Consider the following 72,089-nt stretch of genomic DNA (forward strand, 5'->3'; position numbering starts at 1 on the left):
AATCAAGTAGTGGAGAAGGACTGGACCCCAGCTGAATCCAGCTTAGTTTTGATAAGCCAACTGAACATTCCATTCCTTCCTCAAAGCAGTGAAGTTCCAGGTGACAGGAGAAAACCACATACCAGAGAAGCAGAAGCCCTGGGCATTGGGCATTCGTAACACGAGGCCAAGTTCTTGTCTGCAGAGAAAAAAAACCCAAACTGGAGCTGGGGCTGTCCAGCTGCAGGGCCAGCAACTGAACTCCATTGATCTTTTTGCGTCCCTTCCAACTCCAGCTATTCTATGATTCTACTTGTTCTGCTGTAGATTGTACAGGGCTGGCAGAAGCACATCTGCTGTGTTCTGAACTTCTGAGGCCACAATGGGATGTGACCCTCAGAAGGGCTCAGGCACACACCCCTCAGGCATTCCTCAGAACTAAAAGCAGGCACAGCAGGTATGTGGGTGCAGAAGTGGGAGAAGGCGAGCAAACAATCTGACAGGGTGACATGCCAGCACTTCTGTCTATGGCACACAGTTCATATTACTCCTAGGCACACAGTCAAGCAGCTCGTGGCTTCATCCTTTCCCCTTTCCTCAGAAAACAGGAAGAATGGTAGCAGTGAACTTTTTTTTCCCTCCTGTTAGGCATGGAGGCACACATGGTCTCCTCAGTTACTTCTGGGTGTTTTAATCATTGTTACTGTTGTGCTCACACTGACAGTGAGTTACAGAGGGTACGCCCAGACTGAGTGTTTGAGATTGTGAATGTCCCTTCTCACAAACAGGCAGACAGAAAAGCTGAGTTTGTACCCGCTTTATTAGAAAACTAATCCATGCAGTTTCAGCTCTCTGCATACTCACAGACACCTCTGGGAGCTTGTTTCCCAGGGCTGTGTGGAAATCACATTTCCTAGTGCCACATCAAAGCGTGGGAGATGCAAATGGCTGTATCCTGCTTTTCTCTGGCCCATCTGCCTTTGGCTGATGTATTCAGGGAAGACTGGGACTTCAAGCTGCTTGAAGTATAACCAAGAAGCATGATGCTGCACAAGGAGACACCGAAGTTCATTTGCAGACAGAACGAAGCACATGCTTCTTTATGTGCTTCATGCTTCTTTGTGTGCTTTTTCTCTTGTGGCTACTCTGATAGCTTCTTCTCTAATAATTGCTTCACCAGAACAGGATTGGACCGTCCTTGTGTTTTCCTTTGTACCAGACCAATTAACTTATTTAGAACTTTTCGATTTCCTGTCTTTATTGCCATAACCTTTAAAGAAAAAAAAATGCAACAGACACAGTTGTTACAGGAAAACTGAACATCTTCACTTATTCCCAACCAAGGTATGAATATTTTTGCTCTTTGGACTATTGTGATAAAAGACTGCATTTTGGGCTAAAGCGTTATTTATAAAAACTGCCTTCAGCCTTGCAATAAGCTCCTGCTCTGCTCCCATGAGAGAACAGCAAGTCACTACAGCAGCAAGGCCTTACAACTAATAGGAAGAGCTCCTCTTATTGAAAGAGTCAGAAAACACTTTTGGATTTTGCAGTGTCTGCAGCTTGAACAGCAACTTCCTGGAGAAGAGCCAGAGAAATGAGATGGACTTTCCTTGCTAATACGATCTACCATTTCACTGAATATAATGTCCTGTTATAACAGATAATTTGCATCAAATCAAAATCTGTCTGATAATATTGGTGAGGTCCTTCACAGACGTAGGTGTTTCTTATTTCCTTTAAGTGCAAAATCTTTGCAACATGATGATTAATTAACTGGTCAAATATGACCTCCTATCAGACGGCCTTTGACATGCAATCACCTGGTACATTGTAAGGGCCATGTTTAAAAGCTGAAAGGATCAGAAATTTCACCTTTGGGCCTTCGTAAAGGAGATGGTCCTGTTCAAAGACAAGCATCTGGCCTTCCTACTGTTTGTGTGGCAGGGAAGGCATTCTCTACCTTGTCAGAGTTACTAGACAGAACACAATAAATACAGTGCAATGCAACAGGATGACAGAGTTGCAGATATTCAGGGAAGGGTTGCAAACATAGGATCTGTGCACTGCCAATACCAAATCCATATGCAAATACTGCTTCTCATTACAGTATCTGAATTACTGTCAGTCTAAAGTTTTCTCTGTTATGTTGCACAGTGGAAAGGACTCATTACTCTGGATCTGCTAGAAATTACCTGTGTGGGGCAGAGTGCAGTACAGTCCTGGTCCTGCATTGTCATAAAGTGCTCAGTGTTGGTTTGAGCAGCTGTTAAGAAGCTATTTCGTTCTGAAAAAAGTTACTCTCAAAACACATTGAAATGGGAGTGTGGTTATGGACCTTCAGCTGTTGTACTTCCCAGTCAGTTCTAATGTTCTTTCCCTCCCTGCCTTTGCTTTCATACCAGCCTGGAAATACAGTAGCACTTTTATCAGGCTCTGCAAATGAGTCAAGTCGGATGGAGGTCACGCCGACCTACTGCAAGCTCATTTTATCAAAAGCTCTTGCAGAGCTGTTAGCATCCCCCAATGAGATCTGGAGTGGGTGGTATTGTTCTCAAAAGATGTTAATGTTTTTTTCCAAATGGCAAATGGAGCTAGACATTGTTTATATTAGAAGTAAGCTATTCACTTCTGCTTTTACATTTTTGCTCCAGAGAACATATAAGCACTTGTTTTCATTTTGCTTTTTATAAAGCAGATTATATAGACTCTGTCAAGATCCCTTCCCACTCCTCCCTTTCATGATCAACAAGGGTTTTTTCCCTTTTTTTCCAGCTCAGACCTTGTTAGACTGAGCCACACTGGTTGCTGTGTGTCTTTCCAAGGAGATGGGGAAGAGCCAATCATCCCCCACGGGGAAGCGTTTGTGTTGCTGCCACAGCCCAGCAGAACAGCAGAGCGGGCAGCAGCTGTGGAGCTGCTGCTGCTGCCAGAGGGCTCTGGCTCCTCCCCACCCCACAGCCACTGTCAGGCAGCAGCCAGTGAGGCTCCTCTCTTTGGCAGTGGATGGAGACAGGGACATGGCAAAAAGTCATATGCAAGTAGAATTTCTGCCTTGCCAGCTCTGATACAGTCTCTAATTCCATAACTAATGTATGCCTTGCTGGCAGGTAATGTCAATCTCCAGCTTCAGAACAGTTTAACAGTGTTGCCCCAATATCACAACAGATGACATAAAAATCAGAATTATGTGGCTAGGTGGCAGGGTCAGGTTAATGGCAGTACAGCTGGAGAGGGACAGGGCCCTGCAGTTTTGTTTTCCTGCATTAAAGTTTTATAGGCTCTCAGAATGACTTAGCATATTAGCCAGACTGGTAATTTGTTTTGCAGATCATTTTGCGTAAGCTTCAGTTTCAAAAAACCCACTTAGTAAAATAAGAAAGGAGAAGAAAAGCCTGATAATATCTTGGCAGCAGCTTTACTGCTCTGGCCCTAGAGCTCAAATGCTATCAAAAGGGAAAAAAAGAGAGGCTATTTTAACCCCCTTTCAGTGCCACAGTGCAGAAGGTTCCCAGCACCATCATAATCACCTCATTTTCTTGTCCATCAATCACTGCCTGACAGATCTGTTCAAGCTCTTTTTGATCCTGTAACAGTTCAAGTTTCTGTTCTTTAACAATTTCAAGGGGAGTCTTCCCTTCTCCCTTCCACAATTCCACAAGCACCTGAAAATCACAATAAAAGGCAGCAAAGGTCAGTGGCTTGACTTACCAACATTGTTTACATGCAATATTTCAGTTATGGATCCAAGAAGCCCTATTTTCACTAAGAGCAGATTGCCTAAACATGAACAAGCCCGAGATTTAATCATGTGCCTCTCTGAAAGTGCCCTTGTACCTCTTTCCTTTTCTGCCACCTGTACTGAGACAAAGCACTGCCAGTTCCTGCACAAGTCCAGGTTAATGGTTTGCAGCAGGGGCCGTGCAGCCTCCTGCATCCCAGGCCCTGCCCACTCCCCCATGCCAGGAGCTCTCCAGAGGGGTTTGCTGAGCACAGCCCCCTGTTCCTCATGCCCAGAGCTGCCACTCCCTGTCTGGGAGAGGAGATTCCACAGCAGGGATGGCTGCAAGGCTGCTCCTCTGCCAGTACTCCTGCTCTTCTCACATCATTCACAGAACTGCCTGGGAACAGCAAGGAAATGCATCTCCATGAGCAATGGCTCTGCCCGGGAACTGACGATTAGCTGACTATTGTACCAAGTCCAATCCCAGGTAACTCATCCCATTACCAGTCCTCGCCAGCAGGCTGTAATGAGGATACGTATGACAAAGCAGAAGAAAAATGGTGCCAAGCAGAATGAATGCAGCAGCCCCAGCCCACCTATGCATCATCTCCAAGTACTGGACTGCTGGGCAAACCCAGGCCTGTGGAATAATCACTTGTTAATGCTAGTGTTTTCCTACACTGCAGCAGGGCTATTGCCCTGGAATACACTTGAGAGGAGAGAACATTTATAAAAAACCAATTTCCTTGGGCAGTCATTTTCTGTATTCCCTTTGCTTTTATTTCAGGGCCGTGGGAGGAGAGTAAGAAAACCCTTATTAAAACAGCACGTTGTGCTCCATCCTGAGCTGAAGATATAATTTTATGTTTGGGCCATTGCTGTGTCCCAATATGGAAATGAATGTCATGTCAAAGTTTCAGCATTAAATATTCCCTGTAGGATGAAGAAGAGGCTGGGATGGGAAGACAAGGAGGGGCATTCAAATTATGGGATGGAATTTAAACTACCCCAGCCATTTGCTTCAGCATGACAAATTTTTGGGTACAAAAGAAGTTTGGTGAAAGGTCTTTAGTCACAGCAAGTATTTAAGAACTGTGCATTCATACAATTGCTGCAAGAGGATATTTGTTTGCCAGTGGCACTCTGAAGCTTTTTATGGGATCTTATCAACTCTTCTGGAGATCTTGTGAGAGGGTAATGACACACGACTGTATTGTGGCAGCTACATCTTAATTTTTCCCTCTGAGAGGGCTAAAGGCAGATCACAATATTGAAGTTACTGATAATCAGACAAAGTTACAATAGCTGTAAATAAATCTTTATATCTTTATACTGAATAAATCAGTGCTGCATATGATGTCTTCTATGAGATCTTCGTTCTAGTGTGATATTTAAGAATCATCATGCCAGTGCTACCTGGAATAACCCTAGAAATAAATACATCATATCCAACAGAGATTCAGCCTGTCTGCAGCTGCTTGCCTTTTTTTGTGGTGGTGTTTTTTGGTTTTTTTTTTGTTGTTGTTGTTGCACTCCATTGCTACTCCAGGCAGCCCTTCTGCTTTTCTTCCCTGAGGGATGAAGCAGGAAGGTTTCTGTCCTGGAGGCCTCCCAAGGCACCCATACTGTATGTCACCCCTCAGAATGAGCCCTGTCCTCGCCAGGCACAGCACAGCCTCTAGCAAAACACCCTGGACAGTCTACAGTGGACAAAGAATAAGCCCTTTAACTCTCCTGGAAAAAGGCAAATGGGATTTTTAGGACTGGTACGTATTCAAGCAGGATGCCATAGGCTGGAGGAAGGGGAAATCTGTAACGAGCAAAATCTATGCAGCCAACCGTGGCAGAGTTACCCAGGAGCAACATGTACATCAGGCTGACTTAGATCATGGCCAGGACAGCTTTACAGTCAGAGATCCAGCTCTGATTCCCTGTTATGTGTATGCCAAATATTTCCTGGCACTGAGGAAAGCTTGCCCATTAGAAACCTTGAAGGCACCAGATTTTCTCTGTGACAGCTGCATCATGTATCCCTTCCCATTTGGTAACAAGCATCTCCACTTAGTAGAGCAACAATGTTATCAAGGCCCTTGCTTGTTTACAGGTATGTAGGAAAGCAGAAAGAAATGTGGCCAAGACCTGTCAAAGATGCACTTTTAAAAAATGTGTTTCTCCACTTGGCAAGGAGTACAAATCTAAAGAAAGCAGTTTAAAAAACGATTTCAACTCATTTACACAAACTGCCTGTACCAGCACAGGAGGATCAAATTATGAAGTCTCCAGAGCCAAAAAAGGAATCTCAAGCCTCATTTCCATTACTGAAATCTCAGTAGCTTCTACTATTGATTCTTGCCTGAGCGTGATTAGATTTTAATGATGTTCTGTGGTCTTCACCTATGCAGGCATAGCAGCATTGGTCAAGATGAATTAATCAGGACTTACACGTCTGGCTGTTGTGGGCATCATATCAAACATTTTGCAGCTGGTGACCGTGCCAGCTGACTGCTGTGCCTAAGAATGCTCCAACTGGAAACCCTATCTGCAGTGATTTGCTGCCAAGGGCAGGATGAAAGCAGCAGGCAGCACCACTCCAGCAAGTCCTGTGGGCACCTCTCCTTTCCAGTGACGGAAGCCTTCATGTCTGGCAGGTGTCCCTCAGCCTCTCAGAGAAGTGGGGGACAGGTTGGGTCCAGTCCCCCAGATGGTGTTGTCATAATCGTCAAAGCAGATGGTTCTGTTTAGATATGGGTACTGTACTAATTTTCCTGCTACCTACTTTAAAATAGGGATGCCAAGCAGGTCTGTTGAAGTTATTCTTATGTGGATGACCCAAGCAACTGCAGCATCCAGCAATACCCAAGGTCTGCTCTGTTCCATGGCCTGCTGGGCATGGAAGCCCCATGAACCAGTGACCAAGATGTCCACACGGAGTTGCTCCAGCATGGCTCGTGGCAGCAGGGACGAGTTTCCACTTCCCTGGCCCAGGAACCAGCCTCCTCCCATAATGCTCACTCCCATAAAACGCACAGGCAGGTCTGTTATGCCTGACATAGACCTGCTGCCAGCCTGGCAACTTAAGGAGCAAGGCCCCATTGCAGGCACACTCCCCATCAGACTGATTTCAGCCCTGGATGAGCAGCACTGACTCCCTGCACTGTGGGCTTCAAAACGGTGCCTCTGGGCTGGGCCACAGGCAATGTGTGTGATCCAGGACGCGCTCGCCCACAACCCCGCACGCCAGCAGAGCTGGAAGCTTCTCCCTCCTTTGCACAGGCACTCCAGCCTGGAACTGCTTCGGACACCTCTGGAGTGAGATGCTATGTTTGATGGCAAGTTGGGCATGAGCTCTGTAATTACCTACATGGTAATTATGTGAGCACACAGTGCCCTTAGCTTGGCACTGCATCCCACCACATAATGCTCGGTGTGTACAGCCAGTGCTCATGGCTTTTATCTGCCTGTTTTACTGCCTTAGCAGAGCCCAAACACAAAACCTTTTAAATAATTTAAGTGGTTAACAGCCTCCCGCAGCGAGCACGTATGTGTACACATGTCTGTGTGCTCACCCCATCGAACCCTTCCATCCCTCCACATTGGATCAGTGTCTGCCACTGCAGATCATGTTCCCCTCCCCAAGAGCTGCAATTCATCTGCTGCTGTGTATATATAGCCCTTTCTGCCCTCGGGCCATCCAGCTCCTCTGCCTACTGCTGAGAATTGTTATAAACATTTGTTACTCTTCTGACATCCAGGCAACCAAAATACTTTTCTAAATGTGGCAAGGTCTCTGCAGTTTGATAGCATCATCACTTGGTGAGGGCAAACAGTACTGCGATTTCTGGGTCCAGTTTCAGATCACTGAGGGCAACATGCACGTTACAAGGAGTTAGTAATTAAACAACAAATGCATTTCTGAAATTCTTGATGCTTCACAACCTGTCAGGAGTGCCTGGCACACAAATATATCACAAAGCAGAAAATCCCATAGAAGAGCATTAGTACGCTGTCCCTACCTCCACAAGGAAGAGACTTCAGACTGGAGTTCTGAAGCTTCCTTTTCAAACGCAGACACCAAACTGATGGGTGTGCCACAGCCCTGCAGGCACAGAGCTGCTCTGCATTCCAGTGCTTTTCCTATTAATACTTTATCTCCTTTTTGAAGCTTTTACTTTTCCAATACAAAATTTCCAAACACACATGCCTGACACCAGGCACTTAAATCTCTATTTATGATGCCTGTCTTACGCAGCTGGCTATCCACAGACACAGACCAAATTAATTAAGAACCACATGCATATCCAAAAAAAGAAAACGAACCAGAAATTTCATTCACAGTTCATTAACAGTTTCACTGATAAACACTGAAACAGTCACCTAATGCACTTATCTAGAGTATAATAATTAGTCTGAAAAGACAAATCATTCCATATAAATAAGCTTGCAGCAATTTAAGGTGAATGACTGATTATGGACCATCACAAAAAAGCCTCTAAATTTTGTTTACAAACAAATCAGTACTGTTCCCATCATAACCAGTTCACAGTTTTAGATATAAATCAAGAGCTGATTTTTCAGACTGTCCTAGGCAAGATGAAAAATAAGCTCCAGCTTTACTTGCTTGAGAGCTTCATGACAGCACTTGCTCAAAGAAGCAAGGTTAAAAGAAAGGCCAGACCTCTCCCTGTTTTGAGTCAGGTACACCAATGCAGAACTCTTTTTGTGACTACACTTGGATGAATTCTATCCTTTCCCATGTGCTAATGCTTGGGAATGTAGACCTTACTGTCTCTAGGAATCTAGTAACTGATACTCTGATCTTAACTGCAAGCCATGGATTAGCTCCCACTGACCTTTCATGCAGGCCTGACTGGAATAATGAAATTGAGATCTACTGTCTGCTCTTTTCAGAAGCAGGATTTATTTGAGTTAAGTTCACATTGTTTAAGTCTACTATTTGGCTTCTGCCCTCTTCTAAAAGTGAATATGCAGATATATCTCTAAGATTATATACAAACGTAAGGCATTTGTATCTATTATAATTCTATACTATAGATACAGAAGTTGTCCTTTATCAACACTGTAAATAATTTTCCTTTAAAGCAACCATTGTACTGGTACACAATGATTATAAAATCACTACACACCTGAAGTAAGCAGACACAGATGCAGAGTACAGCAAAATCAAAAAGGTACTTACCCGCTTTGCTGCTGTAGAAGAAATTTCTTTTTTTTCTAGAAGGTTCAAGAGGTCAGCCAGGAGAGAAGAACTGACTGGGCTAAGGGAAAAGTGGGCAGAAGTTACCTCAGAGAATAAGGTGGTGTAAAGTATCTGTGCTACTGCTGCTTGCATAAAGATCACACAGTTCAGTATGACAAGCTATTTTTCCTCATGTTCAGTACAAATGGCCTGACCATGCCTTACCATCATCACACTCTAAAGACTGACTACTACTCTTAACTACATGATCCTCCTCTCTGCCACATCTAACTCCCTTCAGCAGGACAGAGCCAAGGCCTGTGCACGACTGCCTGGAGTAACAAACTTCACAGGTAGCAACTAAAGCAGCCCTGAGCAATGGAGTGGCAGGGTGCCAATCATGAGAAACTTTGTGTTACCACTGTAGCAATGAAGAAGACTGACCTTTCCTTTACTGTAAGGGAATGTTGTTTCAAGTAACTAAGCAGGTCATTTAGAATCCAGCCGATCACCTTCTTTGGCTTCATCTGGGTCTGTTTTACCACACTTTCAAAGAATTCTGCTAGTCCGTCTTCATTCTGTTTAAAAAAAGTTAAATGTATCAATACTGGTGTGCAAACATGATTACAGAATCACAGAATCGTTAGGGTTGGAAGGGACCTCTGGAGATCATCCAGTCCAACCCCTCTGCCAAGGCAGCGTCACCTGGAACAGGTGACATGGGTTACAGGTTACAATTAATTATACAATTACACTCAGCATATAAATGCTCAGTCCTAAAGTAAACATCAGTTATGAATTCAGTGCGAAGTCACGAGACTTTGGAGCAATTTTATTAACATAACAGCAAACAATCTTACGCCTAGAGCAGGAACATACAGTTTATCTGTCAGCCTGCCTGTTTCAGTGGAACTTCCAACAAATGAGCGATCATTTTTCTCTTAATGCCTCCCTAAATTAGCATTTGGACAGAAGCTTTCTCATCTTTGCACGTGTTTTATGTATAATGCTAGAAAATACAATGCTGCCATCTCACAACTGTCATGCTACCTTTTACCAAGAAGAGCCTTTTCCTGAAATTGTCTGCAGCTACTTGCCTCTTGATCTTGAAATCACTTCTATTTGTTTTGGATTGAATTAGTAAGTTTAGCTTGCATTTACCCTTCAGTGATATAGAAAGGTCATATGTAAGAAGCCGAGTTTTATTTTTCCTTTTTTTTTTTCTGAGAAGCTATGGTAAACTTTTACACAACACACTAAAAGCTCAGAAGATATGACAGTGGGAGATTCAATTTATAGCCTAAGTGAAATCTGAGATTGTTTTTAGAAGAACAGATACTGCACAGTCTGTTGAATGCTGTGGTGTTTGTCATCAAGGCACTGATGGACCTTTAAATGCAGCACAGAACTCATTAGGTTTACTGAAGGCTGAAGAGGTATGAAGTGACAGCTCCTACCTTTTAAAGGACGCATCGAAATCCAGCATGCCACTGGACTTCTGCAGTATGTGCCATAAACACACAGGAGGACAAGCCAGCTCACAGAAGTCAGGAGGTAACAGCTCAGAGATAGCCAAGGAGCTATTCTAAGTATACAGTCATCACAGCAAAAACATTTCTCAAGCACATACCGCCTGCAGCCAGATCTCTCAACAGTTATGAACAAAAAGAGAGCAGGGTAACTAAAAAACAAAGCCCGAGTCCTCCACTCAGATCCCATCAAAACAGTCTCATTTGTCCTTTTTTTAAAAGCCATTTTCTGCCATAGCCACACAGAATTTTAGACTTTCCTTCTCTGCAGTTTCATAGCACAAACTTCCAAAAGCTCCGGATACCACATTTTTCATTGATAATGATGTATGGCTTTTGAGAAGACTGCAAACTACTGATCTCTGTTCTCTGAAACAGAACAAAATGTACCTAGATTAATGTCTGTGCTGTAAAACTGGTGTGACAAAAATCAGACCCATTCCCTTCACCTTGAGACCATGACCAAAGAAACCAAGTTCTCAGCCTGGGAAACCACTTTTGTGAACCAAGGTAAACCTTTTAATTCCCACTAGTTATCTATCTAATACACATAGACATCATTCTCTTCTTCTCCAGTGTTCTAATTTAACTAGCAGTTACTCTCTAATCAAATTATGCAAAACTAAGGCTAAATAGACTAAAGGAACAAATTTGACTTAAAAAAAAACAGTAAAGGAATGACATGATTACCAAAGCACAGTAAACTTGATTAAAAACTGTGTGTGTTAAGCAGAATTCCTGGAATGATGTATTGCCAAGTACTGTATTCTTTCTAATTCACCTCAGGATTCAATAGCACAAACAAACACTCATTATTTAAATGGTGGGTTCCTTTACACAGCAACGATTGTACAATCTAGGTAGGAAAAAGTGAGCATCTCTGAATGCTGGTTTCTCTACACATGCTGCAGAAGGTTTTACAAACATTCCAGGCAGAGTAGGTCTAGCTACAACATTATGCACAGGCAAATAATATCTGCAGATGCCACATGTCTGAATGCAGCTACACAGCTCAGACGCAGCACATCCAGCACTTCCATCATGTACAGGCTACAGAGCATATCCCTAGCAGTGGGCACATCCAGATTTCCGGATACTTACAGCCTGGCTGGAGTTACAGTTCTGATCCTGCTGCCAGACCTTTGAAAAATCAAGGACAAACATACGCAGCCTCCGCATTTTAATCAGCTGATTTCCAGGCAGCAAGTGCAGAACAGCCCAGGAAAACTCAGGGAGACAGACTTACATATGCTACTAAGTCTCTGAACCCCATACTCACTACTTGTGCACACATAACCAGACAGATTCCCCAAAATTCCTTTGTACTTCGTTTTGGGTTTTTTAAAGTGACTGTCATTTTCTGTAGCCAAAGAGAAGGAAAACCCAGTAATGCTAGACTGAAATGAATAAGGCAGTGTGTCAAAACATCAGAATGACTGACAGAAATTAAACATTTTCCTTATTTTCTTGTCATATTAAAAAAAATGTAGGCAGAACTTAATTAGTTTCAATTTCTAGATACTGCACTACTTGGCTTTAATTTGGTTTACATTTTGGTAAACTCTCTTCCTGCCAAATTCACTCCAACTACCAACACACTCACAGACCTGTCCCTTGCGGCAAATCTGAGCTGAAAACCACTCCATGCTCCAACATGCTGGATTTACAGGAATGCTGACTGCCTGTTCTCGCTTCATTCTGAATACTCTATTCTAAACTTCATTGAAACAAAACCAGAAATCTGGAATAGTAGCATCATGTTTGTGATCCAGGCCACACCGTGCTCCAATTACACACCAAATATGCTGTAATTTATTCATGCAAGTCTCACTGGCATGAAACCTGACATACCAATATTTCAATCAGATGCAAATTTCTTTCTTAAACATGGTTTAAAATGATCATTTCATAGCACTGAGATATAAAAAACCCCAGTGGTGTACTGATTTCAGGTACCTTTTAAACAAGTTTAAAACAATATTTTACAGAATACCATGGGTACAATCTTTAGGGACATTGGGAATGTAATGCAAACTTATTTTTAAAAGACCTGAAATGTTTCCCAAAGAACTAAGGAAAAAAACTGCTTCAATGTTCACAAATAAAATGTCATTTGCTGCTTTGTTATTCCTGTTTTTACCATCACAACTCCTACAATAACCAACTGTGAGGTAATAAGTGCTGCAAAAATGTACAAAACTGTCAGGGGAAAAAAACTCAGAACATCCAGTAGACAAGAAGATCAGTCAAAGAAAGTTCAAACTTTTTCCTAAAGCTTCTTGTAAAATTATTTTAATTCTAAAAATAAGCAGAAGTTCACCTGCACACTAACATGTATGATAATGGCATGGCATAAAACAAAACAGTCAAAACCAACTTCTCCAGCAACCCACTTTTACTGTTGGGAGGAGTCGCCAATGTGATTGTTCCACTAGGGCAATCAGCCCAAGTGGAACAGCCACTTTTATCTTAGTAAGCAGAGGAACAGTAGATGCATGGGAAGACTTGGAATTCACATGACAAAGGAAGTGATCAGACTGTTTTTTTCTCATGCTGTACTGTGACAATCAATGTATTTTCTGGTTGAACCTCCCTGGGTGTCAGCATGCATTTTGAAAATGAAGTGTTGCATTAACACATTAATGTCTGCCAATATATCTTATTTTTTTACTCAACAGATAGCAAAATGAAAATACTGTAGTACCATAACTGGCAAAGTTGTCAGAGATCCTTCTTGACTGATATATTTGCCAGCTCACCAGTTTACAGAGCAAAGTAAAAATTACATGAAAAAATTGAGTACTCAAATACCATGGAGTCTACAAGGTTCAAAGAATTATATTCTTATGAGAAGAGTAGTTCTGCATGAAGAAAAATCAGAAACATCATTTATTTCTGCAATTTATATAAAACTGCCAAAAATGAAGCCGTTTACACTTAAGGCATTTCAGATACCAAGATATTAATAGAGTTCTTCTTCCCTTTAAGTACATCCTGTAATGAGGCAAAGGAGGAATCTCAGTTTCTCAACACCACAGTATGCACAAGCAGCTCCTGTGTATGAGGACAAAGCTCTGGAAGCAAGCTCAGGAGGTACCCTGCATGCTGGAGTATGTATGTTTGGTTGTAACTTCGGCACAAAATGCTTTCTCTAACAAGTTGGTGCAGAACAGACTTTGCATTTTAGAGCCATTCCGCTACAACTGCCATTTATTTAACGAGCACTCCTGGGCACTCTAACCTGAAAGAATGCTCATTAGATGTGTGCATCTGGCCCTATCAGCAATCCTGTGCAGCCTCTGATGCAAGCTGAACGCAGCCACGGACACGGCGCTTCCCCATGAATTAAGGTTAACGGGTGTCCCAGTGCACAGGCAAGCAGCTCTGGTGGAGAGTGTGCAGGCTGACATTCTAATGCACAATAAAAGAGACACGCAACGAAGAGCGTGCTTGCTTCATGCATTCAAATGGATGCATTAGCTTATTACAAGCTGAATCCCAAATTTCAGCTTGGAGCTCATTAATTGCTTACACGTCGCAAAAAGGAAAATAAGGAAAAGGGGAAAAGCAAAGGCAATAAAAGATTTGAGAGAACAGCTTAAAGAAAGGTCAGATGAGGCAAATATATAGGGCTAGTTGGCACAGATGACAGAGGTCACCTGTACCACCAGCAACCTGATACACACTAAAGGTGGGCTGATGCCAAGTGAAAGGAGTGGATGCCCTGGGCGTGGCTGCCACAGAGTTTATGTTCTAAAGACGGTGCTGTGGTTTGGATTTGTGATCACAGCAATGCCAACAACACACAGGTGTTTTGGCTGATGCTGAGCAGCACTTTTCTTTCTCCACTCTGTCCCCCAGAGCAAACAGGCCAAGGATGAGCACAAAACCAGGTGTGGACACAGTCTGACAGCCAACCCAAACTGGTTATATTCCATGCCCTCCTCAACAAGGAAAACCAAGGCAAGGGCATTTTGGAGGATGTAGTCAGTGTCACTGGCTGCAGACTGGCAGCACATCAGTCTACTTGTGGCAGTGGTGAGTGATTGTATTTGCATCATTTTTAGGTTTTCCCCTACTCTGTTCCTTCACTTAAGTGTTTCTCTCAAACCACCAGCCTTACTTTAGCTTTTCCTAATCTCCTCCCTGTACTACTGGCTTGGAAGATGAGAAAGCAGCTGTCGTACTTAGCAGCTGGCAGGACCAATGTACTACAGAGAAGAACTAGAAAAATTCAGAAAAAAAGGATGCAGGACCTATCTACCCTTTCTACTATTATTTTTATTTTAATATGTTAGAAATATGTGAACAAATGCATGCATGAACTGGAATACTGGCTGTAAAAGCATATTTTGCAGCTTATACAATGAAATAGAAAGGTAAGAACTGCTGACACCTCTCAATACTATGACTGCAGTCTTGTGACTTTGATGAGAATTATGACTCACCTGCCCACCAAACAGTCTGCAACTCACTAAAATGGCACAGCAGCATAAAAGCAGTTTTCCTAACAGCTTTCCTCAGAACGCAGAATCATTTTCTTCCTGTAGAATCAGCCTCTGTACAAGTGTATTAAATTACAGACATACAAAGAAGGGATATGAGGTAGTTATCTGCATTGCTTTCCCTTAATTTATAGTCAAAGGAAAGGTTCTCCTCCAGAGGACAATTTAAAGTACTTACAGTTCTGCTCTGAATTTCACTCTGAAAAAGTCCTTTTCCTTCTGTCTCCACTAATGACAGTGGTAACCAAAGCAGGACATTCTCCTAGCTTCGCTGGGTATGTAAAATGTCTAATCTGAGTATACTAAGTCCCTCCCCAGATTTACCACTGGCAAAGAGAGATGACATTTTGCTTTTAAGAAGCTCGTAGTCCTCTAGAATAATTTTGGGAGTTACAAGATTTTGCTGTCACTTCCCTATTTATAAGCGTATTTGACACATCATTTCCCTTCTCATCCCCTCTTCTGATGGGATAGTTTACCCCATCCCTGGTAAACTGCACTATGAGGTCCAAGATGACACTGTACAAGCATTTGGTATATTTCCCTAGAAATAAACCTGGGGAGAAGAAGGGGGAGTGTTTCCAATAATGTGGAAGGTAGGTCAAGGAGCACATGAAGCTGAAAGATTTAGACTTTGGATTTTGATTCGCATTCATTAAATACAGTCAATGTGCCCAGTCCTGCACAGAGCTGAAGAGCAGACACTTACACACAAGGGTCTGCATCCACAAGCTGTACATTTGCTGCAGTCAGTCAGGGGTGCATCAATGTCTAGACAGACAAGATCAATATTAAGTACCAGTTATTTGACTGCACTTTGCGTGAGAAACACTTCTTGGCACACTGTGTCTGGTTCATTTTTTCCACCATTTTATGTGTATGGCTCCATGGTATGAAGTATGAATTGGACACACTTCCAAGTTAGAATATTTAAAAGGACTAACAGCTGGTTAATCTTACATTTGTAAATCTTTTCAAGAACTGTGCAACTTTGAAGTTTCTAGGCTTATTTTAGCACTTGATCAATAGACCTACCAATAAGGTGAAGCTGTGTTCAGGAAGAATCCCATACTGTTCAACAAGCTTTTCTCTCTTCACACTGGGGAGGTCAGGCAGTCTCTCATGAATCCAATCAATATTTATCACTTGCTGATGGTTCATATTAGCTGGCAAAGATTTTGCATCGTACAGAATCAATGGGGGAAGGTTTGGCTCTGGCATGAACCTAGTAAAAAATGAAGAAAAACTCCTTTATAATTATTTCCACTCAGAAGCTAAACAAGGAATGAAATTTATATCACAAATTTATACTTCCCTGAAAGTTGCATCACCCTTTCAACTAAACATAATATTAAAAATTAATGACTTGCTGTATCACTGGTAAGTAGTAAGAGATCAGGCCCCAAACTGTTGCAAAGCCTCTATTTTTTTACTTCAGGAATTTTCCACCAATTGTTAAAGAGTTCATAATACAAAAGGGGTAATTCAAACAATTCTGCACCAAAAATAATAATAAGTCCCAATCGCACCAGTAAAAGATACTGAAACAGCCCACTCTTTTTGACATCAAGCATGAATTACAGATCTGGACAAAAATGGGAGTGGGCTGCCAGGGAAGAACTTGGATTGACAGCCAGCTGCCAGGAGTGATCTGAGCAGGTTGTAACCTTTTCCAGCCAAACTTAAAAAATCTTGATGAAATCTCATGCTGGGCTAAAAGCAAAGTTACTGTGCTCAGCAGGGTGCTATCACAGAACAAAAGGCTCCCTTAAAGAGAAGGCCAGTTCAAATGACTCAAATAACTGCGATTGAAGCAGAAACTTCACTCCTACATGATCAAATGAGGGGTTCAAAACCACCAGAATAAAGGGCATTAGGCTATAATGATTTCTATTTAAAATCTACCTAAAGATAGATTTTAAGATTAATGCATAATGTGCAGCACTAAGTTACAAAAAAACCTAAAAACCTGTTTACAGTTCAATACTGTTCATAATCGTAGCATCAGTAATAATCTTTACGGTCTTTTTTTGAAATATCTTAGACTCATCAGTTTTGTCTAGGTTTTAATTAATCTTCTTTTGCATTTTTTCAAGGTAGTCTTTTTAAATGAGCATCGTGCCTGCCCCTACCATAACAAGGAATTCACAAAATTATCACTGCTGCATTTCTACAAAAACATAATCTAAAAAGCAGATTTGAATTCAAAGTTTGTGGGATGTTTTCAAAATTGTTGCTCTGCTGTAGCAAGATCAGTGGTAGAGAAGAAGATCTAACAGGAGCACAGAGCTGACCAAGCTAAGTGGCTCTGAATGTTGTCCTGCAGAACTACAAGTCTCCTGCTGTAAAGTGAACTCTGGAGTACCAGGAAGCTCTCTCTGGGATGCAAAGCTCGGAACTACTGGGAGGATTGGCACTATGATGGCCCTAAGCAGCTGTGCTGCTGCCTTGCAGTATTCCCTCAGAACTCATTCCCAGCAGCACTGCTTCCCAACAAGGCTCATGCCTTGTCCCCTCAGCCCTACAGCTAAATCCTTCCTGGGTGACTATGGTTCAGTGACTGTCATCTTACACTTAGGGAAGGCAAAGTACTTAGCAAGGTAACACCTTCACTAGGTCTGCGAAGAACTTCAAGGTAGAAACCTGCCCATGAAATGCCGACACCTTTCAATAGCAGCTAGGATTTTCAAACAGCATTTGTGATCTGTGATCACAGAATCTAAGCATGAAGAGGCAGGGCCTGGTAGCTGAAAACCATTTCCCTCTGTATTTACTTAAAGCAGGCGCAATGCTGAACTCAGAATATTCTGATGTTTTATGTCAGGCATTCTTAAGAATGCCTTATTCTTAAGGCATTCTTCTTATTTCCTAAGAAGAAAATACCAGTGGTATACTGGCCACACAGTAAACCTTCAGCTTTCCTGCTTTGAGCTGAAATACTCACAGCCTAGGTGTGAAAGGTCCAAGGGTTTCACCAGAAATGAGACACAAATCCAGATCTGAACTGTGCAGATGAGCACTGATTTTGATAGGTCTCTGCCCCTTCCAGTAGAAGGTAAACTTCCAACACAGACTTACTGTTCTGAATAACTTTACATCCTTATTACATTGGATAAACTTCAGAAATGTAATAAATTCTCCGTTTGTGAAATGTTAAGTCTATCTAAAAAACGTACCGGTAATCCTGTTTTCCTTCTTTGTCTCTCATTGGTACTGTGCACCTAAAATAAAAACAAAACAAGATGTGGTAAGAGAGACACCACAGAATCAGTTTTATGGAAAAACCACAACCCAGAACCTCTGCCTCATGAAGGTTAGGAGAGCCTCTTAAAACCACTTCAAAGAATAAGTGCATGTAAGAGGGCAGTTATTTTCACAGACACTACTTGATGCAGCACACAATCTGTTGTGAAAAAGCCTCAGCCGCCAATTACTCCCTATGAGGAGACTATACTTCTGAACATTAGCCTTAGAAGACACAGTTCCTGATCATGTCACTATGTATATGTGGGCACTCTAAAGCAGCTATTCCTATGTTCCTCCGAAATAAAAACTCACCCAAGCTTGGAATCAAAGGCTCTTGTTTCATTCAAAATTGTCCCTCCATTTTCAAGTTCTTCAATTTGCCTCTGTATTTCATAGTCTAACAGTAATAAAAGAAAAAAGGGTAAGCTTGTTAGACTACACTATTAGCTCTACTGCACTCCACTATTTCATTTTTCACTGCCATGCCATAATGGAAGACTTTGTTGTTTTAACCTTAATGAAATCAACAGCAGTAGTTATAGGCAGAATTATCAGTCACTGTCTCTCTCCAGCACGGTTTCCGTCTTTGTGTGTTTTCCTCATCTGCTTTCATTTCCTTTAAGTGGAAACCATTTTCTCCCAGGCACTGCAGTCAAGCCATACATTCCTGGTGACCTTGTAGTCATCCAGTTCAGTTTTCTTTTGGAGTTGTAACAATCAGCATTTTTTTCCTCATACCCAAGCTGCATCTGAACTTCACACACATCACACACCATGCTCAGTGGAAAGCAATCATCTCCACTGGAGGACACAAAACCACTGCTACCATATTTTAGTACATGCTAGGCACTTAACCACCTGCTTCGTCCTTCTTGTAGGCAGAGGTTTTACTGCAAAAAACCTGCAAACTAAAATACCTGCTCTTTCCAGAGCTTTTCACACTAAGATTTATTCTGTCAGAGAGCAACACAAGTGGGGCTGCTCCATAGAGGGATAAGCCAGGAGTGAAGGGTGACCAGAACCAAGGCCATGACCTGATGTTCTGGTGCAGTCCCACTAGTCTGAGTGGGCAGGGGCAGGTGCTACTAAGAGTCCTCTGACAGTACCAGTTGAGGTGAGGGGATGAGCTGAGTCCAGGGTTCATTCAGGGAGCTCAGGGAGAAGCAGAAGAAGGTTAGTCCTGTGACAGGACTGAGAACAAGGCTACAGAACAGGTCCAAGGTCCTTCAGGAGACAGGACTAAAACTGGCACACCTGTGACACAGCCACTCAGGCAAGGTCTAGAGGTCCCAGCCTGAGCCTAAATAGGACTCCTGTACCCACAGGCAAGGCACATGGAGGAGACACTCAGGTGAAGATCATCAGGCCATTTAAGGCCAATTACTGCACTCAGGAGCTTGCCATCTTTCGGCTCAGACCACATAAAATACCTACAATGCTCTTGTAATGAAGCAACCATTTACCTACTGCTTTTGCCAGAAATCTTATGCTATTGATATTCTTCACTTCAGTCCTCACTCCGTAAGGCTCTCCAGGGTGATGCACAGAAACATTGGCATCCACTCTCAGCTGACCCTCTGTAAAAGGAAATTTTATTAACAGAACAGGATGCCCTGTACACTAGAGTTAAAAACCATGTCATGCATTAATAAACTTCATGTTATGTGCAGAGCCTTAATAGTAGACTTCTCTATGTTCAGAAAGGAGTAACAACCATTTCATCATAGCTTTCTGTTTGTGATTCCATCTCAAGGCACTGCCTTGAATCATTCAAAATACTTCTAAATCATTGCTCATAATACCTCTCAGAAAACTGCGTGGTGCAGTGCAGCACAGATCCTCTAAGCCATACAGTGAAAAGAGCTTCTGATTCACAGCTCTTTAATAAAGGGCAGAATTAGACAAGCAAAGTGGTGGATTGTGAGCTTCCGTTCCTCTCAAAGCAGCACAAAAATACCTTTTGGAATTACAATTTGATGGATATATGCTACCCTAGCATGGAACACAAGAACTTAAGGTTATGTTGAACAGATTTACTAAGGTGTTCTTGGAAATTTACAGCTCAAGGACAAAGTGAGAAGCAGTGGATTTTTTTGGTAATTTTCTTCCTCTCCTTGAAGAAATTGCAATCTTACCCCCCCAAAATGTCCCTGGCTGCCAAAAACTGTACGAAGTTTTATATAAAAGCATCATGCACTCTCAGTCCAAAATGGACTAATGTCCTTAAAAATTTTTAATTACTCAGCCACAAGGAAATCATAATTGTATCTTTCTAAGTATTGTCCGTCTAAAGACATCTCTTCCAATAAGAAAAGGCTTGCCACAGTTATCAGCTGCTGGGAATACACAAAGAGGAGAGGTTGTATTACATCCTGGAATGTTAAGAAACATTATTTTCCCCATATTACACAGTGAACATCTGTAGCCTTTCCCTGTATTTTTTTTAAATTCATTTTTTATTTCAGATACAGATAAAAAGAAACAAATGCCTACTGATTGCATACATTATAATATTATAGAATTATAAATGAGAGTGCAAAATGGCTCAGAGTTAAAACTGAAGACACTAGGGCTTCAGAACCCATTCCGGTCAGTGGATTTGAATTGACCGGCAAGGCCTTGGTACAATTTGTAAAAGCAGGCTGGATGACAGCACACTAATTTCCTCTGTCTTCACAGAGCCTTGCCAGACATGCAAATGAGACAAAGATGCTAGAATGACCCAGTATCTCTTTCAAGGGAAGTGTTTTGCATGTGCACCCTCTTTGGGGTGAAACCTGTACTTGTTCCAAATGAGGAACAGTCTTGTCCTGCCCTTGCTTCATTTGAGACATGACCTGTTTGTACTTGGATGTAGGTGTCACGGTGACCAGACAATGAATTTAATCAGGCATAAGCAAAAGACCCAGGCTGCAAAAGTTCTTAAAAGAAACAAAAAAACCAAGCCAAACAAAACAAAAAAACAACAAAAAAACCCAAAACCAACCAAACAAAAAAAATAAACAAAAAAGGGCTTCTTTTTCTTTGAATCCAGTTTACTTTTCTTTCACTCTACAATAAAAGCATCTTTTCATGTATTTGTTGTTAATGAAATAACATCTGACAAAACTGGGCACAAGTCTTCAGTGCACATGCAAAAGCCCCAAAAACCTTCACTTAGAAAAAAAAATAAATCCAAATACTTTTATAGCTAACTATCCTGGAAGAAAAATATTTTCAATACTGGGATTCTCATATAAAGTCAGAAATGTCCCTGCGATAAAAGATACCACAATGTAATTCCAATGGCAATCTTAGGGCCAAATTCAGTAGTGAAAAATGATTGTAGAGAGGTATGCCCACGAAGGCCCTTGAAGAAGCATCCAAACTGGCTGCTTAATACTGACAAGTGTGCCTTATTTGACATGTGGGACACTTGTGTGAGAAAAGATTCAGAGAATCAGATAATGTCTAGCTATTATTATTTCCCGCTACATTAAATTAAAGCTGCATCAGTAGCCAACATTTATTTGATCCCATTTATTGTGTGATGCATGGAGCACTCTGACTCAGTTTTCCAGGAGACATCCACTTGTATAATGGACTGAATTTGTTTCCAGACACTGAGGCCAACTGTCACAGGCAAAAATATATCTTACACTGTGAACATTAATAAGCAGCTGATAATTGTGGATATGTATGGAGGGAATGAATGCCTGAAACCACTTTTAAATTCTTAAGCAGATGTCTGCTATATGCTACCTGTAACCATGGGCTGGTTGTAAATTTTGGTAACATTAAGACTGAGGAAAAAGGGCATGATCTGAATCTTAAAACTAATGAGACACAATCCCTAGTTAGGAGGCTGAATGCAGTCTATGCTTCTGCACACCACCCATTGTGAAAATCAGGGCCTTAAAATTACAGAAAGAGCTGGTGCCAGAAGCAATGCTTCCTGCAAGAGGAAGTAGTCTCAGAAAGACAGGTAATCTTGGCTAAAATCAACCCCAGCACCCATTTCTGTACATGCTGTTGTTTACTCCATCTCATCCATGACACCAGCACAAGTTTACTGCCTACATCAATTTTATGACTAGCTGAGTCCTGACACTTAGAAGATGATCCATGCTCCCACTACTTTGTCCCTTTGATACTCTACAATTAATCCTTGCTACAGATCTTCTGTGCTGCAGTACTGTAGCAAGCAAGATGGAAAGAGATGGGGAGAAGCACCACAAGAACTCTGGGGACATTTCTTCGTGCCCAGCTTTATCCTGTAAAATCATTGTGTGAGGAAACATAACATCTAGCACAGCAAAGTTCTGCAGACAAAGGCAGGCCTATAAGCATGGCAGGCATCAGGACAGACTCTGAGGATTGTAAAAACAACAGCTAGAAAGGGCTATGCATTATAAGCAACCACAGAGCAAAATAACCAGAAGCTGCAAAACTCCTGCAAATGCAGAGAATTACTGGTGACAAGGGAACATGCCTTTCTCCCCTCAGTACCTGCCATGACTGCTTGGCTGCTCCCAAGTGTTTGCAGAATGAGCTGAAGCTCTCTGACTGCTGCAGCTGCTTCTTCCCCACAGCACATATCAGGCTCCATGACAACCTCCATGAGACCGACTCCTATGAAGGAAAGAGACAGGATTCAAAAATAGCTTTTGATCTTGGCACATGAGAGTGCAACTGGCTAACACATGAAAGAACTTGGGTCTCTTTAAAAAAAAAACCAAAAAACCATAAACCCCCATGTATTATTTAGTAACTGTCACAAAGGGCCTAGCTGCTATAAAAAATTTTCGTGTTATTTTTTTAAAGTAACGAACTGCACACAACCCTCCACCCTTTGAGGACATGCAGATCAGAAGGACTCATTCCTCTTCTGCCTTTCTCTAGAAGGACTTTCATTTAAAGCCAGTGGGGTTCCAGATGCAAATTTACTTTATCTTAAACTAATTTTGGAGCAGGCAGAACTGTCAACAGATGTGGTCTAGTTTTTAGCTTCAGGACATAGCTTTCAAGGAATCTGAGCAGCCACAGCCCTCAGCCTCAATAGACACCAGAGTACTTCATCCCAATCAGTCTAGGCCAGCCATGCTGTACACTCCTTTGGATCGCTCCATCTACAATTTCCAAGTTAAAAGAGAAAATCTACATTTCTTCACAGCTAATAATTAAAAGAAATGCCTGACTCATGCACCAAGAGATTCCAACAGCTGCTCTTTCTATATACAAACTTGATTCACTTGATCTGTTACATCTTATTTTTTGTAACAATACATAAGTACAGAGCTTAAATGGCTGAGTGAGTGGCTCTGTGACTGTGACACAGTTTTGAGCAAACTGAAGCCAAGAGATTTCTAACTTGCTACTGCCAATTGCCAACAACCAACAGCAAATGGGAAAGGTTTACTGACCATTAAAAAAAAACAAGTATTCATCTGTTTCAAGTGTAACAGTAATTTTGATAAATGATTTTTTCAAGGAGAGAGCCATAAAGCTGTTTTTATTTTTTGCCTGTTTTCCTGTCATCTATTTACCTTTAAAGACCTATCTTAACCCAAAAGGAAGAGAAAAATAGGGAAGTAATCCAAGCCTACCAGCCCTGTTCAAGTCCACAAGTGTTTGACTCCTTGTGTCATCATGGAGACTTTTTCCACTGTCTTGCTCCAACTGAATTTGTTTAATCCTCACAGTTTTGGTCACCATCTGGCTCATCTTGTTGTCTATGCAGAGACTGTATGACAGACTTCCATTTACTGCAATAGGAACTCTTTGCTGAGTGATTTGATAGCCAGCCTGTCAACAAAATTAGCTTTATAGTCAATTGAAACATCCACTTTTCAGAAAGCAGACCAAGCGCAAATATAACTGACCAAGAACAAAACTGAAAATGCAACATCTTTCATAGCAGCCTACATAAGAGAATACATGCACATGTAAATTCAAAAGTTACTTTGCTTAGATGGAAAGGAAGCAAGCTAGAAGGTGAGTCTAGAATTCAACATAACTTTAAGAAGCTGGAAGTCTTGAAAAAATACAAGAACTTCTCAATAACAGACAAATATAGGACACCATACTAATGCTGAAATAATCAATAATCAACTCCACAATCTCTTGCCAAGGATGACAAACTTCTCTGATGCTGCCGTGGGGCAGGAAATGGACTAGAGGAGGTTCTTCCACGCCTGCAGTTCCATGATCTTGTTACATCTTGTTTGAAGCCAGTTACTGTATTTCCATCCCCAATCTGGGGCTATCACTCATCCTCCCAACAGTCTGCATATCCCTCTCTGTCTGTTCCAAATTGTTCTCATTAGAGGGGAAGAGAGGGAAGGGGTGGAGGTGTGGAAATCAAGAAAATGAGAAAGCTCCATTCCATTAATGTAGCAATTAAAAAGATAAGACACTGCCAGCCCACATGAGGCACATGGCTGATAAATGCCACCTCACGCCTGGGACTCCACTCAAAGGGGAAACTGCTGGCCAAAACAGTGGCTGCCAGTGACAAGGTATTGGAATAACTGCAATGATGTAAAAATAGAGAAGGGAATCAATGGCAGCTGAGGTGGGGCCCCCCTTTGCTTCCTCCTTCCTCACCTACCTATGGCACTAGTGGTGAAAATTAAAAAAAAGTCTGCCAGACACAAATTAATTGGGAGGAGTGTTTGCATATTTTGTAGGGAAGATGAGCTTACTCTAAAATGTAGAGATGGTGAATTCCAGGGCACTGGAATGCAGAACAGTGGTCTGGCCCTGTCAACACCCCAATTTATATATGCAGTGAAGTGCATGACCTACTAGACGTGATCACTGTAAGAAAAATAATAACTGACTCTGCAGCCTATGCTAATCACAGGCTCTTCTCATCTCCTAAAAGTTCTCATTAAAATGATTTTTTAAAAGGCTGATATATTGAGTGACAATAAATAATATGAATCCCATTTCCCATCCAAAGCCCCGTTTTCAGGAGTAACAATAATCTCATTGTCAAATGACCCTAAGAGCTGGATTTATCGGTTCTATTCAGCTCATTAGCCTAAACTCTGCATCTTATTACAGGGTTCCTGACTAGACTGCTCACTGTGAAATGCAGGTCGGGCAGTTTATTGTCAGTGCTTAAACTGCAGAAGTCAGTCAGTAAAAAGCCAGAATAACATGTTTCAAGCTAATAAAATGTGTCAGCATCTCCCTGACTAAATCTCCGTGCTTATGTGACCAGATGATTCTGTAATTCATGTCTACAGAGTCCCACAGTTTCTTCCATCTCAACTGCTCTCTTGGACACATGGATGTGGATTCTTTCCCAGGACAACATATCAGTAAGCTGATAGCAGCAGACATCACAAGAATATGAGTGATTTCAGTTTAACAGAGTAAGCACTAAAGGTAATTTGCAAACAATTTGTCTACGATGTTTTTGATGTTTCTTTATGACATGTAAAGGAATTTCGAAAGTCATATTTATTTCCCACTATTTCACCTTTTTACCCTCCAGGTCTTGAAATGGGTTTTAAGATAGTTCTACATGCTTTAAAAAAAATATTGGCAATTCAAACTGCTAAGTTTGCTTTTCACATTCCCAGCAGGTCACTGCACAGCTCCCAGTAAAAGGGCCTCTAAATGACTTACAAGTATTTGCAACATTATCCCCAGAAACCAAATCAAAATTATAGCAGCTTCACAGAAGAGCCAAAAGTTCCCAACACAGAAGAGAATAAAACAAATCTCTTTTGAGATCCAGGTCTCCAGTGGACAACTCTAATACAATTCTGTTTCTAAGATGGGAAACAATTGTATTTGAAAATGTTTTCTGTAATCTCAAAATATTTTCAATGCCTGAACAAGAGTGGGAAAGAAAGTAATTTGGTTAATAATACAGCACCTCTACAGATTCACCTAGGATCTGAGAGGTCTCCCATTCTGCTTCTCTGGATGTCTGAGACTCCTCACCTAAAGAGAGGACAAGCTAACATGCTTGATCTTTCCTCAATAAAATAAACCCACATATTTTTCTTTTAATGTCATCAAATCTTCACCCCCAAAACACCAAAACTAAAAATAGCTTCCTCCCTTTGACAGATCAGTGTTAAATTGAACATTCAGTACAAATAAGCTCATGCAAAAAAAAAGTTAAAAATCAGAAAGGTTTAATGCCATTATAGAGAAAAAAAGGCTCAAACACTGCTGCATCCTGTTGCAAGGACTGAAGTCAGGTTCTTAAACTATTTCAATATTTCTACATCCATATCAAATGCAGCAAAATACATCCAACTTACCTTCTACACAATATGAAATCAACCAACAAACCACACTGCAAAGACTCAACTTCTCAATAGCTTTGGTTTTTTCATTTATTGGAATCATGACCGGGAAAGTTTTGAAGGGAAATTAAATATTTTTAGGTCCCTAAGCACACACAGAAAAGACACTACTGTGTTTATTCTACTGGAGCCTGTGTTACTTATACATTCACTTTAAATGAAGGACTTTTATCAGATTGCTTTTACCCTAACAGACTATTAGTACAAAACACCAGGAATAGACAACTTAAGGCACAAAGCAGCTCCAGCTCCCAATCCAATTACATTAGGCTACTGGAATTGTGCAGCTAAGCAAGGAGTCAGCAATCAGAGCAATCATATTCAATCAGTGAGCACCAGGGTACAGCTGCCTATTCCATCAGGGCACAGTGCAGCATCCTGTTGGGGTGAGCAGAGCACTGACTGAAAACAGAAAAAGCATCTCTGCACTCCTCCCTACTGCTATCCCTACTCCAGACTCGTCCCTCCTACAGCCCAGGAGGGACCAGCCATGCTGCATACTTACAGGCAGATCTGCATAGAAGTAGTGCTTTCTGTCAAACAAGGACTTCTTGTTTATGCTGCAGTTGAGAGCCAGGCCTGTCATCACTGCTGCTTCTACACATCTCCTGTTGAGAACCTAAGGAAACATGACACATGCTTTTGCTCAGATACTCAGTATGTTACAAATGTGTCTCCCACACACTGCCTTATAAGGAGCATATATTCAATTTCACTTGCCTTCAGTCATCATTAGATCTCTTTCTTTGTGTGGGTAGTTCTTATTCATCATTAAAGTTGTGGTAGCTATAAATCTGCAAAGCTTTAAGATGAAAAAACAAGCTATTCAGTCATTTTGTCATGCCACATATGGAGGTGTGCACTGTTCTGGCTTGCTACTTTTGCAAACACTCAGTGCTTTTGAATCTTTGAGGGTACAGGAGACAAATCACAGCCCATGATAACTGACTTGTAACCAGCTGTCAGCTCATACTGGGAATTTGAAACACGGGATTTGCATTAGGGACTGCAGTGCTGTTACAATAGAACACTTCAGAACACCTGTAACCACAGAACCACAGTGAATTTATGAGTATCTACACATAGCATAGATTTTAATGCTTTGCTTAACCAGGATGAAATGAATCACCTTTGCTAAAACAGAACCCAAAAGATAGCAACTGACCCATGGCTGCAAGTATACACATTTCCAGCACCCTAGAAACCCATGTAATTAAGGTTTTTTGCAGAATGCCATGTGATCTAAAGATCCAGCAAGGTCTTCACAAAGAAATAAAGAGTTAAATGCAGTTTTTCACCATGGACTCATCATTCTCAGCACTACACCCTTCCATCTCCACAGCAGGGTCAGGATCCAGAGGAGAAAGAAAATTTCACTCCAAAAACTACTGACAAATTATGTTTTTTTCAGATATGCTCTCATTAATTTAACAGTTCGTTTAACTAACATCAAATGGATGAAACTGAAAAGGAAAAAAGACTGAATTTGTCTTAGTACAATACTGACATGCTCACACTTACAGCATTTTGAAACAGGAACAGAACTTTATCCATCTTGTTCTGCACTGTACAGCTGCCAAGAAGTCTATTTCCAGCCGAACCATTAAAGGAGCACATTATGTAAAAGAATGTACATGACTTCATCTGCATTGACCAGAACATAAAAGGCTTAAATAATGTTTTCTTCCATGTTTCTGACAGTATTTACTTTTTATATTCTCCAGCCTGATTTCTGAAAACATATTAAGCAGCTGTACATTTCCCATCATCCCACATCTTCAGCCAGAAAACAGATCTCTTTATTTTACTCATTTAGTTTTCAAAAATCAAAATAGTATGAGAGGATATGGGCAACTTTTCATGTAACAAAAACTTTAAAATTGCTTATACAGAAAAGAAATTAAATATTTAAGACATTTAACGAGGGAACTTTCAGATCTTTAGTATAGCTATATATGGCTAACTAGAACACATCATCTGTTCAGGCATATTTTACTTATTAAAAAATTTAAGAGATACATAAAGCAAATTCTAGACAAGAAAAAAGAAAGGACAATCTCCCTTTGAAATACCAATCCACAGCAAAATGCACACAATTAGTCCTGACTCTAATCTAAAGAAAATTGGTAACTACAAAATAATAATTTATTTTAGTAGCATAACTGCAGTTCATTGCATAGTAGATGCTCCTGTTTTCAATAATTAAATGCTTCCAGACAGTACAGACACTTTTTTTTTTTTACTGTTTAAGGAATTCTGTAACAGTGGTAGTCAAACTGTTCAATGTTTAAAATATCTTCATATTTCTAAATACGCAGGCAAATTTCCTCTTACTAAAGCCTTATGGCACAATCCTGTTCAGCTTTACAAATTAGTGAGGCCCTTGCCAGTCAGTCCTTTAAAAACTGGCCACCAGAAACCCATTAAGCTTCCATAAGGAGTGGGAGACTCAAAACACCACTGCTTCAAAGCAGTGAACAAATATCTTGCTACAGTTCCTGACGGCACGGGGGTTGTGAGTGACTGCAATCAGCGAACAAGACAAAACCCAACTCCCAAGTCACAATCAGTGAAAGCTTCATAGTACTTCACCGCTCTTCAATTTTTACTTCCAACAGGGTAGTGTGGATCTTATTCACTGTCCTAAGGGATAACACTCTTTTGAGGTGAAAAGAAATAATCCCCACATATATACTACTTAAACCAGAGAGAATCTTTTGCTCTACTGCTGATGAAACATTTTGGTGGCTCTGGGGAAAAACTGGCATAAAAACATGAAGTACTGATTATTTTTTATGTAGTATTACTAAGCATTTAGATGACTCTGATGTGTATGTGTCCCCAGTGTACCAGATCATAGTAGCCAAATCATTGTTTATGCACCATTACTCATTCAACTTCCTGTGCTATTCCTTCACTGATGTCAGTGGTGAGAGAAGGCCTTGCAAAGCAGATCTTTCCTGCTATGGCATACTGAGACAGCTGCCGTGCCAATCCGCTTCCTCTGCCTTTAAAAAACCATGACCCTCTTCTTCAAAAATCAAAACTTATCTAATACTGCTTCATGTCTGAAGTGACTTTTACTACCCACTGCCATGACCAAGGCTGTAAGCACAAAGCAGAATTGCTTAAGCAAACTACTACCTTTCCTTCAAACAAGCCTTGCTTTTCAAATAATCCCCAGTGATAAACATCAATTCAGTTCATGAAACTTCCCATACTAATGACCCAGAGTAAGTCCTCCAGCTTGTTTATGCAGTAAGCTGTTATTAAGTTGACAGCTTTGACTAGCACCAAAGATTTAAATTACTGGCTTGAACTGACAAGCTGCCTGTCTGCTATGTTAGCGAAGTGCTGGCCTTGAAAGCAAGCTTTTTAGTTCCTGCAGTAGCTATGGACAAAACACAATAGTCTATAAAGACTGCTTCATAATTTCTGCTCTTCTAAATTGGAAGCATCCCTCCTAGTATTTGAAGAAAATCCTAGAGAGCTATTACAAAAGGAAATGTAAATTGTTTGTATTGGAAACTCATTAGAAACCTTAACAATGGCATCACAACACCAGCACCATTTCCCTTGTAGCTATGGTCTCCTGCCACAGCACCATGGTAACTGAGCACTAAAGGAATGAAAGAACAGTCCAACCAAGATCTCTCTATTCCTGCTACTTGTCTGTTCTTTACATCTAGACCACAAGTGGAAAGGCTCCTTTTAAAAATTTATCTTTACTTTCAAGATCAATTTAGTCAAGACCTTAGTTTTAAATACAATATTCAATAGCTATTCAAAACTATACATAATACCTTCAGCAGAACAAATTCCCACCAAAATCAATTTTCTAACATCTTTTTCTTTAACAATAGATGTTGTCCTTATAGAAATATATTAAAGAAAGCTGGCACCCTTTTACATAAAGATGTATGTTTCTATATTTAATAAATTAGCATGTTTAGATTTTATAGAGGGTAAGTAGGATAACTGGGAAAAAGAAAGAAAAAAATATCTAAATTACTTTCCTGGAAAAAGTTTATTTTTGCTACCTTTTACAAAAAAAACCCCAATAATCTCTGCAGTAACATTTGGACCCAGGAAGCCTATCTTACAGAAGAAAATATTCCTTGTACTAAAAATGACAAAATCAAAATGATTCCCCAAAAATTTGTGAAGTTTTTGATTCTAGGTCACACATTTTAATAAAGTAGACTTAATATTCACTGGCTATCTTAAGACCTTCAATTCTACTTACAATCATGAAAAAAATCAGCATTAATCAGATTACCTACAGGACTGTTTATCTAAGAAACATTTAATTTTAGCTCCTTTTCATTCAAAATAATATCTGAAAGAAGGAAGTAGTACAATGTACTCAGCCAGCTCTCTGTAGACCAGACACTAATCTTTAGAAACCTCAACAGATATATCTAATCACAATTTCAAGTACTTCTATTTCATCTCACTCTGATTTTTATTTGCTTCTACTAATGGATATACTCAGTCTTACTATTCTAGCTGAGTTAAAAGTACCAAATTGCTGCAATATATGGTTCTTTGAAGTGCAATCATAAGTTAAACTTCAAAATAGAATACCCTTATATGTACTTAGTCCCAGTGTAATTGTGGCTGTTCAGTCTGACACTGTAGATGAGTACTTACTGCTCTGCAGCATTCTGCCTTGGCATCCTCCCACACACAGAGAAGGGACCAACTGGAGCTATGCATGTACAGAATGTACATAAAATAAAACAAGAGCTGACTATTTCTCAAATTTACTTCAATAGGTTACAATCAGACTCCCTCCCCCAAAGCACGCAATAAAAAATTAAAAATCAAGATAACTTAAGTCCTGTCATTTGTTAGGTGTTCAAAGAACCTACATTCCAAAACCTGAGGAATCAAATTTCAGAGAAATTTTTAAAAGCTTCAGTTTAGTGTCCTCTGCACTTAGTCCAGTATGCTACTTCACAGCATGTTTGCTGCCCCAGTATGAGCATCATGTTATTTCCCCCAAGGAAGGGGTTAAGACAGAAGGGGAAGAGGCAACAGACATTTTAAACTGAGATCTTAGCTTTATCAAAAGCGATTCCAGCTTAAGAGAACAAAATGGCAGCTCAGAAGCTGAAACAACAAAAGTGAGGAGGGGCATTAAACATACTTAATGCATTTTGTAAGTTTGCTTTTCCATAATCCGGTACCAAAGCTATACATTGCTATACAAAACATATTATTGCTAACCTTGTCTAGTGGCAAAGTTGCCTTGTGGTGAAGCAGCACACAATGATTCCAGTCATATCTGAAAACCAAGCAATTCTGCCATCAAGAAGTACTCAACTGCCAAACACACTACTTCAGGTGTACTCAACAGAATAAGAGGGCACACCTTCTCAAAGCTGAAGAGCTTGGCTGAAAGCTTGTTTCACAAGGCTTAGGATGAAGGAAGTACCTTCCAGTGTTAGCGATGACCAGAAAAATGCAGCAGCAGTAGGGAGAAATGCTGACCCCTGGGAGCAAGAAAAACAGAAGGTAACACCAGATACAAACATATTTCAATAATGACAGACTTTAAGGTTTCTCAGCCCAACAGGAGTTGCTAGAAGAAACACAGAAGGAAAAGCCCATTCAGACCACTGAGTGGGCAAAGTGCTCAATGGTGTCAATAGAATAAATTTGTTTTCTGAGAAGCAGCCAATCCAGATCATATTCTGATGTTTTCTGATCAGCAACATCTAAAAACAAATAAAATTCTAGCCTGCAGAACCAGTTCCAAGGAGAACCCACAGAGAGGACAGGACAATGCAATGGTGATATAGTGGTTCATGAAACTCACAACTAAATGCTGTGCTTATGTGGTGTTCCCATAAAGAAGTCCAGGACCTCTCTAACATCCATGCTCTCCCTTGTTGATATTAGTCTTCTGCATCTGCCACATGGCGTTTTTTGACTGCTCATAAGGATGGTCACTCTCTAATGCCAGCTGGAATTTAAATCACTGCTAATGCTATCTGATCCAGGGCACATTTAATGCAGGAAGATCCAGTGATAACATTTCACTGCTGCTGGAGGTAGGAGACTGAGCAATGGCTAAAACTTAAATTACAGACCATGAAGAAATCCAAAGGCAAGAAGATGAACCATCTCAGACCTTTCTTCCTACACTGAGTTTCAGAAAAAAAGGCTTTTGAATGTGCATATCATCTGCCTTCTTCAATATAACATAGATTTTTTTAATTTCTTAAATGAAGACAGAGCATTTAGGACAAAATAGCTTGTAAACCAACTCCTATCCTGTTTCTCCTTGCAGATGGTCCTTTGCTCGTAGGCTTGGTGAGAGCTAGCTCCCTGGTTTTCTGAGTCGTAACAAATTCTGGTTTTTGATACCCATTTACTGTCATTTTCTATTATTTCTAAGTCTTGGCTATCTGCTCTCTGCTCCTTCTTGCAATTTTTGTGTGTCTGAGAGCCCACACTAAACTCTCAGCCCTTTGCTCCGACTCCCTCATTCCTTTTTTCTCCAACAGCTATGTCCCAAAACATGCTTATTTCTTCTCAGCCATCTTTCCCTGCAGGCTGACCCAGATCTCTTAAGAGAGCACAATATACAAATTTGGAATAAACCACTAGTGGTCTTTTACACATAGGTAAAAGATTCTAATTCAGGAAAACATAATGCAACAAGTCTTGCCAAAAGCTATTAAGAAATTATTTGAGAGAAATAGTAACAGAGAAAATGGTAATTATTTGCTTTTAATAAAAGTTGTTTTGCAATAGCAGAACCAACAGAGATTAATTTCCTTTAAATAATATCCCTAATTTTTTTTACCTAAGCAGTGACCCCAAAACTCTCCTGTGACTCCCCCATCTTCTCATTTCATCAAACATCCCAAAATGAGTATAAAGTGTCATAAGTATCTGAAGAGCAGCAGCCCAAAATAAACTGAGATCACTGGGGAGACTAAATCAATAATTTCTTCTTTATATCCTTGCTATAATATTCATAACAACTCTCTACAAGCCTAAAATTTTTTGGAGGAAAATTTGGCAGAACTTGGCAGCAAAAGTGCAAAACAAGCATTTCTATGTAGAAATTAACAGTCCTTCCTTGTGGCGAAATCTGCATATGTAACTAATAAACATCACTTGCAGAAGTTTACACAATACTCTCAAAATCAAATACAGTCATATTTAAGGTGGCAAGGTGACTGATAATCAGAGAGAACACAAAAAAATTAATTTTACCCCAGGAACCAATTACAGTCTAATTGTGCCAAGATAAGTTTCAAACAAAATACAAAAACCTGACAGTTATGCAACATTACTCACCAGACAGCTAACCATGAAGATAACGAAGGCCCAGTCTACAATTATCAGTCATTACTGTTGGACAATGCTTCCCTAAACACCTTTTAATGAAAAACTCTTCAAAGAAATAATTGCTAAGAAGAAGAATGAAGTATCAAGAGGTCCATTTGCAAAGTTAAAATGCTAAGAAATTGGTAGAACCACAAAACTTTTGCCTAAGAGAGGGCTGCTTACATACACATAGACAACATAGCACCTTGGATTTCCTCAAATGGAGTCATCTCTGGATTCAGACTGTCTACATACTGGGAGAAAATGAAATAAAATCAATATCTTAAGGATGCCAGAACACCTACAGTGACTGATAACAGAGGTAATAGAAATTTGCAAAAATAAATCCCCTCTCAGGTCCAACTTAAAGAAATTCCCAGCCCAGTGAGAAAAGCTACTGCAAAAAGCTAATGTGCATTTCAGCAGTAATTTCCAAATGAATTCAGAAAGGAGGAACATTGATATGTCATGCAGGGGTTGTGCTGTCTGAAAGTGTCAAAGATGGCAGAACAACTGCAGTAATAGGACTGTGTGAAATAAAGGAAACAAGATACTGCCAACTCCTGCTCCCACATGAAGAAGTAGAAAAATACCTGTGTAAAACAAAAGGTAAAGCAATTAAAAAGAAACAACACAAGAGGTAAAAGAAAATACACAGGTAACATCACTGGTGCATTGAAGGATCTGCTGAAATAGGTGATAGCAAGATGTATCAACTTCATACCATTCTAACTGGCAAGTTTGCATCAGCCACAGGGACCTGTTAAGGATGAACAGTAAAGCCAACAAGAACAGAGAGCTCAACACTTACTGAGGTGCTAAGGAAACAGCCCAACCTGAATTGTTAGCCTTGACAAAAAGATTAAAACACCCAGAATGAGGGTCAGAAATACTCATAAATATATGAGACATAGCAAAAAGTGAGAGAAAATGTTACAAGAGACTTCTTCAAAGCTTGAGAGAGAAGAAACAAATGTCAAAAAATACTTCAATACACAGCAGAGCAGAGACATCTCCAGAAAAAATGGCCTAAGTATGATATCAAGTTGAGCTAAGCAACTGCAGCAATGGAGGAAATATAACATTTCTCAGACCTCAGTGAAGAAGTTTGGTTTCAGAGGTAAACCTGGGGCTGTGAATGATCCTATGGAACACAAAAAAATAGAATGAGAAACAACCTGCACCATAACCCAGTCCTGAAAGTCACCTGAAGCCATCTAATGATCTTTCAAAGGCCTCTTCTGACCAATACAACAGCTTTGAACTGATTAATAGTTTGAAATTATGTAGGCAGACTTAAACTCATCATGAACTTGGACATTTAAGGGTCTGTGAACCACAAAGGCATCCTCAGGGAGCAATGGTTTAAAAGGCTAATTCACTCCTCTAGTCTCTTTTTAAATTATTTGGGATTTTCTTTATAGAAGCTTTCTGGACTGAAAGCCCAGCAAGCTGGGACTGTGTGAGCAAGAAAAGGCTCTGAAGCACTGACCACACAATGCATGTTGCAAACCCAAATATTATCAGGAAAGAAAGGACTGCAACAGAAAGGTAACATCAAATTCTATTAAAAAAAAAAAAAGTACTCTTTTTTTCTCCTAAGTACAATTACCACAGTTTTAGTGAAATAAGTAATGAGGAGTTTAAATGAACCTAGACATAGGTAAATGACTTAAAACAAGCATGAACTCACTTTTTTCATCAGGCATTGACACTAATTTATTTTTAGAGGAGAGCTCATGGATACAAAAACCTAGCCATCATATGATTTCAAAGAAAAGAAGAAAATGTATGTAATGGAAGTTAAAAATCATCCATACAATGATCAGATGATTGTTCAGTTCCTCATGAAAAGTGCATGCAATTAAAACTAGTTATCAAAATCAAGCTAAGAAGCAGGCTTTTTTTTCAAAACAGAGTAGTACAAGAAGGGAGTAAATTCACATGCATGCCAGCAGAAATGTCAAAACAAAACTGAAATCACAAGTTGGTAAAGCAGCTGTTGCAATCACCAGATTTAACAGGCACAGGATATATAAAAAAAAAAAAAAAATCTAGTTTCAAGCTGTAAAATATAAATTCTGGTCTCAAATGCTGTTTCTGTTCCAGTATGAATAGCTGACAGACAGATCCACCAAAATCTCACACAAACCTCTCAGAGCCCTTGAAAGCAAATGCATCAGATAAATCCCGTATATTCTGATGAATTGTAGATGTTATTTAAGTCTGGTAATCCATCACCCAAAACATCTGGAAAAACACTGGGAACCTGCCACTGCTAAGAACAGATGGAAACACCCACTACAATCCCAAACTGGGTATTAATCCTGCCACATGCCTGGGCAGCCCCCTCAGCAGCCCTGCACTGCAAGGCAACAGCCTGATCCAGGTGCTCTCAGTGACTGTGCAGTGCTGCACCAGCTTTGGACAAGCCCGAGCCTGGAGCTGAAAGTGCCAGAGGTGCAATGCCAGAAGGAACAAGGGCTGATAGCTGCTCTAGCACTGCTCTTTTCCATGAAAAGGAGTGATCTGATTGCCCAAGTGTTTCTGAAAAGCCTGTTGTAAAAAAAAAAAAAGATAAAACAGATGCTGTTCACACTAAGAGGAGAATGAAATTCAAATGCATGAGAAAATACAAAAAAATTCAAAATATTTAAGACTGTAGGTCTAATATTCATTCAAATCTTACTAATTTAAACTTGGGTTATGTAAATCCTAGATTATTTCTTTATATTCTTGCCTACAAAGGATTGCCTACAATAGGATCATGGTTTCACTTCAGTCATGCAGGAGACAAACGTAAAATGTGCGACGAAGACTAAACACTGACAAAAAGGTTTCAGCTTTTAGCTGCTAGATCTACTATTTTATTTCTGTGGCTGAGCTATAATTAACTTTTAGTCAGCCACCTTCATCATGAAAATAGATAATCATGGATTCCTCCTCTGTGAGCACAGTTTTAGCTTTAAAAAGCTTTCTAAAGCCTCTCAGAATTTTCATATTGGGAGGACAACCACTTTTATGGATTCTCAGAAGAATTTTAGTCCAGTCTGCAGTCTAATGCACTATTTGCTACCATGTATAGAATAGGTTTTCTGAAGAAACCACACCAAGACCATTGCCAAGTCCATTCACAAGGTAAAAATCCCAGGCTTTTGCAAATTTCATTACATGAAATGAAATGTATGTAGTCAGATGTAGCCCAAACTGTCAGTGAACAAGGAATTGGCTGGATGGTGGCACTAAAAGAACTGTGGTCAACAGTTCAATGTACAAGTGGAGACCAGGGAAGAGTGGTGCTCAGGAGTTACTTTAGGGACTGGAGCTGTTTAATGTCTTTGTCAGTGACAGGGACAGTGAGATCAGGTGCATTCTCAGCAAGTTGGCTGATGACAACAAGCTGTGTGATATGGTCAACATTCTGGGGGGCAGGGATGCCATCCAGAGAGATCTGGGCAGGCTTGAGAAATGGGGCTGTGCAAACCTCGTGAAGTTCAACAAGGTTAAGTGAAAAGTCCTGCACCTGGACTGGGGCAATCCCAAGCACCAATATAGGCTGGGCAGAGAGCCCCAAGAAGGACTTGGGGGGGTTGGTTGAGGAAATGTTCAGCATGAGCCAGCAAAGCACACCTGTAGTCCAGAAAGCAAACCATTCTCTGGGCTACATCCAAAGCAATGCAGGCAGCAGGTCAAGGGAGAGGATTCTGCCCCTCTGCTCCACTCTTGTGAGTTCCCACCTGGAGTGCCACATCCTCCTCTAGGACTCCCAACATAAGAGGGACACGGACCTACTGGAGAGGGCCCGAGAAGGAAGATGACCAAAGGGCTTGAACACCTCTCCTATGAAGATAGGCTGACAGAGTTGTGGTTCTTCAGTATTGAGAAAACTCCAGAAAGACCTTACAGCACTTTCTAGTATCTAAAGAGGGCCTACAAGAGAGCCAGAGGGACATTTTACAAGGGCTTGTAATGATAGGATGTAGTTTTAAATTGACACAGGTTAAGTTTAGATTAGATGTTACAAATAAATTCTTTACTGTGAAGGTGTTGAGGCACAGGCTGCCCAGAGAAGCTGCGGCTGCCCCATCCCGGGAAGGGTTCAAGGCCATGCTGGATGGATCTCTGAGCAGCCTGGTCTAGTGGAAAGAGTCCCTGCCCATGGCAGGGGGGCTGGAACCAGATGAGGTGTAAGGTCCCTGGCACTCAAACCATCCCATGATTCCATAATCATTTTTTTCCTTCCCATGCCAAATAGGAGGGCACCTGCATAGCTCCTCTTGCCTGTAGCTGTCTCTCAGAGGCACTTTATGAGAACAACACAGTGAAACGGCCATACCACTTCCACTGTGATGAGCCTCCCAAGGCCTACTTGCAGCAGAAGCATAAAATAAGCTGTAACCTTACAGGAAGCAAATATGAAAAGGAAAGCAGGAGGAGAGGAGGAGAAACACATTCTTCTAGTTTCACCTCTCCTGTGTAGAGCACAGCAAAGGCTCTCACCAACACTGTGACCCAGAAATTCACAGCAACATGAAAAGCTCCCTTCAGCACCATCACTTCTGGTCCCACTGTGAAGGAGCAAATACTAGGACAGCTCTCTATCACAACCATCTTGTTGCCACACAGTAAATTTAAATCCCTGTGACACTGAAATTTCAGCATAGCTGTCAGGTTAAAATAGCAGTCATTCTCTTCTAGAGACAGCACAACTACGGTATAAAAACTTTGATTTTTTTTTTTCATTTTTCAACAAAATGGAGTCCAAAGGAAAGGCCAAATATTTATCTTCTAAGCAGTCTTATTAGGCTATAACTTAACATTTATTAGAATTGCTTCTGTTGGTTTGGTTTTATTCTACAAGTACTCTGAATTTTCAAATGTTCAATCTTTCAAAATTTACCAAAATCCAATTCTGCTTCAGACACTATTGCCATGTACAAATTTACACAAAGAAAGCAAACCCATCTGATTCCAGAACAAATGCGGGTCTCTCAGCAGCAGCAGGTACAATGGGAAAATAAAGCTATGACTACTGACTGGATTTTGCATCACATTCTAACATGCAGGAACATGTATTTTGTAACATCTACTTTCAACTCTATTTTCATGAGTAAGAAAGAAAAATCTTTCTTTTCTTTGTATAGATATAAGCAGCTAGAAGAACCTAACATAGAATCACTACTTTAAAATTAACCTAACCATTCTGGATTTTTTCTTCTAAGGTACAGTTATTTTCTCTACCAAAGCCCACATGTACCGGGGTCTTCTTACAAAGGTCATACCTCATTTTAAAGCCTCATTAATAGAGAAAAAACACACACACATACTCTGCACCCTTGATACACAGTAACATACAGGAAAATTAAACTCCTCACAAATGCTCATTTTTGTTCACTCAAGATCAGCTTTTCTACTTGACTGAAGATAAGCATTATACAATTTAAGAGAATTTCTGTGCATTAACAGAAGGTTAAGTAGAAGGTCCAAAACCAGAATCTTGAACTCTTTTGGATTTTCTGACTAACTTAGCTGTGTCCCCAAATGAAAGGAACTAATTTTCTGTCTTAAAGTCTAGCTAGACTCTTCTAAAACCAAATTATTGCAAAAGATACCCATTATCTCTGCAAAGTTTTCAGAATTTCCATATAGTTAGATCTGCAACTCAGCTCTGAACTGCCACTTCAACCAGAGAGAAGTCCCAATTTTATCAGCATCTAAACTGCACTTCCTCAGTTTTCAATACCTTTGCAAATACAGAAATAAAAAAAAATAATAATAACAACATAATTTTTTCTTTTTAAGGATCATAACATATATCAAGACCCTAGGAATATAGCCACAAATTAGTTCTCAATTTCAGATCATCTGAGGCTGTTTTATGGTGATGAAAAGCTTCAATTAGATTTATATACATCTCTGTAACTGGAATTCAAATCTCCACTTTAATGAATATAGTCAGTACTTTAAATAATTAGTCTCCATTACAGGCTCTGCAGAGTTGTTGCATGTGGCAATGCTAAGTCTATTAAATATTTATTTTTACTGTATTGTAAGAGCTTATAATTTCTTAACTTTTATTTTTATATTAAACTTGTTAGACACTCAGAGAATTCTACAGCAGTACTGTCATAGCCATCACAGTTATAATTAAGTTGTGAATTCAAACACTTATTAAGTTTTCACTAATAAACCTTATTGCTAAGTGCTAGCTAGTTATTCTGACCTATTAATCCCCAATGTCTCACACAGATTACTTTTTTTTAATAATTGCTTTGCACTGGAAATAGGAATGGTTGACACTTTCCTAAATTGGAGACTTTCTACTCAGGAAGCAAAGTAACTCCTCAGTGAGACATTCCAAATGGCAAATGACAGCTACATAAACAAACATATGGCAAAATAACATCAAATAGCCACTCAGAAATCTAAGATGTTCTTCGCTCACTGGGCTTTAGGCATCTCTCCTATTTAAGGAATTTCCTGTGTGGCATACTAACCAAACACACCCCCTCTAGCCTCAAAGAAATACCACAATCCATTTCACTGCATTGAAGAGACACTCCTGACTTTTTCTCCTTTTCAGGGGATATAAAGTATCTGAGGCAATAACTAGGGAGTGAGGAAATTGAAAAGAAACAGTTCTAGGCATCTCATGTTATGAAACAATCAGAAATTAGAAAAGTAAGGAAAAGTTGTCATATATATGAATTTCATCAAGTCCTGGGAAGAATAAAATATTAATTAGAAACATAAGCAAAAGTTGCCTGACATTAATCCTGACATAAATGAAACTGCAGCCAAACTTACTGGTAAAGTCCCTGGTAAAGAAGCATCAAAGAAAGATACCAAAGAGTTGGGAGGTGCTGCAAACTGGACTTGGGAACCAGAGAAGAGTTTTGAGTTGGAACTGATCTGTGCATGAATTTCCAGACCCACAACTGGTATCCATGGGGCAAGGCTGAAAAGGAAAGAGAAGAAGGGAGAAACAATTTAAATACAGATGACATTAAAACCCATGAAAACCTAGAAACAGAAGAATTAGGAATACTTAATTTATTAAAAAACCCCCAAAACTGTAATTGTAAAAGCACTGTAAACAATGTTGCAAATACATCTACACTGTAATGGGAAAAGCTGTGCTGTGATACTGGAGAGGCTACAGGGACTATATGGAAGTGTTCATTATACGCAAAAAAAGAATGTCATAAAAAAATGTAATGGTTTAAAACTTTTAACTTTTCCTTACACGAGAAATCTCAGAGAAATTAATGAGGCACACTTGCATGCTGGATGAACCCTAATTTGGTGCCTCGTGAAAATCCCCAAATCATCATAAATATGAATTACTTCTCAGGTAGTTTGATAAATCTCCAACAGACAGGTGGCACAATAAATTATGTATTCTCTGTCAGATAGACACTTGCATGCTGGGAAAGGTGGCTCTCCAGAGCAGCATTAGTAGAATATTAGCATAAACATTAGTAATCTGGTAATAGAGAAATCATCATTTCAACTAGAGAGCTACTGTTCTCCGAATGTATTCCACAGAATAAAGCTTCTCCATATCATCTAAAAAGTAATTGCAATTCTCACATCCATAACCTTTATATGGACAAGAGAAAAAGGTCACCTTTACAGTATGAATTGCTTGACAGTTTCTGTAAGTAATTATCTGGCCTTGTACAAATGAACTGGCACAAATAATATTTCACTGATGAAATCACATTTCTGTGGCAGAATACTTCAGCAGTACGAGTACCCAGATAGCTATGGGAGATAAGCAAGCTATGGAAAAACATCAAATAAATATATCAAGTACAGCGTTCCTTCCAAAGGTGAACATTCTACATTGCCAAGATTTTATTCTCCATGTGCCCTCCAACAGCTCCAACAGGAGGACGTCCCTACAAACATCAAACTAGTGATGCAGATGACACTTGTATTGATGCTTTAGGAAGAAGAATGTTATCATGAAAGATTAAGGTTCAGATGTTTAAACATTCAGATGTTTATACATTTTCTTTCACTGAAATAATATTATTCTTCAGTGTTTTCAACTGATCATACAAATGCTTCAAGGTTTAAGAAATAATGTGGGCTTTCTTTTACATTTTGGTGGAAAATGTATTCCATTGTTTCCTGTACTCTTCAGAAATGCCTTTCTGTCATATCATGGCATTAAAAATTACACCAGGCTTTCCTTAATCAGCGTATTGGCTTACACTCAGAGAGAAAGATACGTGCACCAGTCACTCCTTCAATCCTACTAACAACACTGATGAGGCACCTGCAGCTTCTTGCCGTTTGTTCAAGGATTATGTTTATCTGTGTCTCTAAAGAATCAGCAGCACACTTCTGCCGGTGTCTGCACAACTTTCTTGAAGTGATCAGCTGTGCAGAAACTCGTGGGACACCAGAGAACAGGAGAACTTCTTCAGCCCGTGACTTTCAGTCGCAGCAGAAATAAAATGCTCTGTTTCAGGCACACCGCCCAAATCTCACAATACTCCACTGGAAGAGAAAGCCTCTTCTAGACTAGACTAACCCTCGAAAACACGCTCCTGGAAGCTGGTGCGGCCCTCGCTGTTGATTCTCGGCACACGTGAGCGCTCTCGCCTCCGGAGCTGCGGGCCCTTACGGCAGCCAAGCGTGTCAGAGGGTCACGGCCCCGCAATTACCGACAGCGCTTGGGGAGGGCTGCGAGATGAATGTGCGCTGAGCAGGCGCTGCCTGCAAGCCGTGCATGCCTTACACCGCTCACAAGCCGGAATTTACACCGGGCCCCGCTGCTCTCACCGCCGCTGCCGTGCCCAAGCCCCGAGCCCTAGACGCGGCCCCAAGGCGGGATTGCCCCGGGGCAGAACTGGCTCCACCGGCCCCTCTCCCCGCGCCGTCCCGGCACCGTACCCGCTCTTCCCCGCAGGCACCGCCCCGCCTTTCGCGTTACAGGCGACAGCCCTCTGCCCGCGGGGGAAAGGACCGGGCTCGGGCCCGGGCGCCGGCCGCCCCGCGCCGCGCTGCCGCGCTCGGCGCCAGACCCCGCCGCACCCCCGCGCCGCCATGGCCGCCATGGCCGCCATTGCCCTGCCGGCGGCTGCAGGCGCCCGCAGCGCCCCCTGGGAAATGCAGTCCTGGCTGGCTGCGCGGAGCGCGTGCTGTGCGGGCGGACTACAACTCCCATCAGGCCGCTCGCCGTGGCGCTGGGTCCGCAGGTCCTCTGCTTATCCCGGGAGTGAAGGATGGGGATCGCTGCTTGGCTGTTGTTTAAAATGCATTTGGTGGCTCAGGTCCTCCAAGTGGGTTTTATGTGGCTTCCTTCTGGGCTTACGCTGACACAAAACCAGCTGCTGTTTTATTGGCGGCCGTTTGCAAGCCTTGGGCATCAAACGATGCAGTACCACGCGGCTGAGATCTTGGGCCTTAACTTCTCTTACGTGGAGCAACAAGGTTCAGTCTCGGCAGGGCCTGGGGACGTTCTGTGGTAATAAAGGGTCTTGTCCAGGGCATATGCAAACATCTTTAATGTTTACATAGCTACATTGCACAGATAACAGATTTAATGACATTCCATTCCAAGCCTCGGGCGTGTGGAGCCTAAATGGGAATGAACATGAGCTGCTGTTGCTTATGTCATCTGTGCACTATGTCAGCACCTGCCAACAGAAGCTGATCCGTCACACACACACCAGTGAGGCTGATTTCTTCCAGCAGAGGATACTCGTGCACACAGGCACTTCAAACTCTCTTAGAACATTTATGGCCTCTTGTCTTCCCAAGATCCAGTATGAGATGCTGAATGGCTCTGAATCATGCACAAGATAATTTACTCAAGGAAGAAAATGTCTTATAGACAATGTTTTGTAGCACTAATTTTCTGATATGTTAATATTTTAAATAAATTGCCTGGAAGTGCTGTATAAGAAGAACCAGTTAAGAGATCCCATCAGCAGGCACTGACCTATGGTTACTTGTACAATAAATCTTGTTTCAGTTAGTCTGTCACATTCCTTTTCTTGGGAAATATCCTTCCCTTCTACAACAAAGAGTGACCAAGAAAAAAATCCCTTTCTAATAGAGAAGAACTGACCACAGGTCATCTTGTACATGTTGCAGAGATGGAAAACATTGAAGTGGCCTTTTTCCTTCTCTCCTGTAGAAAACGTCACATATGAGGTAAACTAATATAAAGCCTGTGTAGTAGTCTTTAAGCCAATGAAATATTTAAGAACTTTTGATAGTTCTGATTTGAGGAAAACCCAATTCTCATTTGGACTTAGCAGGGGCCCATGCAATGTCTTGTGATGAAAAATGTTTTTCAGAGTGAAGCTATAGCACATGGTTTTTATTTCTGAAACAAATTTATTCTCTTTACAATTGTCCTCCATGAACTCTGGATTTAGTTATTATTTGATCCTGTGTAGGGATTGGCAGGTCATTTCAACCCAGCTGTCAGGATAGGTTCTAAATATAGCTCTGAAGTGTTTCTACTGCTGTAAAAGTGGTAAATTTCAGATTATTTGACTTTCTTTTAATCCTGTTATCCTGATGTAATAGAAGATTTCATAAATAGTCGCTAAGAAGTTAAAACCTAATGAATTTTAAAATCATGTTACTTAAAGCCTTACTCTGCCTTGATTGCACAGACTTCTGCCCTTTGCACATATTATTTAGAAGGGAGTAGACAGCACAAAAGGGTTGAAATCCATCCCAAACAATTCCTTTGGAACTTTTAGCTGTATTAGGTGTTGTCTTACAGAGAGAGGAAGACTGGGAAGTGTCATTGTTTGTGATTTAAATTGTCTCAATGTTATTTTAATTCCTTTCTCAGAAAAAAATCCTGTCAGAAGAACCTTTGCAGCCTTTTGCCAGTAGGTGAGTAGGTAATAAATGAAAGCCCACATCCATATACAGGAAGCTGGGAATAATTGCCTTTCCCAGCAGCTTACTTTGAGGTGGGAAAGGCTACATATTTATTCCTTATTGCAGTGTGTTTATAGATCATGCTGAGGCTTGGAATAGGAAAATAGCACTGCATAAAGATTTGTGCTCTGATAGTTCAGTACTATGTAGACTCATATCTTAGAGAGGGTAGACCCAGGAGACAGTTTGCTCTGAGTCTCTTGTTACTGTAGGAATTTAACCAATGTCTGAGAGGAAATTGGAATTTTGTAGAGAGCAAAAACCCAACTGCATATAATTTAATCCATAAACAATCAGTCTATTCCATTTATTTGAAAGAAGATCCCTCTGAATTTTAGTTTTAGGGTTTGAGCTCTAAAATCTGATTTTTTGCAAGTCATGCTTAGCAGGCATACTTGCTCCTTTTGTGGACTGTGAGGTCTCCTTTTGGTATAGCAGGGAATGGGTTGTTCAGACTGGGGTGTTTGTTAGATACTTCACAGGCTGCCTGCAGTGTCTTATTTCAGCATGTGAAATAAGGAACAGACAGGAATCTCTGCTAGATTTTGAAGCAGGAGTTGTGACTTTTGGAAGAGCAGATCCATAGTCTGTCAAAAAATCACACATTGGCCTACAGGGAAGAGTAATGAAGCCAATTGATAAATTTGGAAACAAACTATGGTAAGGGGTGTTTTCAAACTTCTAGGCCCCTAGGATCACCTGTATACCTTGGAACCCTTTTTTTTTTTTTCTTTTTTTCTCTGCAGGTATAAAGAGAGAATCTTTTTCCTGCAACTTTGAACTAATAGTGACAGTGAACTATTTCAGTCTGGAATACGGATTCAACTTGTCTATCTACCAGTAATGAGACATGGCAAATACAAACTTGTGTACTTGATCTTGAGGATTGGGAAAGGATATTTCTATTGACCACAGGAAAGAGTATTTAGGGACCTAATAGAGCTGCCTCGTATGATCTGCTGACTGTGTGTGTATGCATGCATGCAGTGATAGATTGGGTAGTATGAACAGCCTCATGATTTGAGGGTTCTTGTGTCAGAGTGCCATCAATTTCCTAATTGGAACATAGTGCCATTTTACTTTATTTACCAAAATTGTAACAACTCAAGAGTTGAAAAATAAGGGCCAGACTTGGCTAGGAAATAAAACACCACAAGAAATATGTATGTACAAGCAATTTCTTAAAACAGTAATGAAAACATGTAAGTTACATCTAAGTCCTGGTGTAGAAGGTGAATTATTATTCCTCAGAGGCTGTGTTGAAGAGAACCAGTATCCTTGGTTCAGACACGAGGAACCTGTGTGTTACCACCTTTCTGTACTGGTTTCACCTGGTGTGCCTTGCCTGGGAGTGCTGCACTGAGCATTGGCTCCACCTGTGATTTGAATCAGGTGCTGGCAATCCTGAAAACTCACTTAGGAGCTGGAAGAGAAGTAGTTTCTGGGCTTGTTTTAGCTGAGGTCTGGGTAAACCCATTTGGTAGAGGCAGTGTTTGAGGAAGTCCAGTACCACTAACCTTGTTTGAGGGCAAGTACCGTTCTAATTTTATTGTTTTATAAATTAAATCCTTATTTTTCCAGTGTGAAGTTCCACTGTTATAGGCATAAGAGGATTTCCTAGCATATCACTGCTGTCTTGGTATTGCATCTCGATTAAGCTGGAAAATCTACATTGTGAGCCTATGCTACCTTAAGTATGATTCCTAGTTGCCTAAAGATTTGTTTCTTTTAGTAGAAAATCAGTGTGATCTACCTACAGGCTGATCACTCCATTAGACTTGGACCTGCTATACTGCACAATGTTTTCTAAATGTTGGAGTTGTAATTCTGGAACTGTGTCAGGTTTATACTCAGACATAGTTCAGTCTATAAGGAATATGCTATAGTGGTTTGCTTTTATAGTGTATTTTTCTAGCAATGGAAACTGCATTTGGGAACAGCAGAGGCTAGGTTAGATCATCTATAATAAAGTTAAATAAACTTATTGTGCAGAATGTCTGTAATGATTATGCAGAAGGAAGTGATTGATAGTATTTCCGCTGATCTAAATTTTGCTAGTATGCTCTCTCTATTCTTATTGGTATCTGCAAGAAAACCTTTAAAAGGTCTTTGTAGCTTTTGCTTTTTTTTCTTACTTTGGTCCATTTAGAACCAAAGAAAGAATAGAGGGAAAAGCAGAGAGTGTAGAAGTGAGACTAATTTATTCTTGTATTTCATTTGCATTGCATTTCTGTGTAATGTTCTTCTTCTGATTATAATTTTCAGCTAGCTTGAAATTTTCAAAGAGCTGTTATGTCTGAGGCCTGTTATTTCCTAAATTAAGAGCCATAACTCTTTTTGCAGGCTGTCTGTGACTTTTATATATATATATATATAAAAGTCATGGATCTAACATTTCAGCAGCATATAGTTTCACATAACTGATACTCAAACAAGAACTTTCATATTCTCAGTTATAAGATTCTAGCTGACGGCCCAACCTAGGAAAAAATAGACACAAAGATCTATGCTAAATCTGTTAAAGAACAAAAATGTTAGCTGAACAGTCAAATTTGGAGTACACATCAAAGTGTTTTGCCCTTACTAAGAGATGGTATTAGGAATCAACAAAACCTTCAATTATTATTGACTTCTCTGTCATGAATAAGGTGAAGGAATAGTTTGAAGGAGTTGTCAAGCAACGAAATGCTGGGAGTAAGCTGGTTATAATAATGTTATTAGTTTAGTCTAAAATGAATTCTTTAAATCAAAACCAATCTAAAGATAGTCTGAAATGTTAAATTCTGTCAAGCTGCTGCTTGTAAGAGAGGGATTTCTTTAAAACATGAGATTACGAGTAGGTTGAAGCCAATTTGAAAAGGTGATATTTAAAAAAATATATTCCACAACTTAACACGATGCTCCTAAGGGCTGCTTTTATTGTTCTTAACACTAAGGATTGATTTTAATTGTCTAGAGCAATAAGGACGCAAACTAAAACCATTGCCCAGATGGAACTTTGTGATTTATTACTTCACTAAAAGCACAGTAGAAATGTAAATGAAGGAAAATACCACAGATAAGTGTTCAAAAGCTTTGAATAAAGTTGCAGATCGTGAAGTGAGACAGCCCTATCTTTTCTCTCTGTAGGAACACAAACTTCTGTTTCACTTATTTAGTATTTATTTACAAGTTAGCTCGTTATTTTCAATTTTTTTGCATATTCTTTGCCTTCAAATGTACACAACTATACATTGTGTTATATATAACCCAGGTGGGCTTGAAGAACTCATGTTGAAAACTTTGTCCTGCTGGATATAATGTTTTCACTCTAGAGCATAAATTTTTCTCTCTTTAATTGCATAGTTGCACTGCTGTCTTCATCTTAACACAGTGCCTTTGGCATTCAAAGCAAAATCTAGTTTATGTTCTGCTTTTTAGTAATAAGTGACAAGAATGTTTATGATGTGTCTTTGGCTTTTTTTCCCCCTTGTACTGTATTTATGCCATACCTATGTGCTTGGTAACTTTTCTTACAGCGAAATAAAAAATGTAAACATTGATTCTTCCTGAGAATGAAAGGAGAATGGCAGCATGCTTGAAATTAAACATCCATCTCACAACTTGATGTGGTTTTGGGGTTTTTATGTGTTTTGGGTTGTTTTTTTTTGTTGTTGTTTTCCTGCAGACTCATTTCTTTTGCATCTAGATTATGATTTCTCCATGGATTTGGTAAAGATAGTGTGTTAGTCACAGGCAATAACTGAGAGCGTGCAAGTAGAGACAGATTGTGACAACCTGGAGAAATGAGAGCCTTTGGGTATAAAACAGGCCAGAACATACAAAAGCAGTACAAACATATTTTTTTCTTTTGTTACTTGTGTATCTCGTTTCCTAATGGAAAGTTCTGCCAAAAAATTTCAATCAAGGGTTTCCTCTTGAGTCGTTTATTCTGTCCCTGGGCTTTCTGTGGTGCCATCAGTTCTTGCTGACTGGTGTGAATTGCTACCCACCAGTAACCACAGCTAATATGAAATAGGTTGGTAACTAACCAGAGCCCTTTTATTTTATTATGAACTTCACCTGGGAGTTGTACCTTCTGTTGAACTTGACCTGAGTTATTCCTTGCTCATGGGATAACTTGGCCCATTGAAGGCTCTTGGTGTTTCATACATATTATATCACAGAGTTTGTTTTCCAACTTATTCTTTGAAAAAAGTATGAATGATTGTGCAGTCAACAGACATTTTAAAGTCCTGTGCCAGTGTATAAAATACATTGATAGTATAATACTTAATTTAATATTATTTTAAAGGTAAGGAAAATAATTAACCGCTGGTATTTGGTTTGATTTTGTTGCTCAGGCATTTTTTTTGCGGGGAAGAAGTTGGGGCTTGGGATCTTTTGATTTTATGTGAAGTTTGTCCTGTATGTAGAGTTGTTTTTTCTTGTTTGGGGGTTGAGGTGGGTTTTTTTTTTTTGTGTGTGTGTGTGCGCGGGGGTTCTCTTTTTTTTTTTTTTTTTTTTTTACATCACCTCAGATTAGATGAGATTAGATTCTTCCATTGTGGAAGTGAAATTTTCTCTATAGAAACTTTTATTAACTGGTCAATCAGTAACTACTTTGGGACTGAAGTGCTTGAGCAAGTGATTTCATCATCTCAGAGTAGATGAAATTCTTCTGTTATGGAAGTGAAATTCTCTCTGTAGGAGCTTCTGTTAATCAGTCAGTAACTGCTTTGGACTGAGGTGATTCAGCTTCAGTAGCTGCTCAGTAAGTTGCAGTCTGAAGCCAGACTGTAAGAGGTGTTATGTGCTTTGCACAGATTGGGGCAATGGCTCATTAAGTTTTAATACATTGGATAATCTTTGAAGTTTGTGTTTCCTCCTTGCTTTGTCCAGGATAGCAGCATGTGCAGGGAAGTCACAGCAGCACAGGATACTCAGACTGTGTCAAAGGGCTGCTTCTACAGGACTTGTTCAAGCAGAACTCTGGGGATTTGAGTAAGAGTTTGGGTTTGACTCCCCAAACCTTTGATAAAGCAAACCCAAATGAGGTAGAATGTATGAGATAACTGCAATAACAACTTTGCCAAAGGAACTTTAGAAGCTAATCTTTCCAGCTTTGCTGTGTGTCCTTCTCTTTCCTTTCTAGATGCTAACATTTATAGTATGGTAGCATAGCTTTCTCTTTAAAAGTGTTTGCTTTCTGCTGATGCTCACAGTAGTGGCCAAAAGTAGTGGTAATAGCATAGGAATACATTGCTGGCTTTTGTTCTAACAATGCTTTTGATCTCTCTTCTGTCATTTTCTGCTACAGTTTAGATTAAGGCAATGCATGAGTGATGGCATAGGAAGCCTTTTTCATCAGGGTGGTATCTATGGGAGAAAGGATACTCTGCCAAGTCATGGGACTTCTTTACATGCAGTAAAAACACAAGAATTATCTTCCTGCTGGGCCAGACCTGCAGTAGCAACTATATCTGAAGGTTACAAGATGTACCTGGCCTCAAAGGCACACTTGGATTAAGGCTTCCTGTGCTACTGAGGTGGAAATTCAACACCTTATTTTATTAGATATGCAGCTACCTTAGCTGGCTGAAAGAAATGTATCTGTGTATCAAAACATTTTTTTCCCAATTATGATCTCCTGTCTCATGGTACTAGATGGAAACTGTCTAGTTCAGGAAACATTTTATTTACTTCTATGTGGGTTATGCAAAGATTGCTGTTTCTTTTAGGTCCTGAGAGGGAGAGGTATTTATTTCCTTTTGGACTCTTCTTTCAGCATGTCTGGTTTCGCTTTGGTTTGTTTTTTATTTCTTTTGAAATATGTACACTTACTTGTGTGTCTTACTTGTGATTATGTTTACTTGGTCTTTCCCAGTCTCCATCTGTTTAATTTTAAGTCAATTTTTATTGTTACATACAGAAAACAAACATATACCTGTAGTCAGGATGATTTTTCTCTAATGTAAGGAGAAGAATGAGAATTGTCATAGAAAATATAGTCAGTGTATCTGCTAACCTCTTCAGAACTGAACAAAACTGAATTTTTTGTCTCCTTTTACCAAAATGCTTGAGAAGTTTTCAAATGCATGATAGCAGCTTAGTAAATAATCAGCATATTGTAAATGTATCTTTTAAAGGCCAAGGAATAGCATAAATACTCTTTCAACTTGTGGATGATATAAAACATTTCCAGTTGGATCATGTATAGAGTAATTACTTTTGACAAGTTAATTTTTCAAGTGTCCAATTAAGCTATTCATTCATAGCTTATCTCTTCACAGTGTGGCTGTATTCACTTAGCTGCTCTGGCTTGAATTTCTATTGTGCCTTTAAATATGGATCCAAATTCATGGGATGTGAATTCATTTAAAGGGCAATTCTTAGTGTTGAGAGTTTGAACCCCCTCAAATCACATCACAAGACTGACTTTAAATCAAGAGGGATGTAAGGTTATGTTTTTTCTTTTTCTTTTCTTTTTTAAGTAGTAGTAAATGTTTATTAATTACTTAGCTTCTATTTTCCTAAAACTGTTAAGATTTATTGTCTCAGTTTTTCTTTAAATTCACTTTAATTCACAATTTAAAGTCAATTTTAGGGGTACCAAACTCACAGTTAAAGTCTCAAAGCTGTGACTTTAAGGTAAAATACCAAATATCGAAAGGTAGCTGAGAATGATAAGATACTGAACTAGCTCTTATGAATGTTACAAAGTAAGTATGATGAGAGTATAGAGAATTGAGTATTTGAGATCCCAGGATGGCACTAGGTATTTTCAGTTGATAATGGAAGCTGTTGATTTAATGCTCTTGATAGAAGTGGAAATAAACCAAGTCAAGAGCATACTGTGATTATTCAAAGGGTTCAAGGGCATCTGTAACTTGCTTCAATCAGTCAGATGTTTGGATTTTAGGAATGAACTAGTAAATTGCATTAATGATGGACTTGGGCCTCTAGAAGCTTGTAAAAAAAAAAAAAAAAAGAGCCTTAAAATATTGGAATCTAATGCTTGTCCTGTGTGTGAACAGAGCAGGATTAGGGAACTGCTACATGATCAAAATCCAGCTAGAGTTTATATCAAACTGTAAACTCTAGGCACCAAATTTACTAGGCAGGTAATTTACACAATGTGCCCTGGTATCAGTGAGGCAAATTCAACAAGTTGTGTAATAGTGGTGGCAGACAATGTTTCTTCTCTGCTATCCATCCCGTTTTTCACTTGCACAGAAATGCCTCTAGCAGTAATGGGACTAGGTCAGAACATAGCTGAACCTTTAAAGTTCTTTGCTGCTACACAGAAGTCTGTAGGTTGCTGTTCTAAATCCATCCAAGGAGGGATAGGGAAGCATGATCATCATAGTAATGATGAAAACCTGAAATAATTGCACTAGACTTCCTTCCTTATCCACTTTTGCAAGTCAGCAGTCCCAAACTGAGAGCATTGATTGAGCGATACACGCACATTTCCTCAAACTCCCTTGGCTGAAGTTCACGTGGATACTCAGACTTGAGTACTTCTGAGTTCTTTCAGTTCCTTTGTCTGTGTTGACACTTCAGCTGTAAATGGATTATGACTGTGGGTTTCACACAGAGCTCTAGATACCAGGCTGTCTCACTTATTTGGGTTAATTACATATCTGTTCTATACCTCTCACACTGACACCTGGTTGGACATGAAAGAAGTCCAGCTTTCCCCTGCAATGGCTGGAAGCCACTAATATGAGATAGAAGGCAGGCCAAGCTAGGCCAGAAAAGTACACTTTGGGATAGAATATTGAAAGCTCTTAATACTACCTGGATTTTTAGGATGGAAGGGTGAGCCCAGCAGATTCCCATCACAAATCTTCATTACTGCCACTCAACAATGCTGCCTGTAAGAAGAGCAGTTCTTTTTCCCAGACTGTGTAACTTCACTTTGTCAAAAATTCTGCAGTCTGGAGAAGACCCTCCGCTATAACTTACCAAGTGGCTCAGGAGACCAAGAAATACTGTCTTCTCTAAGATGTCTGAGTCTGTCCAGCAAACCACACTGCTTCTTAAATACTGTTGACTTAGGTTTCCTAAACAAGGCTTTTCTAATGCTGTTAATCTACCTGCTTATTTAACAAAAAAAAAAAAAAAAAAAAAAAAAAAAAAAATTGACCTTCAGTATTGGTCTATTTCTCTGAGATTAGTTTTGTAAGAGATAGCTGAAATTCACTTTATATATTGGCTTTCATATCCCACTGTGGAATTATCTAGAGGATAATAGTAATATAAATCTTCCACCCAGATGTTATGGAATTGTCTCTACTTTTTTTTTTTTTTTTTTTTTCATCACAGTTACACTAGGTCTGGGTTCAGACTCACATTGTTTCCAGTGGCCTTGATTTCAGTAGCATTAGCAATGCAAAAGAAATATATTAAGGGCCTGGAGTGGGGCCTTCAGAAAAGCACTAAATCTATGAGGATTTTCCAGTTAGGAAAGCCTGTTCAGATTTGCAATTGTAAGCAGATTATCACAAAATTGGTGTGAGAAAGCTGAAGAGGTGGTATGGTTTTGACTGAAGAAATAAAGAATTATTGTTCTTCCTTCGAGTGTTGATAACCCTGGATTTCAGTAAAACTGGTTAAGTCCTACTGCAGGAATGGAGCTGGTGCTGCTTCTTTGTGCCAGTCAAGTATGGACGTGGCTGAATGTTTGCTTCCCATGATCAGTGACAGTGGACAGAACTGTGGTGTGGTTGGAGCTAGGTGAATGTAGTCAAGGTGGAGATTCAGTCCAGGTTTGTTTATTGGGTAGAGGATTTTATGAATGGACTGCATCTGCTCTGCTGCCTGGAAGTAAACTGGAAGTGAAAGCAGTGCTTGATGTCCTATGGCTTGGGCTGATCCTGCTTGGACTGCTAACTTGCCTCAGCAATTATTACTGGAGCAGTGCAGTCATTGGGTATTGCATGTTGTGTATTTATTTTTGTTTTGATTTTTGCATGTTTTGATTTTGGTCAAGATTCAAATATGTTTTAACCTTCAGTTTCAGTTTGTCCATATTTCATAAATACATCATTAGTAAACCGCAGAACTCTCATTGTGTTTCCTATCTCATGTCACTGCACTAGTACGAAAAATCTTCAGTTCATTGTTATGTATTTATTAGCATAGGCAAACACTCAGGTATGGGGTAATGTAATATGTAGTAAAATTATTTAAATACAGAAAAAATATCACTCTAGGGAATTAAAGGTAGGGAAGTCTAATTTACATATTGGCACAAGTCAGGGTTAGCCAAACAGTGACTGACAACCCATTCAACTAGGTTGAAATGGAAATGGAGAGAAAATGTAGTCAGCAGAGGAAATGTGGTTTATTGAAATGTGTATACATTTATATGTGTCTATAGGCCCTTGGGGAAATTCCTTATGAGAGGGGAAGTGAGTGCTCTGCCTCTTCTTCCCTTTACATGCAAGAGAAAAAGGAATAGTCTGGCCCACAGTCTGACTCAATCTGAATACAGTCACCTAATGAGTCTCTGGTTGGTAATATAAACATTGTCACCTCTGCTGCAGCTCCTGGGGAGGTACCTTTTGCTATATCAGCCGTGTTCTCCACCAGTGTGCCAGGTGTGGGTGCCACCTGCCCTGCAGCAGGGAACGAGGTGCGTGTCCGTGCTGTGCCAGATTGGCACATGCCATGGCATAGGGTGGGTTTGTACTAAAGTGCTGGAGGGCTGCCTGAGATACGGTCGTGGTTCTGGCGTCCTGTCTCAGATTCCACTTGTGCTGCTTCTCCATTTGCTCTAGCAGTAGAATTAAGCTATTCACTTATTCCATGCCTCATTCTGATCCCTTAAATCCGTGAGATTGAGGTGTAAATTACTACTTTTTGTGACTATGTTATTCGACCCTGTCCTTCACAAAAGTAGATGAAATTGCATATTTCATAATAGTATTGGACTAGATTTGTTACCTCATTCCACAATTAGTCTCAAAAATGGAGGAAAAAATATTTTTGGATGAAACCTTCAGTCTTTTCTACCCTGGATAATTCCTTGACTGCACAGAGTCCCATAAGATTTCACATTCATAGAGACTATTTAATCAAGTGGACACATGTATCTTGAAACATTAAATAAAACTATGCTTAAAATGTAGCAAGATTTTAACATAAAATAATATTGATTCTCTTGCAAGGTTTGTTGTACCTAGCTGCCTGAAACTTTGTACTATTCATCCTACTGGAGCCTCTAGGAATCCTGTTGTTTTTTAGTTCTTACTGAAAGGTGGAAATGTAATTGAAGTAAGTGGTTAATCAGTGCAATGGTGCATGAGCTTTTTTTATAGAGACCCCCAGAGACTTCTTGCCTGTGTGCAATGCTTCAAATAATTATTATTTATTACCAAAGTATTTGCACCATCTGCCCCACACTTATTAATGCAACTGTGCTATCCATTGATAAACCATTTCTTTGACTCCTGCTTCTCTGCCACCAACTCCTTCCACAAATAAATGCTAGAGCTGGTAAATAATGTGCAAGGGATGAAAAAATTCTTAAATGCTTTGAGAAGGGAGTCAGATTATCTGCTTGATGTAGTGATTTATTTGACAAATGCAGCCAGAGAAGAATAGGGCATACAAATATTGTTGTGTTCTTGCTTTGTCACTTTCAAAATTTCTCTTTCTTAACTTCCTTTATTTCAGTCAATTGAGTAAAATTAGTAAGTGCATGTGTCAGGTGCCAGATGCTGTATGTCTTTCTAGAATTCACATAGCTTTTCAAATTTTTTGAAAGATAAATAAAATACAGTATACTGCATAAGTTGACAAGTCTGATGTTTCTCTGCCGTAGTATGCATATGTTTGGTTTAGCAATAATATTCTCAGGCCTTTACTAGCTCTCAAGAAATCTCATAGTGGATTGTACTTCCTAAGTTATTACTTCATTTTTTGTATTACTTTTTTCCCCTCCCAGATTCAGGTACTTTATATATATATTTTTTTAATCCAATAGGCTTTATTTCAGCTAAAACTAGGCATGGTTTTTTTAGTCCTCAAACCTAGTGGTTCTCCCTGCTACAGCTTTCAGTGGAATGAACGCTTGTATTACCTTAGGCCAAAAAGTGGAGATGGGCTAAAATGCATAACTTCTACATTCTGCAAAACACTTTGAACAGGAAAAAGAGTATGCAGGAAATCAGGAGATTCTGTTGAATCATGTAAAGTCATCTGTGTCTCGGCCTGTACTCTGATGGTGTTACTGGCATAGGTATTTCCTACTTTTTTTAGTCCTTCGCTATTTTCACTAATGCAAAATTTTGTTTACTGCAAACTTCTTTCTTTTTTTTTTTAACCCCTGTGATTTAAGACAACTTCTTGTTGTCCTGTCCATAATGGATAAGCAGATAAATTAATCCCTTCCTCTTTGCAGCAGTCCTGTATAATCCTGTAAGACTCTCACTAGTACATTTCCATTGATCTCTTCAAGTTAAATAGTCCTGTGTCTTTCTTGGTATCTGGTATTTTTTAGGTTCCTGATCTCTGTTCTTCTCTGAACTCTCTCCATGTGGCCTAGGTTTTTCTTGAAATGTCATACTTTTGTGGGAATTCTAGCTTAACTGGTGCTGAGTAGAGATACTTCACTTTTCTTTCAGCTTATATTTATGGCTGTAAATGGCATAAACATCTATGCTTTTTATTTTCTGGTACTAAAACAAAGAAACAATTATTAATTTAATATTTGTGATCTGATGTAACTAACAGATTCTTCCAACAGAAGTGGTATCTAGTAAGATATCCTCCACTGTGTGCTTTGAGCAGTTAATTATTCCTGCCTAAGTGTATAAACCATTGCTATTGGAATTTATGTACATTTTCTGAATGGACTAATTGTTCTGCTTGAGAGAAGGCAGATTCTATTAATTTCCATATAAGAAATACTTGCAATACGGATATGACTTTAATGATGGCAATAAAAAAAAAAAAAAAAGATGGCAAGTCAGGCTTCTCTAGGGAATTCTCCTGGTATTTAGGTCGAAAGGACTTTTCAGTAGCACAGTAGGATTTCTCTTTTGAATAGTGTGTTTTTTCCTCCCCCCTCCGCCATACTCTTAAATAGTTGAAAGAGGAGTCTTGTTTTGAAAATCTGTGCAAGCTTACAATGGACTCCCAGGCAGCAGCAATGCCTGCAAAATTTCCTGGAGCAACCACAATATGGGTTGTCCTGTCAGGTCCAAAACTGTCTATTAGAATTTCAGAAGCAAATAGAATTAGGGATGTGATGACCTTTTCAACTATTTTTTTTTTTTTTTTCTGCTGTTTAATTTTCAGAATGTTCCCTTTTAGGATTGAAATACAAGTGTAGATTTGAGTGTTAGAAAATGTATGTATTAAAAAAGCTAGTTTTAGAGAGAATAAATTCTTCTATGGAAAACAAGAGAGGGATGAAAATGATTAGCAAAGAGGATTGTAGTGAACCCAAGTTTTTGTAGCTCACCTGGCTGGGGCACTTGAACTGCATATGATAAATAGATTGTAAGGCCTCCTGTGCCCAAAGTACTTGAGAAACCGGTACAGTGCAAACTTGATTGATTTGATAGAAAGAACATAACCTCCTCTCAGATCATAGCATGCATAGATTTTGTTCAGAGGCTTGACTTTAAAAAGAACTGCAGCAAGTTTTTAAATCATCTAAGCAGGGTATTAAAAAAAAAAACAAACCAGCACCACAAGCAAACAGCAAAACTGAAGAGAAAAGCCTGAAGTGGACCCAGTTGACCCAGGAGTCTAGGAGCTGTCCAAAACCTTAAGTACTTTCTTCTCTCTCAGTAACTTGGGTGTTTCCGTCAGCATACTTCATCAATAAAAGATGCTATTTTGAGCCCTCCATAGGGACCAAGATGTCTGACATATTGACTTGCACTGCCCAGCTGATCTCTGATCTGAGGAGGTGTTGCAGGCTCAAGAGACAATGTTGTGGATTATTAATCTTTTATTATTATGATTGTGATACCATTGATTTTGTGGAAAAGGACTTTGGCTATTGTAAAATTCAGTGACAGATTTGCATAAATTATTGCATAATTACAAAAATAAAGATTGAGGTGAGATGCAACAAATTACCCTAGTAATGATTTTTAAAGCACCATCTGTGGCCTGATACTTCTGGCTCTCTAGAAGTGGTATTGTTCAGAAATCTGTTGTGTGGCGTACAGGTGGCTCATTCTGTGCTTGCCTGCCATCAGCAGTAGCCTGTGTTGGTGGGGGATACTTCCACAATGAAAGACAATAGTATTTATCATATTTTTGGAGCAGAAGCACTCCCCACAGGCTATAACATGGTGTTTTGTTTTGGTTGTCAATTTCCCATGACACCAAGTTTCCTGAAAAGGATGAACAATGAGCCAAATGCTCATTATTTGGCTTCATGTGTTTGAGCACAACACAGCATCTGATATAATTGATTCAATTCCACTAAGTAGCATATGATGATGTTGTTATTTTAGGTGCACTGTACAGGGAAAACAGCAGGAAGAAAAACACTCTAGTGTCATGTCCTTATCTAGTGACCTTCAAAGCTGACTGCTCTGTGTCACTGACTCTTAACTCAAAAAAACCAACAATAGAGTAATCAGACACAAATAACATCCCTCTCCACTAAACCCCCCAAACAAACAAAACCCCTCCAAGCCTTAATCCCTTAGGAGTAAGTCTTGAGTCACCTGAATACATTAGTGAAAGTTAATGTCAAGTAATCCATATTTAATTTGTATACCCTTCTCCTCTCAGCTCCTTCTTCTAGCTGTCGCTCCTTTATTGGGTCCATATCCGCATAAATTATATTGCCTGCTCTATGCCATTTTTACAAACAGAAACTTAAAGGGTGGTAGCAGAGTAGAGGGGGAAATAAGTTCTATTCCAGGGAATTCGGAAGAGTTGTTAGCATTTGGCCAGTTATCTTTAAAGGGCATGGTTTAGAGTGAGTTTTGCAATCAGTCGTTGTCCTTGCTGTGGTAGTGAGAGGTATGTTTTGCTGTCAGCTAAACCTTCCAGCACCTTAAATTATCATGTGCCTCCATGGGAAGCCTATCACTGGGAAAACAGAGATTACCACATGGGGAAAGCAAAATAAAAATGTTAATTTTACTGTGTGGCTGTGCAGTGGCAGGACTTGGCAGTCAAGCTAGCACCCTGTTGTACTTCAATGCGTTGTTTTACATGCACTGGAGCAGCAGACTGGAAAGTGTGAATAGAAGATAGGGGCATGGTGTGGTCAGAGCAGAACTTGCAATTAGTGTGTATTACAATGTGGCATGTGACTATACTATCTCTGATAACCCCAGATCTCAGTAGTTTTCAGTTTAGGTTTTCACTTAGAAAAAGCGATGCTTATATCTATTGATACCTCGCTTATTACTGCTGGACACTAACTAAACTGTAGTATTAGTTACAGCAGTATTTCTATCATATGTTAATGAGGTGGAATTTTATAGCAATTAACAGAAGAGGAGTATTGATATGAGCTTTGAAAAAGTTTCTTCCAGTTTGGATAAGTTTTCTAATTCACAAGGAATGCATTAAAAAAAAAATAAAAGCTCTTGTAGTGTTTGCCCAGAGCCTATCACCAACCAATTGAAAACAACTTTTAAGATGTTTCATTAACATTAGTTAGAATTCATGTTGAGTAGTGCTGGTCAGTTAGAACTTGGTTACTGAAGAACTAGATTCTCTCCCCTTTCCTCAGCACATTCTGACAGTAAATGTTGAGATCTATAAAAAGGAAGGATTTTAGTAGAAGGTATTTGTTCACCTGTATAATTTGAACCCCATTGTACTGCTTGCAACAGCTTTCCTTCAGCCACAAAAGCTAACCCTGTGTCAGTTTTATTTTGAAAATATTTTGGATGTCACTGCATTCTGCCCTTGTTACACTTGGATGTGTTTATGCTAAAGCTTGTTGCAGTAGTTTCTGAAATTATTAATTCTGCTGTTAGAAAGGACAGATGAGATTGAAGTCTCTGAACAAAATCTGGTGGAAAAGGTTAAGGATTTGCAAAAGCAGGGTGAAATGTCTTACAGAAATCTTTATTGCTGATAACCTTAGCTCATTGCAGAATAGAAACTATAGAAAATAGCATTAAATCCTACAAGGATAAGCAGTAAGTGCTGGAGATTCTGTATTGTATAATAATTTGTCTTAAATCTTAAGATATGTTTTATCTTATTTCAAGTGTTCTTGCGTTGCTTCACTTCATGTCTTTTGCTATAAGCTTGAGTCAAAACCCTTTAAAGTCAATGAGAAAATAATATTTCACCTTGACATCAGTCGGCTTTGTACCCAATACTATGACTCATGAAGCTCTGTGGAGTTCTTATTATTCTTGGCTGATAATACCGTGGCCATTGAAGTAGCCAGGAATTGAAACAGATTTTAAAAAATAAAACTCTCCTCAGCTTGCACACAATAAAAAAAAAATCCATATTGTTTTCTAAGTGTTTTGCATTTCTTTGTAAAGATGTTCTTTGGGCATGATTTGTACCATTGTGGATAATAGAAATGTAGTGTCGGGCAGCACTTCAGTACCTGCCTGAATTATTTTATGTGAAGATAAAATCCTTAGCTGGCTTGCCCAGACTTGTTTTTGATTTTGGTTTTTCTTAGCTCACTGTAAGTCAAGCAAAATAAAAAATGGTTGAAGGAGAAAGAGAAGATTTTGGAAATACTCAAATGTATTTGAGGCTTCTTTTCAGACCCATTCTATCATGTTCAGGAATGGCTACATCTTGTGAATAGGTTCTTTCGTAGACACCTCCATAGTGCATGGCTCCTGTGCCTGAGAGTGTTCTGACATCCAACACATTCATGGGGAAAGCAAGAAATCATTTCATGGGAGGAATGTCACTCACCATAGGATCGAGCTTCAGGACGTTAACAACCTGGCTTTATATGCAAAAGGCAAATGAATAAAAACCAGGCTGTGGCAACATTCCTACTAACTTCAAGAATTTGTTGTTCTTTTTTAGCACAGCAGAAGCAGGTATTCCTTTCCTTTTTTTTGTTCATATTTTCTTTTGTAATATCAGTGGTGAAGAATGCTGATATGTGCAGCCAGTCTACTGTCTGGTGTTTTGTGGGTTTTGGTGTGGGCTTTTCCTCTCTTTATTTTTTCTTTTCCTCTCTTTATTTTTTCTTTTCCTCTCTTTATTTTTTCTTTTCCTCTCTTTATTTTTTCTTTTCCTCTCTTTATTTTTTCTTTTCCTCTCTTTATTTTTTCTTTTTCTCTCTTTATTTTTTCTTTTTCTCTCTTTTTTTTCTTTTTCTCTTTTTTCTTTTTCTTTTTTTTTTTTGCTATTTCTCCTTTTTCCCTGCTATTTTTCTTTTTTTTTTTTCTGCTTTTTTGCTTCTTGCTTTTGCTTTTTTGCTTTTGTTTTTTTTGCTTCTTTTTTTTTTTTTTTTCTTTTGTTTTGTTGGGTTGTTTCTTTTTTCTTCTTTTTGATTGCTGGTTAGTACTTCAAGCTTCACGCTCCCACCAGCTTTGATTCAAGCACTAGTATATAATCCCATGGGTCAGTGACTATTGCTGCTGCTGGCTTGTGAGGTGCACCTGAAGGAAGTAAAAGCTCCTCTACTTTCTTCTGTAGGAGAGATGCTGTGAGCTGCCTTCATGCAGCATTTTGTATACACTCTAAATCTGCATCAATTCAACTTTCAATCTGTGGTACTCAAGTTTGATACAAATTACACTAGAAAGACTGTTTTTTAGAAAGGTTTATGCTTTGTAAGGTTTTTAGTGTTGGGATCTTCTGAGTGCTTGTATCTGAGTAGAAACCCACAAAGCTTGAGGAACACAGAAATCCCCACATGATACCATCCAGCCCTTGCTCAAACACGCTGCACACCCTGCACATGGACAGTCCTTCTAAGCCACTGTATAATGCTTGCACCAAGCTCTTCCTTGGTTCTTTGAAGAAAAAATTAAGTTCACCTTGCTTGAATGAGAAGACAATGCTTCAGTCTTATGAAGGAATTTTTCCCATGTGGGGTAATGGTTTAACTTGACTTGTTTTTCAGAGCTAAGCAGAAGAGTTGCTTTGGACAGGTAGATATTAAGATGAGTTTACAATCCTGATCACAAAGCCATCTCCAGACTGCATCACACCAGCTGCCTAGAAGAAGTGTTTCCTGCTATGAATACTGTAGTGATTTGAAGGAAATCATAGGACTTTCTTTGTTCCTCTGGCATAAAAAGGAACCTGTTGTTCTAACAGTTGCTTTGTTTTACTAGGAGGAGAGTTGGACCGGAGTGATGCTGAAGTTTCTACCTGTGTTAGACTTTCATGACAGTATTATGTAAGCAGTTATATCTCCCCTGAGCTGTCAGTAGCTCAGAGTCTTCTACTTTGATTAGAGCCGTGACTAAAAAAATTACAATAATCCACTGACAGGCTTGAAGAAAGCCATAATAAGACTGATAACAATGTGTCAGTTAAGAGGCTATTATATTTTACTGCCTTACTACAGCAGACGAAAAAGCCATTCAAACTTACTATTGATATAACTAAAGCCTTTTAAAAATCTGATGTCTGCCCTTGTCTTAATAATACTTATTATGCCTGTGAGAGAAAGAATTAAAATATGTACCTGTTTACATGAGTGTTTAGATGTTGACAGTTTGACTGCAGGCATAGTGTGTAGTTACAAATATAGGGCCATGGGTTTTCCTTCTCTGAGTGGGGAACTTACAGATCTGGGATAGAAGGGAATCACAGAAAGAAGACTGTGGCTTTGAAATGTTATGCAATGACAGCTCAGGCCTGCAAATCCCTCTTTGTGGTAACTTCACAGGATATTATGTATGTAGAAAGGGTCACATGCTCCCTATTTCAGTCTCTAGTCCTTTTTCCTGTCATCCCCTTCACAAAAACATTTTCAGAGTAAGTCAGTACAGGTTTTGGAGGCCTTATGCAGATTGAACTTTATGTAATGCCTTTTTTAGAAAGGTATTTCAGTTGGAGATGTTTGGCCTATTGAATCTAATACTCAGATAGAAGCTCAGTTTTAACAGAAGGGTTGGTAGCATCAGTGTCTGCACTTTGGGTACAAGGTGGTTGACTGGGAAATCTGTTGATCCTCTAGCATAAATTTAGGAGCTCTAGGACACAAATTTGTACTATGCTTTTCCTCATGTCCAGTTGGAATCTCCAAAGCTGCAGATTGTGGTCAAGACAGTTTGTTACTTCATCTGCTACTGTCAAGGAGAACTTGACTTAATTGGCATTGTACTTCTAGCAATCTTTAGCCTCTTCATTGACCTACAGAAGCCCAGCTCCCTCAATTGATTCTTAGGAATCATGTTCTCTAAGGCCATGGCCCTCTTGGTGATCATCCTCTGCATATTCTCAAATTCTCCATATCAACCTGGAAATGGGCACAGATTCCTGATGTGTTGCCAACACCATGTAGAGAAGGGTAATAACTCCCATTATTTTGCTGACCATGCTGCTGGTACAGTCGAGAATTCAGTTTGCCTTGGTCATTGTGAGTGAGCATTTGTAGCATGTGTTCAGGGTGGTGTCTGCTGTATACCACAGATTCTTTTCTACTGAGCTGAAACTTATCCATCTGCTTCCCAGCATGGGTTTACTCTGCCCCAGGTACAAAGCTTTGCACTATTCTGGATGTTCATTGTTATTGCCCAGGTGTTATTAAACAATACAGATCTCGGCACCAATCACTGTCAAACATTTCTCACTTTTGACTGCCAGCCATTGAGCAGTTGGTGCCCAGCAGTTTTCTTTGAGCCCAGCAGTCCAGCCTATTTTCAGCCTACCTAAGAGTCTGTTCTTCCAGCCCATACTTGTTCAGCTTCCAAAAACTTTACTAAACTCCAGAGATTATTTTCACTACTCTCTCCAGGTAGTTAGTCTGTAGGTTGGCTGAGTGTGGCTTAAGCTTAATAATTCAATGCTGATTTTCCTGTTTCCCTTCCTGGGGAATGTGTGTGTTTGGAAATGCAAGAAGAGGTGGTCCATGATTTCCAGGACTTCAGGTGAGATTGTTCTTTGGATTCTATTCCTTACTTTTTTTAAGGATCAACATAGCACACTTTTAAAACAGTTATTTTATCAGTGGCCTGATCACAATAAATTTTCATAAATTATAATAACAGTGTTGTTATCAGATTGGCTGGCTCAGCTGCCTCAGGGCTTCAGGTTCTGTCTGACTGTGGACTTGAAAAAAAATCCTGCTTCTCTAAGTAGTCACAGGCTGTTACAGAGCTATCAAATCTTCAGCAGCTCTTGCATTGTCCATTGCTACATTCCAAAGGATTTGTGATGCAAAACCCAAAATACTGCCTGTGGTTCTAAAATACGGTCAATTTAGATTAGACATAATGAAGCCGTTTTTTACAATGATGGTGGCAAAACATGGAAATATGTTGCCTGGAGGTGATGGATGCCCCATGCCCTTTCATGCAAAGTCACACTGTGATTCTGTAAAGCCCATATAAGAGATATAGGATGTAGGAAACTGGTGACATTTGAGACTTTCCTTTTTTTAAAAAAAGAAATTTCTTTTACTAATCATCTTTAGAAAACAGTTTCAGTATTGACAAGCAGGTTACAATCTCTGTGGTCTGGTTTGTTAAAGTTCTTTTGCTTTCCCTGTGTTGTTTACCAAGTTCCTTTTTTCAGTCAAGAGTTAGCAGGCTGTTAGTTGAGATTCCCCTTTCTCTCTGATTGTTTTTAACGCATGCACACACAAGCTTGCAGAGCGATAGTGAAGCTCACACAGACTGAGAATTAATAAGGATAACTGATATTTCCTTTAAGTGTATTGTCTTGGCTCTTACATAGAATGCACTGAATTCTTGTCTTGTACTTCCTGAATCCTCATTTTGTCTGCCCCTCAAAACCATCATAATTCATATCTGTAATCTCCAAAAGCTTCCCTCTTATGAGTCATCTGTCTTCTAGAATTTTCAGGGTAGAAATGCACACACTTTACTTCTGTGTCTTGTCATCATCCAGGTTCTACAACTTCCATGATGAAGCTGAAGTCTTGTCCTGTCTGATCGTTGCTTGGGCCTGTATGTTCACCTCTTGAAGCTCCGTGTAGCTGAAACAGAGCCCTTAGCCTTCCTGGCCATTCTCATAGCTTTCTCTTGTATACCTTGATTATGCCAACAACACTTCTAGCTTTGGCAATGCAGGTTTGATCCACTTCTGTCAGTGATAATTGCTGCTCTAAAGAGAATTTCCTTAGCTCTCAGTTTGACCTCTGTCACTTCTTTCCTTGACTTCATTAGCTATCTCCACTTAACCTGTCATATTAAATGTAGGATGTTTTTCTTTTGTTTTCAAGGCTCTTTATTCTTTCCTACACATCTCATCTCCTGCATTATTAAAACATTTATTTCTGCCTTCAGTTGCTAATCTCCATAAACCATTTAAGTCTTTAACATTTTTTAATGCTATAATTCTGCAACTTCATAAACAGATGCAGAACTGCCTGCAAAATCTCCCCCAAAGCCTTTCTAAAAAGTTTCTTTATTTCTTGTGCCTGCAAAAGTTACCAACCATGTAAGCAACAGGCCACTGTTATTCCACTGTTTCCTTGGGGTTTACCCTTTTGCCACCTGCTGTCGTGTTCAGGTTGTGATAGTGGACTAATATTCCCTTCTTCATCTTTGTTCATACAATGCTTAAGAGAATGGCCTCAGTTGCACACAGACCATGGTAACCTTTGCTGTTAGGGACAGTATTTTCAACTACAGCTTTCTTTTCCATCCATAAGCTGCCACTTTGTGTGCTGAGTTTGCAAACCTCCTAGAGGACACAGGCTGCAGAATAGAAGTTCACCTGACTGTTTTTTCTCTCTTAGCATTCCAGCAGTAAATTCATGGCTGTAGCATGTACACAACTTAGGCTCCATTAAGAGGTCCCATTAAGAGCTTTGCTACAGCACTGTCTTCAAAGAGGTCAGATTGCTGGAAAAACTTAGAGATTACTTTTCCAATGACTCCCACTGAAAGAAATACAATTTGCTTGTACCTATTGCCTTTTGGGCTTTGTCTTTTATTTGCAAGGCAGAACTTTAACATCTGTGCTTCTGTATATGAACCCAAATGAGAAACAGCTAATGATTTTGGTTGTGGTATGTCAGTCAGCATTATCCCATTTTGCAGGCCATGTGAGAAAGTGCAAGTGTGTGGCAGATGTGCCACTCAATGAAGCACTATGTGATGGAACACTTCCAGAAAGGATATTCCTTAGCTGTTGTCTTCTCATGCTCTTCTGAATGCTCAGAATGTTAAATATGTCAGATGCCTTGATTTCATGGCGATGCACAGTGAGAGCTCAGAGCCACTCAGTAGAGCCTTATTGGAAGCATAGAAAATTGGAGGCAGTTCTCATTTCCTCCACATGCAGTTCTTTAAAGGGGGGCATTTATGAAAACATGATAGATTTTCACCAAGCCTGTGATTATGTGACTTTTGTACCAGATAGGTACACCTCACAGGCAGGTGTTACCTTTTTGTCTGGATAGATTGCTGGTGGAAGAAGCCGACGCTTGATATGCTTTAATATTTTCCCATTTCTCTTGTGTATGCTGCTTGCTATTTTAGATTTGAATTCTCTGAAGCACTGATAGAATCTCGGGAAATTATTCTCTGGACAATGGGTGCAATTGTAATTCAAATGAAATAATGGAAATAATAAGAAGACTTGATATATTCTGACTGTATGTAATGCAGCAGACAATAACTTGATATGTTTGTTACATTTGTGCAAATTAAAGATTTCATTTTTTCTGTAGTGGGCTGCATTTTGCTTCAGCTGTATTTGGAATTTCACACGTATCAAAGCTTAATGTGAACAAATTACAATGTTTTAAATACAGTGCAATTTCCAATTCTCTTTATTTTTTTCTTCATGGTCTTTTCCTTTGTCCCTCTGAATAAGGGTGTTTTTTCCTTTCTCTCTCACTGATTACTTTTGGATCCAAGCATGAAAATTCTTTCTTTTCCATTTCAAATGAAAGTACCTGAACTTACCTGGGTCTTTTGTACGCAGTCTGTATCCTTCAGTGGACATTATTCATGTATTGAAATGAAAATAAAATTCAAAACAGAATTCTGTTTTGGCTGAAATGCACAGTGTCATTATTACATTCTAGTTTTCATACTTACTAACTTGTGATTTTTAGGGGCTGTGACAAGCTGCATATTAGCTGCAAGAAATTTATACTGCTATTTTCATAACTTTTCTCTGCTTTAAGCTACTACTTTATTCTTCAGATTTTTTTCTTGCACCATATGTGCTCCTGGAACAGCTTTATTTTGTCCTTCTCTCTACCACAGTGAAAAAGCTCCCAACATCTTAACATTCTTGACTATACCATTAGCTAGATCCTTGAAAAGTGGTGGAAATACCTTACTGTCCCTAACCCCACCAAAATCACAAGTCTAAACTGATTCACGTCTTGTGTTTTAGCTGAACGATGTCATTCAAGGCAGATGGAGGTAGAGATCCTACAAGCAAAAAACAACCATGAGGAAAAATATGACTACTGTCTGTGTAGAGATTAGGTTTTGTTTTCTTGAGGTAAATCGCAGCCCAGGAGGAGCATATATATTAGCTATAGAGCGTGGGTGTATTTTTCAGAACAAGATGGGAAATACGAACATTTTCTGTGCTATCATATGACCTCTGGGGTACCAGCTGGGCTCAACAATCCCTGTGTGTTCTGCCACTGCACATCCTTTCTTGTGAAGTCCCATGAGTTTTCCGCCTCTTCATTTCTTTGATAGATTCCTTGAGCCAGCTCTTTGGATTTTTCCAGCTGCCCAATAGCATGCTTGCCATGGCAGGTGCTCCAGCTTCATTCTTTAACACATATTCGACATGCTTCCATCTTCTGCTTTGGAGATAAAAATTGTCAAACACCCCAGTAAGCTTCAACCTTTATTGACAGTTAATTCAGTTTGATTGAGTACCTTTGATGAGTGTTTGCAGTCTGGTCTGTAAATAAAGCCCATGTTAGGAATAGCTATGGGTTTAGCTGTCTGTTTCTGACTTCATTACATTATTTCCTCTGGTCATTTTCAGTGACTTCCATTATACATACATGGGGATAACTGATCTTTTGTATTCCTTTGTCTCCTACTTTCTGAGTAGTAGGACACCTCAGTTTCTGCTTTTGATTCCATGGTGTTACATGAACTACCTGAGGGAAGGGGGGGTGGTGGTGGTAGATTTGACTCTTTTTTCTTTAAGATTTTAATTTCTTAAGAAATTTCCTGATTTATTTTTGAGATGTTAAGAGGCAGGTGTGCTACTAACCTGGGGCATTGAGTGTGATAAATAAGCTTCTGGAATGTGTTTCTACTGCATTAAGTCAGCTGCCTTCGTGGTGGTCTGCCTGTCACTATGCTGTCACTTTGCCATTGCATGTGGCTTCCCTGGGTGTTTCAAGCAGACAAATGAGAACTTACTGGCGTGTTTTAGTCCCTGAGCTGTGTCTGCAGTGCCCTTCTCTAATGGCTGCTTCGGTGTCTGGCGGACGGTGCATGTTACTGCAAATGGGAATGACATTCCGTACATGTGTGGTGGCAGCTGGAGCACGCCACAGCTTTACAGAGGTAAGGCAGCCTGGCATGCACCCGGAGGGAAAGCAGTTTCAAATCCAAGTGCATTTTGAGGTCATTAACTTGTCCCTGGCAGCACTATAGTTAGGGGGGCTGTTTAATTAACACTAATTGCTCATCGCTCGTTTTGCGGCTCATAAAGGATTTGCTGAAAAGCACCTCCTAAGATACACACAGCTTTGAGGGAAGCATATCATCTCTCATGTACTCAAGCTCAATTTATGTGCATTTTTCCATGCATGAGGAGGTGGTATCGATGTTATTTTTATTTGCATAATATTTATGGAATGTTTGAGGTATTTTAAGTACATGGTATGGCAGAATAAAGAAGAGCCATGGGCAAAAGCCATATCTAGCATACATTGTGTGTTAGTGTTGTGGGTTTATTTATTTATTAATTTCTAATGGCAGGAGAGTAGAATGTCCTTTGCAGATAGGGTGAGCAGATTTATCAATCTCTTATCTCTCTCTCTTCACCTTCCCTTCTCTTTTGTTCAGGTGCTCCTTTCAGCTCATTTTTGTACGTGTGGTTTTATTCCCTGACGGAGACTGCATTTTTTTCCCTTCTTACAGCTTGTTGGCTACAAAGAGGAGGAACTGACAGGTTTGAAATAAAAGTAATGATAGGTAATGGTTCATATAACTCTGCCAGTGCAATCAGAGAAAAGCACTCAAAGCACTTTCATATGATAGTGCCAGCACAAAATAAAGTTAGCAGGTTCAGGTGAGAAGGAATTTAATGGTGTAATGGAAGAATTTTGCCGTTTTATTACAAGAAATAATAATAATATGGAATTAGAAGTATGGGGTTTAATATTTGAAATTTTAATCCCACCTGTCTGCTTTTTACAGCCTTTCTGCTGTTCTGTAAATTCCAACTTTTGACTTGAAACCTATTCCAGTTCTGTGGACCTGCGAATATGCCTGATGGCACAAACAAGATTGACTTTTTTTTAATTACATATTTTTGCCTTTTAGTGTGTGAAAAAATAACAAACAAAAGACCATAGTTGTGACTAAATAGGGATTTTTTTCATATATCCATGCCATCTTTTTTAGTGAGAATGGGCAATGATTACCTGTACTTGTCTGCATTAGTTTCATTGTCCTGAAATGTCAGTGATCATATGTAGTGACATCCTTTAGGTGCAGTTATTTGTAAGTGTACCACAAATCCTTCTTTTTAACTTAGCCTCTCATCTTCACATTTGTATTGTATCCATTTTTAAGAGGACCACTTTGTACCAGGACTGGCAGCCTTGCAATACTTTTTACAATGCTGGAACACAGAATTGACTGCTTTCTTTGCTATCCTGATCTGTCTTTTTAGGACAAGACAATGCTTGTAACCAAGCATCTATTCCCGTGTGAATTATTTTTGTACTTTTGTGATCCTTGATGTTTATAACTAGAGAAACTGGGTGTAAATTTTCAAGGTTTTCTGAAAAAATTAAATTTACAACCTTTCAAATGACATTTATGTTAAGAAAAGGGACCTTTGCTTTAGAACGGAATTGGGAAACTCACTCTGGAACAACTGATAATATGGTCATTAGGACTGTGTTTAGAGTCCTTGATTTGCCTAGTTTAGATGAGGACCCAGCATTTTTGGTGTCATATACAAATACACTCCAAAGTGATTACTTCATTGGGATATCGAATATTAATCAGGTACGTTAGTGTTTCTCATTTCATCTTGGCTTGTTTTTGTTCGTGGTTTCAAACTTCAAAAGGTCTTAGTTATATCCTAGTGCACTTGATCTTCAAAGAACTTTACTGACTTTAGATTTAGTACTGTGTGATGCCAAATATGTCCTGTTAGGTGTTGAATGCTTCTGCTTATACTTGCACTTTCACACTAGTTGGTTCTGTTACCTAATTAAATAATTTCCTGACTGAATCCTTTGATTGTAAAAAATGGTTCACATGCATTATACATTGTAGTTTCTAATAAATTCCTTTTACCAAATCCTTTTAACATTTTTTTTAATTAGCTAATATATTGATGTCTTGGTTTTAGCTGGGATTAAATTAATTTCTTCTTGGTAGCTGAAGCAGTACTGAGTTTTGGATTCGGTATGAGAATAATGCTCATGATGAGCTGATGTTTTGGTTGTTGCTGAGTAGTGCTGCTCCTAAGACAAAGACTTTCAGTTTCCCATGATGGCTGATGAGGAAGTAGCAGGGTAGCATGGCCAGGACATCTGACCAAAACTGGCAAAAGGGTTATTCCATACTGTTAAATGTTGTGCCCATAATCCGGGAGGAGCTGGCTGACAGGGTCCAATTGCTGATGGGGATGAGCTGGGCATTGGTCAGCTGGTGGTGAACAATTGTATTGTGTATCACTTGTGGGTTTTTTTCCCCTCAGTTTTTAGGTTTTTTGAGGATATGGGGTATTTTGGTTTGGTTTTGTGTTTTGTTTTTTTGTTGTTGTTGGTTGGTTGATTTGTTTTTTTAAATTTGTTCATTTTGGGGTTTTTGTTTTGTTTGAGGTTTTTTTCATAACTACTCTTATTATTCATAGAATAGTTTGGGTTTGAAGTGACATGTAAACATCACCTAGTTCAATGCCTCTGCAATGCCCAGGAACATTTTCAATAATGTCAGGTTGCTCAGAGCCCTGCCCAACCTAACCTTGGATGTTTCAAGTGATGGCGCATCCATCTCAGCAACCTGTTCCAGTGTTTCACCACCTTCATTGTAAAAAAATCCCTCATATCTGATCTAAATTGACCCATTTTAGAATCATAAAGTTGTTAAGATTGGGAAAAACCTCTAAGATCATTAAGTTCAGTTCTTAACCTAACAAATACTGACATCTTGACCACTAAACAAGGTCCCCAGTACCACATCTATGCATTTTCTGATTTTCTGAGCACTTCCAGGGATGGTGTTTCCATCACTTCCATGGGCAGCCTATTCCAACACCTGACCACTCTTCACAGAAGAAATTTTCTTGACCTTTCCTGGTGCAACTTGAGGTCATCTCCTCTTGCCCTGTGGGAGAAGAGCCTGACTCCCATTTGCTATAACCTCACTTCATGTAGTTGAAGAGAGCAGTAGGGTCCCTCCTTAAGCCTTCTTTTCCCTAGGCTGAACACCCCAGATCCTTCAGCTACTCCTCAGGTGATTTAGCCTCTTGACCAGCTTCCTTGCCTTTCTTTGGACATGCTCCAGCACCATTATGCCTCCTCCCAGGGCAGGTGAGGTGTGGAGTGAGCAAGTGCATGGTACTTAGTTCCTGGGTGCAGCAAAACCACACCTTTCTCACAGCCTCTTTCCCTCTTGCTCTGGTTTATTTCCCCCCAAAAAAACAATGCTTTTTAATTACATGATTGTTCCTCTTAGCACATGTTCCCAGACCAATTATTTTACGTTTTTTTATACTCAACTGCATTTGCCATCTGCTGGCCTTATTACCAAAATGGTCCAAATCCTTTGAAATCTGATTGTGCTACTCTTCATTATTCAATCTAACTCTAATTTTAGTATAATTTAAAAATCTGGAGATCTTACTGTGATTACAATTATGTAAACCACTGACATGATGATTTGACTAGTATTAATAAGTATATGTAACACTTCCCTTCAAAGCTTTGAAGGTAAACTTTGCCTTCAGATTTCATTTGGTCACTATGTATCTGATCTTCAAGGAGCTTAACAGATGTGATCCTGCAAGGTACTAGCATTATTAAGTGCTGAAAATCTTCCACATATA

General features: G+C 39.6%; 1 protein-coding gene across 2 annotated transcripts; it reads right to left on the bottom strand.

The window, feature by feature from the left end:
• Nucleotides 1-781: 781 nt before the first annotated feature.
• On the bottom strand, nt 782-42,937 carry GATB (glutamyl-tRNA amidotransferase subunit B). Of its 2 annotated transcripts, XM_058837249.1 has the most exons (13): nt 42,744-42,937; nt 40,644-40,794; nt 26,995-27,108; nt 23,766-23,964; nt 22,669-22,791; nt 19,644-19,757; nt 18,493-18,577; nt 18,111-18,155; nt 15,970-16,159; nt 9,345-9,478; nt 8,901-8,979; nt 3,510-3,644; nt 782-1,249 (listed from the first exon to the last, which is right to left on the bottom strand). In XM_058837249.1, the coding sequence occupies exons 1-13, from the start codon at nt 42,914-42,916 to the stop codon at nt 1,121-1,123; spliced, it is 1,671 nt and encodes a 556-aa protein (XP_058693232.1). In that variant the 5' UTR covers nt 42,917-42,937; the 3' UTR covers nt 782-1,120. The 2 variants fall into 2 exon arrangements, with proteins under 2 accessions (XP_058693232.1, XP_058693233.1); XM_058837250.1 differs by lacking the exon at nt 3,510-3,644.
• Nucleotides 42,938-72,089: the final 29,152 nt, after the last annotated feature.

Source organism: Poecile atricapillus, chromosome 4, assembly GCF_030490865.1.
Source record: "Poecile atricapillus isolate bPoeAtr1 chromosome 4, bPoeAtr1.hap1, whole genome shotgun sequence".
Lineage (NCBI taxonomy): Eukaryota > Metazoa > Chordata > Aves > Passeriformes > Paridae > Poecile > Poecile atricapillus.

What these genes read in the sequence shown, in the direction of transcription:
- GATB (XM_058837249.1), bottom strand. Translation starts at nt 42,916, where the DNA reads ATGGCGGCCATGGCGGCCATGGCGGCGCGGGGGTGCGGCGGGGTCTGG. An exon ending in TGTGGACTTGAACAGGGCTG is followed by an intron (nt 22,792 to 23,765) that starts GTAGGCTTGGAT and finishes TTTCCTTCATAG; the next exon opens with GAGTCGGTCTCATGGAGGTT. An exon ending in CAGCCAAGCAGTCATGGCAG is followed by an intron (nt 19,758 to 22,668) that starts GTACTGAGGGGA and finishes TTCCTTTTACAG; the next exon opens with AGGGTCAGCTGAGAGTGGAT.